Source organism: Eschrichtius robustus, chromosome 12 (assembly GCF_028021215.1).
Source record: "Eschrichtius robustus isolate mEscRob2 chromosome 12, mEscRob2.pri, whole genome shotgun sequence".
Lineage (NCBI taxonomy): Eukaryota > Metazoa > Chordata > Mammalia > Artiodactyla > Eschrichtiidae > Eschrichtius > Eschrichtius robustus.
In genome coordinates this window covers 46,656,246-46,728,334 of record NC_090835.1, presented here as the reverse complement: position 1 = coordinate 46,728,334, position 72,089 = coordinate 46,656,246, and the positions used below count along the sequence as shown (strand labels likewise).

The window sequence follows — 72,089 nt, the reverse complement described above, 5'->3', positions numbered from 1 at the left end:
GAAGCTCAAACGATTGCCTTTAATAAACTTTAAGTTTTGGAGGAAGATGTAAAATTTGCATAATTCAGAATCATCCCATTCTTTCACCTCCTCTCCCCCAACACTGTCTTTTTCCTTTTGCTCCTTTCAGTGACTGCTATTTTAATTGTCCTGCTCATGCAGTCTTCCAGAAAAAGATTTTACTCTGGAATGTGAGAGAGAGGACACATCCTTTAGTGGCAAATGCTCACAGTTACAAAGAAAAAACAGTGTCTTTGGTACACATACGTAGGGAATACCTAACTGAGAATCTGGCAAACTGGCCACCCCACCTGCTACAGGACGGTCCTGGGTCACTTGCTTGTCTTCCTCTGTTGGCTCATTTATGCAAATAGCTGCAGTTACCCCCTGAACATGGCTGCTTCTGAAATCTCCAGCTCAGTGGTTTACTTCACTTTCTCCCACCCGATGTCCTGAATTTCTTGGAGGATAATTTTGCTGGAAACTTAGAGGTTAAAAACGGGGAACATTGGCTAAGTGAAATAAGTGAGACAGAGAAAGACCAATACTGTATGACCTCACTTATATGTGGAATCTAGGTCACCCCCCCCCCAAAAAAAAAAAACAAGTTCATAGACACAGAGAACGGATTGGTGGTTGCCAGAGGCTAGGGCGTGGGAGGTGGGCGAAAGGGGTGTATAGAGTCAAAAGGTACAAACTTTCAGTTATAAAATAAATAAGTCATGAGGCTGTAATGTACAGCATGGTGATTAGTTAATAATACTGTATTGCATATTTGAAAGTTGCTAAGACAGATCTTAAAAGTTCTCATCATAAGAAAAAAAAAATCTGTAACTATGTATAGGCATATTAACTAGACTTACTGTGGCGGTCATTTCACAATGTATATAAATACTGAATCATTATGTTGTACACATGAAACTAATACAATGTCGTATGCCAGTTATACCTCAATAAAAAATTAATTAAATGCTAAAAAAATAGGGTATGTTGTAATAACTAGTAGATGGTGAGGGTATGAGGGAAAAGGTGCTGTCACACACTACAGATGAGAATATAAATCAGTGTGAATAAGTCAGGGACTGCTTTGGGCTGTTAGCAGCAGAGGGCTGCCTGCAGTAGCTTAGAACAATTAAGACTTTGTTTGCTCAGGTCTGAGAAAACAGCCCAGATCTGTTTGAAAGCTCTAACAGGGCTTTCAAGGACCCAGACTCATTTGGCCTCCCTGCTCCCCCCTCCTTAGTGCACGGTGTCCATCCTCAAGGTTACAAGAAGGCTGCTGCAGCTCCTGCCATCACAACAGAGACCATTTGGAAGAGGAAAAAGGACTGGAAGCAAAAAGGACTTTCCTGGAAGTCTCACTCAAAACTTCTGCTTCCATCTCACTGGCCACCCCATCTACAAGGGAGGCCCCAAAATGTAGCTTTTTGATTATTAAGGGACTAAGGGAGAATGGATATTGGGTAGGCTGCCATGAGGTGCAGACATTTTGGAGGACAACTCAGAAATAGCTATCAAAATTTAAAAATTTAAATACACTTACCTCTTGACTCAGAAATCCCCCTGCTAGGAATTTATACTGGAGATGTGTTCACATATAGGTGCATGTGCTTACACACCACAGCTGTTTCTTACAGCAGGAAAGGATTCATGGACATGCATTTTCACTAAGCGCAATGTCTCAGTGAATGTCAGGCTCTGACCATCCAATTAGCCAACTTCTCTTCCCGAGGAGGAGGTGGGTAGAGACAGGGAGCAGGAATGTGGCTGGGGGTTCCGTCTCAGCCAAAGTAGTAAAGTAGGGAGGGAAGCATAAATGTTTCTCTGCAGCCCTTAAGAGGACGCAGAATGGGATTTATTAAGGAATATTAGGTGACTCAGAGATTCACTGGGATGGATGAGGAGCAGACTTTAGACTGGTTTTCTAGGAACAATTCCCGCAATGTCTGAGAACCGAACTGCCGAGGGAGCAGCTGCCTCCCCACCTCTGGGATCATGCTGCTCTGCCATGGGATGGAAGCTACCACTGACTCTTCCAGCTATAGAGAAACCACAGTCCTCTGCTGCCATTTCCCCCGGCAGGGGTACCACCTCATGGCCTTCTCTTCCTTCTTCCACATTTTATAGGGTGCATCTGCTTGGTGGAGCCTTGGTCCCAGGGATCCCTTGTTGCAGAGTCTGGAAGATGGAGTTTGTATTTCTCCATCTCCAGTGTGGACAGCCTGGTGGAAGGGGGTTGGAGTGAGGGCAGAGTGAGATCCTGATGAGTGCAGACTTCTGTATCTGCTACCCTCACCAAGCACCTCATGTAGTTGCTTTTCAAAAGACAGTCCCTCTCATAAGAGGAATTCTCTTGCCAGATTTTAAGACATTTTTCTTTACCTTTTTACATGGCAGCATGAAAATCAGATAGAATAAGGCTGTGAAGCTATTGGCCAATGTCTGTCATATGGTAAGTGTTCAGTACATGTTAACTATTAACCAGTAAGGAGGTACCTTTCCAGCTGGCCCTTCAAGGTTGGGGGGTGGGAGTTCCAACCCAAGGTGCTTAAGGAGAACAGGCAAAGAGAGCGGGGGAGGACCCATTAATGAAAGTGTTCATCTTTAATTTTTTTCTTCCTGTGGTCCATCTCACTTCTCCCCGAGTGTCTTTTCATTCCGCAAGAATGACCAACTTCACTTACCATCGACTCTACCTATTGAAACCTCTGAATGAGCCAGCCCTTCACAAGACTCCGGAGTTGTCGGTAGTCCCTGACTTAGTTTCTGCTGTGTATGTCCATCAGCCTTCACCATTTTTTGGTTGATTGTCCAGAGGCAGCATGACTAGAGAATGCACTATATCCAGGTGAAACCTCAGAGAGACAGCAAGATGGATAACGTCTCTGCCTTGAACGAGGCCCCAGATGAGCTCAGTTGCTTAGTTGCCCAAGGAGACTCTATTTTTTTTTTTTTCAAACTACCTAAACAATCCACTGTGCACCACACACAAATCCTAGCAACAGAATGTCTGCTGATTAGGGCGGTAGTTGGTTTGTGGAGGCCCAGCTATAGGCAAGTTGACTTTCATGCAGACGCTATGTGGAACAGCACTGCTCACTGCTGGGGGTTTCCCACTGAAGTTAAGAGGAGCTCTGGGTCTCTAATTCTACATGGGGAACACCATCCTTCAACAATTTCCTTCATTCAGCAAACACTCTGTGCAATATATCATTTGGGGGTATTTCTCAGTGTTTGGGGGGGATCTTCAATGTGTATTTTCAGACTACATAACCTCAGAGAAGGCATTTGAAGACAAGGTTGAAGGCTTGCTGGCTTTGCTTCCTTTAATTTTGGAAAAACTCTTCTAGTCTGATTGAATCTACCTGATTCATAGCCAAGCTAGAAGGGGGCAATCATCTGAAAGACATTCTAAATCATTCTGGAGGAAAAAGAAACCCTCTGTTTGTCCTGCTCTCATTAGATTGCCGTCACAGGAGAAATCGCCAGCCTTTGACCTGAGTTTGGGGGGATGAAGACCAGGCTCTTGAACTTGCTCTGTCCCCTATTTTGTGCCTCTGTCAAGAACTTGGTCCTGGCTTGTGAAACAGACATTTTGTAAAAGCAGAAATAGTAATGAGGCTGACGTCAGCAGTGTGGCCTAAACAGCAAATGATCTCACTGGCATATGAAGATTCATCGGTTCAGAAGAGGAAGATTATTCCTGAAGATGAGAGAGGAGAATCCTTAAAACAAAACAAAGATAGCTTGTTGGAACAGAAAAGTCATTCCATCCCTGGGGCAGGGAAGGAAATCCAATACCGGCTGCTCATTTCCCACACCTGCCCTTGGGGTTTGCACATAGAGCTCGCTCCTTGTTCCTCCTCCAATGCCAGACTTCCAAAGCCCAGTGAACACACCAGATGCTGCCTATACCATCTGGATCATCCCCAGCTACAGGAATCTCTCACTCCTCTATGACTTTCATTTGTTGTATCATTCTCTTAAGTTGGGTTCCCCCAAAACAAGAATTTGAGAGAAAGTAGTTTATTTGAGAGGTGGTACCAGGAAGCTCCAGCCAAGGGTTGGAGAAGTGATACAGGAAGGGAAGGAAGCTAATATCGGGGGAATTAATACCACCACTGTGGGAATCAGTGTCTCAGTCCCACTGGGGAGCTCTGGAGACCGCACAGACCCCGCCTCATTGTCATCTTGCCTGAGTTGGGTAGGAATGGAGGCTTTTATCCTTCACCTCCTATCCATTTTGCAGGAGCTGTTTCTAGGAGTCTCAGAAACTCCTGCCCTGCACTCATGGAGAAAACCCTCAGATGGAGAATCCCAGGTGTGTTCCTTAAGAATCCATCATTATACAAGGGAGTGGGGAAGTTGAGGGGATGTGGGTAGGCAATGACAGCATCTGCTCTACTTTCCCTCCTTTATTCACTAACTCTTCACTCTGTGTGAAGCCCTGTGCCAGATCCTGTAGCTGCAATGAAGAACAACACGGACACTATCTGCAATCTCCTGGAGCTTAAAATCTAGCAGAGAAGTCCAATGTTGATTAAATAAGCATGCAAGTATATAACAAAACCAGTGAAAAAGTGAGGTAGAATAAAAGAACTGCGAGTTCAGGGAAAGGATGGCAGGAAAACATACTCTGGTTTGAGAAATCATGGAGGGCTTCTTTGAGGAGGATGTGAGAGTTATCTAACTAGAGGTGAGAGAGAGATGGGAAGAGCATTTCAGGCAGAAGAAATAGCATGTGCTTATTTGTATGGAAATATATTAATATAAATGTTTCAGACATTACATGAAATTTCTAAAAATCTTAAAAAAAAAGAAAGAAATAGCATGTGCAAAGACCCTGAGGCACCAGGGGCCACAGTAGTGAGGCCAGAGGTCAAAGAGCAAGAGGACGATTTGGGGCTCAATAAGGCTAAAAAGGTAAGTATGAAACGTACTGTGCAGTGCTGTGTGAGCTGTGCTCGAGGTTTTGGTCTCTGTTCTAGAGCAGTGGAAGCCATTGAAGATTGTTCAGCTAGGAAGTGATGTAATTAGATTTTTAAATTTAATAGATTTTTAAAAAAGAAAAGATAGTTGCTGGGCAGAGAATGGGTCAGAGTAGGAAAGAGTGGAAGAAGTCATGAAGTCAAGAGTTGATGGCAGGATTTCTGCTCTAGCCCAAATAGAGTAACAGGGACCGGATTTATCCTCTAGCCTGAAATAGTTATAAAATTGAACAAAGCATATGAAACCATGGTTTTTAAGACATCGAGCATGCTTAGTGATCCACAGTGATCCCTGAGAGAGAATAAACAAATGAGGTAGAGTTTATAATTTCCCCAGCTTACTTCATGGAGAGTCTCTAGGCCAAAAGAAAAGGAAACCAGGCAGAGTCTTGAGTTGAGAAAAAGAGCTGGAAGTCTTGGGGAGCCAGAGCAGCCAGAGTTCAAAGGGCAGAGTACTGGAAAGGAGAGAACTCAAACAGAAAGAGAGAGTTCTAGCCATAAAAAAGAATGAAATGATGCCATTTGCAATAACACAGATGGACCTAGAGATGATCATACTACGTGAAGTAAGTCAGACAGAGAAAGACAAATATTATATTATATGTTAATACTTACATGTGGAATCTTAAAAAAATGATACAAATGAACTTATTTATAAAATAGAAATAGACTCACAGACATACAAAACAAACTTATGGTTACCAAAGGGGAAGTGGGAGGAAGGGATAAATTGGGAATTTGGGATTAACAGATACACTCTACTATATATAAAATAGATAAACAACAAGGACCTACTGTATAGCACAGGGAACTATATTCAATATCTTGTAATAACCTATAATGGAAAAAATCTAAAAAAGAAAAAATATATATATATGTCACTATGCTGTATGCCTGAATCATTGTAAATCAACTATACTTCAATTTGAAAAATAATAAAATAAAATAAAAGAGAGCGTTCTAGAGCTCTGGATAGGGTCCCCCTCAAATTTTTGGTTGAATATCGATCAGTGTATGTGTATGAGGAAACTCCCAGAGACCAAAGAAGGAATCACCTAAAAGGATTAGAGGGAATAGTTCCCAGAGCTCACACGGGGCTGGGAGATTTCAAACCTCCCTCTGAATAATTAATAAGAGAAGCAGAGAGAAAATCACTGAAAATGTAGAAGACTTGAATATGTAAGGAAAAATATAGAAGACAACCAACTTGACCTAACTGATATTTAAAGAATACCCCAAATAGTAGAATATTCATTTTTTTCAAATGAACATGGACCATTTACCAAGACAGACAATATTTTGGTGCATAAAATAAGTCTTAATAAACTTAAAATGATTCAAGTTAAAAGTAGGTTCTCTCACCAAAGTGGAATTAAATCTGAAATCAATGATGGAAACATACCTGGAAAATCCCCCAATTTTTGAAAACTAAATAACACATTTATAAATAACTCATGGATCGAAAAGGAAATTAGAAAATATGAATGAATGAAAACAAACACCCAACATACTAAACTTGTGAGATGTCACTAACAGTACTTAAAAGGAAATTTATAGCACTAAAGGCCTAGGTTTTTTAAAAAAAAAGTTTTCAAACTGATGACTTCAGCTTCTACCTTGAGAAACTTAAAAAAAAAAATTAAACCACAAGTAAGCAGATGAAAAGGAAATGATAGATCAGAACAGCAGTAGAAATAGGAATACAAAACAGAAAAACAACAGAGAAAAATCAATGAAACCAAAAGCTGATTCTTTGAGAATATCAATAAAATTTGTAAGCCTTTAGCAAGACTGAGCAGAATAAAAAGAAAAATTAAAAGATTACCAATACTATGAATGAGAGAGGCGACATCATACAGATTTCACTGATATTAAAAGGTTGATAAGGAAAAGTTATGAACAATTTAATGACAATAAGTTAAAAATCATAGAAACTTGAAAGATACAAAGTATCAAAATTCTAGAAAAAATAGATAACTTGATAACCCTATAAAATATCCCTTAAAAGAAAAATATTAATAAATTGGACCTAATCAAAACAAAAAACTTTTGCTCTTCAAAAGATACTGGTAGGGGAACGGGATTAACCAAGATGGCAGAGTAGAAGGACATGCTCTCAATCCCTCTTGCGAGAGCACCAGAATCACAACTGGCTGCTGGACAATCATCGACAGGAAGACACTGGACTTCACCAAGGAGGATACCCCACGTCCAAGGACAGAGGAGAAGCCACAGTGAGACGGTAGGAGGGGCGCAATCAGAGTAAAATCAAATCCCATAACTGGTGGGTGGGTGACTCACAGACTGGCGAGCACTTACACCACAGAAGTCCACCCACTGGAGTGAACGTTCTGAGCCCCACGTCAGGCTTCCCAACCTGGGGGTCCGGCAACGGGAGGAGGAATTCATAGAGAATCAGACTTTGAAGCCTAGTGGGAATTGATTGCAGGACTTTGACAGGACTGGGGGAAAAAGAGACCCCATTCTTGGAGGGCGCACACAAAATAGTGTGTGCATCAGGACCCAGGGGAAGGAGCAGTGACCCTGGGGGAGACTGAACCAGACATACCTGCTGGTGTTGGGAGGTCTCCTGCAGAGGCGGGGGCTGGCTCTGTTTCACCGTGGGGACAAGGACACTGGCAGCGGAGGTTCTGGGAAGTACTCCTTGGCGTGAGCCCTCCCAGAGTCTGCCATTAGCCCCACCAAAGAGCCCGGGTAGGCTCCAGTGTTCGGTTGCCTCAGGCAAAACAACCAACAGGGAGGGAACCCAGCCCCACCCATCAACAGTCAAGTGGATTAAAGTTTTACGGAGCTCTGACTGCCACAGCAACAGTCAGCTCTACCCACCTCCAGAGCCTCCCATCAAGCCTCTTAGATAGCCTCAACCACCAGAGGGCAGACAGCAGAAGCAAGAAAAACTACAATCCTGTAGCCTGTGGAGCAAAAACCACATTCACAGAAAGATAGACAAGATGAAAAGGCATAGGGCTATATACCAGATGAAGGAACAAGAAAAAACCCCAGAAAAACAACTAAATGAAGTGGAGATAGGCAACCTTCCAGAAAAAGAATTCAGAATAATGATAGTGAAGATGATCCAGGACCTCGGAATAAAAATGGAGGCAAAGATTGAGAAGATGCAAGAAATGATTAACAAAGACCTAGAAGAATTAAAGAACAAACAAACAGAGATGACCAATACAATAACTGAAATGAAAACTACACTAGAAGGAATCAATAGTAGAATAACTGAGGCAGAAGAACGGATAAGTGACCTGGAAGACAGAATGGTGGAATTCACTGCTGCGGAACAGACTAAAGAAAAAAGAATGAAAAGAAATGAAGACAGCCTAAGAGACCGCTGGGACAACATTAAACGCAACAACATTCGCATTATAGGGGTCCCAGAAGGAGAAGAGAGAGAGAAAAGACCAGAGAAAATATTTGAAGAGATTATAGTCGAAAACTTCCCTAACATGGGAAAGAAAATAGCCACCCAAGTCCAGGAAGCGCAGAGAGTCCCATACAGGATAAACCCAAGGAGAAGCACGCCGAGACACATAGTAATCAAAGTGGCAAAAATTAAAGACAAAGAAAAATTATTGAAAGCAGCAAGGGAAAAACGACAAATAACATACAAGGGAACTCCCATAAGGTTAACAGCTGATTTCTCAGCAGAAACTCTGCAAGCCAGAAGGGAGTGGCATGATATACTTAAAGTGATGAAAGGGAAGAACCTACAACCAAGATTACTCTACCCGGTAAGGATCTCATTTACATTTGATGGAGAAATCAAAAGCTTTACAGACAAGCAAAAGCTAAGAGAATTTAGCACCACCAAACCAGCTCTACAACAAATGTTAAAGGAACTTCTCTAAGTGGGAAACACAAGAGAAGAAAAGGACCTACAAAAACAAACCCAAAACAATTAAGAAAATGGTCATAGGAACATACATATCGATAATTACCTTAATCGTGAATGGATTAAATGTTCCAGCCAAAAGACAGCAGGCTTGCTGAATGGATACAAAAACAAGACCCATATATAAGCTGTCTACAAGAGACCCACTTTAGACCTAGGGACACATACAGACTGAAAGTGAGGGGATGGAAAAAGATATTCCATGCAAATGGAAATCAAAAGAAAGCTGGAGTAGCTATACTCATATCAGATAAAATAGACTTTAAAATAAAGAATGTTATAAGAGACAAGGAAGGACACTACATAATGATCAAGGGATCAATCCAAGAATAAGATATAACAATTATAAATATACATGCACCCAACATAGGAGCACCTCAATACATAAGGCAACTGCTAACAGCCATAAAAGAGGAAATTGACAGTAACACAATCATAGTGGGGGACTTTAACACCTCACTTACACCAATGGACAGATCATCCATAATGAAAATAAATAAGGAAACAGAAGCTTTAAATGACACAATAGACCAGATAGATTTAATTGATATTTATAGGACATTCCATCCAAAAACAGCAGATTACACGTTCTTCTCAAGTGCGCACGGAACATTCTCCAGGATAGATCACATCTTGGGTCACAAATCAAGCCTCAGTAAATTTAAGAAAATTGAAATCATATCAAGCATCTTTTCTGACCACAACGCTATGAGATTAGAAATGAATTACAGGGAAAAAAATGTAAAAAACACAAAACACATGGAGGCTAAACAATACGTTACTAAATAACCAAGAGATCACTGAAGAAATCAAAGAAGAAATCAAAAAATACCTAGAGACAAATGACAATGAAAACACAACGACCCAAAACCTAGGGGATGCAGCAAAAGCAGTTCTAAGAGGGAAGTTTATAGCTATACAAGCCTACCTAAAGAAACAAGAAAAATCTCAAGTAAACAATCTAACCTTACACCTAAAGAAACTAGAGAAAGAAGAACAAACAAAACCCAAAGTTAGCAGGAGGAAAGAAATCATAAAGATCAGAGCGGAAATAAATGAAATAGAAACAAAGGAAACAATAGCAAAGATCAATAAAACTAAAAGCTGGTTCTTTGAGAAGATAAACAAAATTGATAAGCCATTTGCCAGACTCATCAAGAAAAAGAGGGAGAGGACTCAAATCAATAAAATCAGAAATGAAAAAGGAGAAGTTACAACAGACACCGCAGAAATACAAAGCATCCTAAGAGACTACTACAAGCAACTTTATGCCAATAAAATGGACAACCTGCAAGAAATGGACAAATTCTTAGAAAGGTATAACCTTCCAAGACTGAACCAGGAAGAAGCAGAAAATATGAACAGACCAATCACAAGTAATGAAATTGAAACTGTGATTAAAAATCTTCCAACAAACAACAGTCCAGGACCAGATGGCTTCACAAGTGAATTCTATCAAACATTTAGAGAAGAGCTAACACCTATCCTTCTCAAACTCTTCCAAAAAATTGCAGAGGAAGGAACACTCCCAAACTCATTCTATGAGGCCACCATCACCCTGATACCAAAACCAGACAAAGACACTACAAAAAAAGAAAATTACAGACCAATATCACTGATGAATATAGATGCAAAAATCCTCAACAAAATACTAGCAAACAGAATCCAACAACACATTAAAAGGATCATACACCACGATCAAGTGGGATATATCCCAGGGATGCAAGGATTCTTCAATATACGCAAATCAATCAATGTGATACACCATATTAACAAATTGAAGAATAAAAACCATATGATCATCTCAATAGATGCAGAAAAGGCTTTTGACAAAATTCAACACCCATTTATGATAAAAACTCTCCAGAAAGTGGGCATAGAGGGAACCTACCTCAACATAATAAAGGCCATATATGACAAACCCACAGCAAACATCATTCTCAATGGTGAAAAACTGAAAGCATTTCCTCGAAGATCAGGAACAAGACAAGAATGTCCACTCTCGCCACTATTATTCAACATAGTTCTGGAAGTCCTAGCCACGGCAATCAGAGAAGAAAAAGAAATAAAAGGAATACAAATTGGAAAAGAAGAAGTAAAACTGTCACCGTTTGCAGATGACATGATACTATACATAGAGAATCCTAAAACTGCCACCAGAAAACTGCTAGAGCTAATTAATGAATATGGTAAAGTTGCAGGATACAAAACTAATGCACAGAAATCTCTTGCATTCCTATACACTAATGATGAAAAATCTGAAAGAGAAATTATGGAAACACTCCCATTTACCATTGCAACAAAAAGAATAAAATACCTAGGAATAAACCTACCTAGGGAGACAAAAGACTTGTATGCAGAAAACTATAAGACACGGATGAAAGAAATTAAAGATGATACCAACAGATGGAGAGATATACCATGTTCTTGGATTGGAAGAATCAACATTGTGAAAATGACTATACTACCCAAAGCAATCTACAGATTCAATGCAAACCCTATCAAATTACCAATGGCATTTTTTACGGAGCTAGAACAAATCATCTTAAAATTTGTACAGAGACACAAAAGACCCCGAATAGCCAAAGCAGTCTTGAGGGAAAAAAACGGAGCTGGAGGAATCAGACTCCCTGACTTCAGACTATACTACAAAGCTACAGTAATCAAGACAATATGGTACTGGCACAAAAACAGAAACATAGATCAATGGAACAAGATAGAAAGCCCAGAGATAAACCCACGCACCTATGGTCAACTAATCTATGACAAAGGAGGCAAAGATATACAATGGAGAAAAGACAGTCTCTTCAATAAGTGGTGCTGGGAAAACTGGACAGCTACATGTAAAAGAATGAAATTAGAATACTCCCTAACACCATACACAAAAATAAACTCAAAATGGATTAGAGACCTAAATGTAAGACCGGACACTATAAAACTCTTAGAGGAAAACATAGGAAGAACACTCCTTGACATAAATCACAGCAAGATCTTTTTTGATCCACCTCCTAGAGTAATGGAAATAAAAACAAAAATAAACAAATGGGACCTAATGAAACTTCAAAGCTTTTGCACAGCAAAGGAAACCATAAACAAGACGAAAAGACAACCCTCAGAATGGGAGAAAATATTTGCAAACGAATCAACGGACAAAGGATTAATCTCCAAAATATATAAACAGCTCATTCAGCTCAATATTAAAGAAACAAACACCCCAATCCAAAAATGGGCAGAAGACCTAAATAGACATTTCTCCAAAGAAGACATACAGATGGCCACGAAGCACATGAAAAGATGCTCAACATCACTAATTATTAGAGAAATGCAAATCAAAACTACAATGAGGTATCACCTCACACCAGTTAGAATGGGCATCATCAGAAAATCTACAAACAACAAATGCTGGAGAGGGTGTGGAGAAAAGGGAAGCCTCTTGCACTGTTGGTGGGAATGTAAATTGATACAGCCACTATGGAGAACAGTATGGAGGTTCCTTAAAAAACTAAAAATAGAATTACCATATGATCCAGCAATCCCACTACTGGGCATATACCCAGAGAAAACCGTAATTCAAAAAGACACATGCACCCCAATGTTCATTGCAGCACTATTTACAATAGCCAGGTCATGGAAGCAACCTAAATGCCCATCAACAGACGAATGGATAAAGAAGTTGTGGTACATATATACAATGGAATATTACTCAGCCATAAAAAGGAACGAAATTGAGTCATTTGTTGAGACGTGGATGGATCTAGAGACTGTCATACAGAGTGAAGTAAGTCAGAAAGAGAAAAACAAACATCGTATATTAACGCATGTATGTGGAACCTAGAAAAATGGTACAGATGAGCCAGTTTGCAGGGCAGAAGTTGAGACACAGATGTAGAGAACAGACATAGGGACACCAAGGGGGGAAAACTGTGGTGGGGTGGGGATGGTGGTGTGCTGAATTGGGCGATTGGGATTAACATGTATACACTGATGTGTATAAAATTGATGACTAATAAGAACCTGCAGTATAAACAAACAAACAAACAAAAAAGATACTGGTAGGAAAATGAAAAAGCAAGTCACAGACTGGGAGAAAATATTTGTAAACGTATGTTTGACAGAGGACTTGTATTTAGAATATATAAAGAACTCTTAAAACTCAACAATAGAAAGACAAACTTTTTTAATGAATTTATTTATTTATTTTTGGCTGCGTGCGGGCTTTCTCTAGTTGCAGTGAGCAGGGGCTACTCTTCATTGTGGTGTGCGGGCTTCTCACTGCGGTGGCTTCTCTTGCTGCGGAGCACGGGCTCTAGGTGCGCGGGCTTCAGTAGTTGTGGCTCGCGGACTCTAGAGCACAGGCTCAGTAGTTGTGGCGCACGAGCTTAGTTGCTCCGCGGCATGTGGGATCGTCCTGGACCAGGGCTTGAACCTGTGTCCCCTGCACTGGCAGGCGGATTCTTAACCACTGCGCCACCAGGTAAGTCCCAAGACAAACATTTTTAAATGGGCAAAGATTTGAATGGACACTTAACCAAAAAAGCTATGTCACTGGCAAATAAGCACATGAAAAGATGCTTGGCATCATTAGTTATTAGGGAACTGCAAATTAAGAACATAATGAGGGCTTCCCTGGTGGCGCAGTGGTTGAGAATCTGCCTGCCAATGCAGGGGACACGGGTTCGAGCCCTGGTCTGGGATGATCCCACATGCCACGGAGCAACTAAGCCCGTGTGCCACAACTACTGAGCCTGCGCATCTGGAGCCTGTGCCCCGCAACAAGAGAGGGCCCCACAGTGAAAGGCCCGCGCACCGCGATGAAGAGTGGCCCCCGCTTGCCTCAACTAGAGAAAGCCCTTGCACAGAAACGAAGACCCAACACAGCCATAAGTAAATAAATTAATTTTAAAAAAAGAACATAATGAGATACTATTACTCACATATTAGAATGACTAAAATTAAAAATTAAATTATACTAAAAGCTGGTGAGTATGTGGAGCTATTGGAACTATCATACACTACTTAAAGGGAATAAAATGGTACAACCACTTTGGAAAACAGTTTGGTAAATGCTTAAAAAAGTTACACATACACCTACCACATAATGCAACCATTCCACTCCTAGGTATTTAATTAAGATAAAAGAAAGCAAACATCCATACAAAGACGTGTACACAAATGTTCACAGCAACTCTACTCATATTGCTAAAGTAGAACAACCCAAATATCTGTCAAGAAGTAAATAGATAACCTGTGGTCTATCTATGCAATGAAATACTACTCAACAGCAAAAAGGAATGGACTAGTGATATCAATAACAACATAAATATGCTGAGTGAAAGAAGTCAGACATACTGTATGATTCCACTTAGATAAAATTCTAGAAAATGCAAATCTATAGGGACAGAAAGCAGATCAGTGGTTCCCTAGGCAGGAAGGGCTGGAAGGGCAGGAAGAAATGATTACAAAGGGACACGAGGAAACTTTTGGGGGAGGGAATGTGTTGATTGTTTTGATTGTGGTGATAGTTTCATGAGTGGATACATATGCCGTAACTCATCGACTTGTATACTTTATATATGTGCCATTCATTCTACTTCAATTATACCTCAAAAAGCCTATTTAAAAAATAAGGGTCGATGTGGCTTAGACCAAGTTGATGGAGACGGTGGAGATGAAGAAAAGTAAACAGATTTAACGGATATTTAGCAGGTAACTGGCAATAGTGGTGATGGATTGCATACAGGGAGGAAAGGAGAGGGAGGTACCAAGGTTGTCATCTGTATTAATGGCTTGAGCAATTGCTTTGATGTGTGGACAATCATTGAGATGGGGAAGGCTGGCAGAGGACTATGTAGGGAAAGATGATGAGGTCAGTTCTGGGCATATTGAGTCTGAGGAACGATTGAGACATCTAAGAGATGTCAAGCAGGCAGTTGTAGATCACTATGTTGGAAGCTGAGAGGAAGCGGTCTTGAGACACGGCCTTGAAAGTCTTGGGCACTGATATAAAATTACCGTATACTTTAATTTAATGTTTTGTGTCTGTACACTTTGTCTTCTCGTTTGGGTTGTAAGCTCTGTGGGTGCAAGATTTTTAACTTATGCCTCTACCTATGTCACACCACCCTTTTATACCCACTTTAGTAGAAGCAGCACGATGAGGTGGATGATGCATGGAATTTAGAATGAGAGAGGCCTGGCTTCAACATCTGACTCACCACTTACTAACTGTGTGACCTTGGGCAAATTGCTTGCTCTCCATAAATGGTAATAATCTTAATAGGATGTATTTCATAGGTTACTGAGACATCTTAATATGATAATATAAGCTAGAAACCTGTTGAACCTATCTAAGCCCCAGTTTTTTCCTTCGTAAAATGCATGCAGTGATACCTTCTTATCAGTTGGCTATTGCTGCACCACAAGCCACTCCAAAATTCAGAGGCTTACAGTAACAGTCATTTTTTATTACAACTCCCATGTGTGTATGTCAGGCAGGGGACTGCCCTGGTTGATCTCCGTCGGTTTGCTTATGCGTCTGGGAGTTGACTGCCGCAGCTTAGCTGGGGCAGTTCTCTTCCATATGTCTCACCCTCCTCCTGGATCCAACGGACTTGGGCAGGCGTGTACCTTCTCAAGAATGTGGCAAAACAGCAAGAGCACAGGCCCAACTGTATATAAGTGCTTTTTCACACCTCTGCTTGTACCGTGTCTGCTAACAATTCTTTTGGCTGAAGAAAGTCACATTGCTGAACTCAGAATCAAGGGATAGAAATGTACACCACACTGCTTTGAAGTGAAAAGGCACATGGCAAAGAACATAGGTAGCGATAGGTCAAGAATTGGGGCAGCAATCCAACCTACTGCCGCTACAAAACAAAATATTTTCTTGTAACATATATAACATGCCTATCTCATTATATGTTTTCAATAACTACATCTGCTCCCATCTTCAACAAATGTTGGATTATCGACTCTGATTTTAAGGGTAAAAATAAATTGGTTCCAGGCATTTGAAGCTATCCTTGCTTATTATGAAGCTTGGCATATTATATAAGAGAGTAATAATTAACAGTTCGGGTTAGGCACCTTCACACACAGACAGTGGCAATGTAAATAGATACAATCATTTTGGAAAGCAACTTGACAATATGTATCAAAAGCCTTAAAAATGTGTACCCTTTGACTCAGAAATTTTCATTATGGCAAGTCTACCCTAAGAAAATAGGAGATATATAGGCAAATGTTTATGTGTAAGGATGTTCACTGAAGCAATATTTAGAGTAACAAAAAAAAGGAGGATAACGCCAGATTAATTTGTTGCAGGGGAAAAAAAAAACTCTCATTGAAAACAGCTAAAAAGGCTGGACTAAAACAAATCTGTTTGGGGACTGGAGAGTTACCAAGACAGTCACAGCTTGAGGAGCTGAGATTAGAGATATATGGAAAAGTAATTAAGGTGAGCCACAGTCTATGCTGTTTTCCCCTCAAAGCATATGTGGGTTCTTGGATGGTACAGCCAAAGAGACTAAGCAACAAAGAAACGCTTTTAAGTGACACAGAATCTGAGGAGGGTCTGAGGAGGCAAAAATTAGAGTTCCAAGCTATTAAGACAGCTACGGCTTGAGAGGCTAAGATCCTCTCAGTGGTACAGAAAAATGATGTGTTTATTATCTCAAGGCATTCACCAGTTCACAAACGGTGCAGGCTGAGAGAAACAAAGCAGAAAGTGGCAGCCAACAGATGTTTTGTGGCCTCAGAAGTATGGAAGATAAAAATCGGTTTTGAAGTCCTGACAAGAAAGACTCCTGGGACTTCCCTGGCGGTCCAGTAGTTAGAACTCCACGCTTCCACTGCAGGGGGCGCAGGTTCAATCCCTGGTTGGGGAACTAAGATCCCGCAAGCTGCGTGGCCAAAAAAAAAAAAAAAAGAGAGAGAGAGAGAGACTCTGGTAAGCACCTCACGCTTTCAAATGGAACTCCTAAAGGCCTGCACCCTTGGAATAAAAGTGAACTAAAAGTAAACCAGGGCTTCCCTGGTGGTGCAGTGGTTAAGAATCCGCCTGCCAATGCAGGGGACACGTGTTCGATCCCTGGTCTGGGAAGATCCCACATGCCGCGGAGCAGCTAAGCCTGTGCGCCACAACTACTGAGCCTGCGCTCTAGAGCTCATGAGCCACAGCTACTGAGCCCGCATGACACAACTACTGAAGTCCGCGTGCCTAGAGCCCGTGCTCCGCAACAAGAGAAGCCACCTCAATGAAGAGTAGCCCCTGCTCGCGACAACGAGAGAAAGCCCGCGTGCAGCAATGAAGACCCAACACAGACAAAAATAAATAAATTAATTAATTAATTATTTTAAAAGTTATTAAAAAAAAAAAGTAAACCAAATCTTATAAAGACTGATAGCCAATCCATGCTGTGATTGGATTAAAACAATCTATCCTAATTCTACCTGCCTGCCATAAGCTAAAGGCTCATTTAGAGCTTCTGCAATTTTATACACAGTGTCTGACACTCAACCAAAATTCCCAGGATATCAAGAGACGGTGGAAGGAAAAAAAATCAGACAATATAAATAGATCCAGAGGTAGGCAAGAATATACAATGGAAAAAAGAGAAAAAGAAAAAAACAGTCTCTTCAGCAAGTAGTGTTGGGAAAGTTGGACAGCTGCATGTAAATCAACGAAGTTAGAACACACCCTCACACCATACACAAAAATAAACTCAAAATGGCTTAAATATAAGACATGACACCATAAAACTCCTAGAAGAGAACATAGGCAAAATATTCTCTAACATAAATCGTACCAATATTTTCTTAGGTCAGTCTCCCAAGCCAATAGAAATAAAAGCAAAACTAAACAAATGGAAGCTAATCAAACTTACAAGCTTTTGTACAGCAAAGGAAATCATAAACAAAATGAAAAGACAACCTGTAGACTGGGAGAAAATATTTGCAAATGATGCGACCAACAAGGGCTTAATTTCCAAAATACACAAATAGCTCATACAACTCAACAACAACAACAACAAAAACAACCCAATCAAAAAACGGGCAGAAGACCTAAAAAGACACTTCTCCAAAGAAGACACACAGATGGCCAACAGGCACATGAAAAGATGCTCAACATCACTAATTATTAGAGAAATGCAAATAAAAACTACAATGAGATACCACCTCACACTGGTCAGAATGGTCAGCCTTAAAAAGTCTACAATAACAAATGCTGGAGAGGGTGTGGAGAAAAGGGAACCCTCCTACACTGTTGGTGGGAATGTAAATTGGTGCAGCCACTATGGAGAACGGTACGGAGGTTCCTCAAAAAACTAAAAATAGAGTTGCCATATGATCCAGCAATCCTACTCCTGGGCATATGTCCAGACAAAACTATACTTAAAAAAATACATGCACCCTTAGGTTCACAGCAGCATGATTTACAATAGCCAAGACATGGAAACAACCCAAGTGCCCATCAACAGGCAATTTGGTTTAAGAAGATGTGGTACACATGTTCAATGGAATATTACTCAGCCATAAAAAAAGAATGAACTATTGGGACTTCCCTGGTGGTCCAGTGGGTAAGACTCCATGCTCCCAATGCAGGGGTCCTGGGTTCAATCCCTGGTTGAGGAACTAGACACCACATTCATGCCACAACTAAGAGTTTGCATGCTGCAACTAAGAAGTCCACATGCCACAACTAAGACCTGGCGCAGCCTAAATAAATAAATAAATAAATAAATAAATAAATAAATAAATATTTTTTTAAAAAGAATGAAATACTGCCCTTTGCAGCAACATGGATGGACCTAGAGAATATTATACTTAGTGAAGTAAGCCAGAGAAAGAAAGACAAATATTATATATCACTTATATGTGGAATCTAAGAAATAATACAAATGAATCTATATACAAAACAGAAACAGACTTGCAGGCATAGTAAACAAACTTACGGTTACCAAAGGCGAACAGGGATGGGGAGGGATAAATTAGGAGTTTGGGATTAACAGATACAAACTATTATACATAAAACTCATAAGCAACAAGGATTTACTGTATAACACAGGGAACAATATTCAATATCTTGTATAACCTATAATGGAAAATAATCTGAAACTATAGATATATAACTGAATCACTTTGCTGTATACCTGAAATTAACACAATATTGTAAATCAACTATACTTCAATAAAAAATGAAAATTAAAAATAGGTTTCCCTATCAGATGAATTAAAAACAAAAAGTTTGAGAATAGCAAGTGTTGATGAGGTTTAGGGAAAACAATTAGTCCCCTACCCTCTGTGTAGGAGCGTCAATTGACACCACCATTTTGGAGGGAATTTGGCAGTTTCTCTGAAAATAAAGAATGCCCATATACTTTGATGCAGAAACCCACCCATAGAAACCTAGCTAGCAGAAATACTTGCACACCATGCAAAGATGTTCATGGCAGCATTGTCCAGAATTGGTGAAAAGTCTGAGCCATCTAAATGTTCATCATAATGAGAACAGCTAAATGAAATATGACACATCCCTGCCTGGGAGTTCCATGCAGTCATGAATAAGAATTGGGTCAACCCAGATGGCGGATACAGAACATAGTAAATATAGTAAAGTACAAATAGTGAGTTGACAAACAAAGATACCCTACTTTATTATATTTTCATTTGCATGCAGTGTGAGTGTGAATAAAATGCGTATCACATCTCTAGGGGGTTTCTGGAACTCTCACTTTTTATCTTATATGCTTCTATTATTTATGAATCTGTTTTTAGTGAGCATGTATTACTTTCATAATTCTTAAACCAAAAACATAAGTGAATAAGGATTGAACATCTAAAGCCTATAAAGACAAAATGCTTAGTGCTTCATTTCTTGGACCTGAGTTCACTTTCAGCCAGAGCAGTTCTGGGCCACAAGTACAACTCTGTGAAGATCCTTTATCAGGCTCATCTCATGTGTGCATGCGGGCATACACACATACCACACATGCACAACTACCTACACACCTCTACACATACACACACGCACACACACACAGAGTTGCCCAGCTCCGCATGTGCATGTGGAATGCATGACTTTACAGCACCTGGAGCAGTTCATAGAACATTCTTGTGTATTTATTGGTGCAAGGGAGTAAGCAGCCAGAGCTGAGCAGGCAGAAAAGAATGTGAAGAGACCGAAAACCCAACACCCACCACCTCCTCCACCATCCCAAGCAGATGACACGTCCTGTGGAATCCATGGTGCCCTCCTGATTTCTGGCTTTTCCCTTTTGTCTTCAAGACGGGTGAACCCAAGAAAATGTGGCCGTGAGGATGGGCACTTATCCACTCAGGTCATGTCGTGAGATGCCCCCCCCTTCTTCCCCCTGCAGTGAGGTGAGAGTCCCGCCCAGACCGTGGGGGGCTTACGGGCCCTCGTCCCTGAAGAGTGTCAGGTTGTGCGTCCGGATGTAGCTCAGCAGGACCTCTCCTCGCCGCTCCAGGGTCTGGAGGACCCGCTGTAGGCCTTGTTGCCCGCCTTGGCTTTCCCAGAACACCGGGTCTGTCTGCAGTGACTTGAGCAGCATATTCTGTAGACACCCTGATGCGAGAACCTTCACGACAGACTCAGGAAACCTGGAGGAAGGTCCCCCAGTCCCATAACAGAAAGGAAGAGCAAAAGCCATCTCAGAGAGTTTCCGTGAAAGGCCAGGCCAGTCGGCCAGAACTTGCACAGCTGGGGAACCCACAAAGCCAGCCCACAAAGTCTCCGGGGCCACCTGCTAACCAGTTATCCAGGAACCCTTTCACCCGCTCTGCTGTGACAGCAGGCAGGGGATAGAGCTTTCGATGGGTCCCACCCCCCTGAGTGGGTGAATCCACTCTGCTGGCCCGGGTGAAGTGAGGAGGAGCCCTAGGAAGGCCCAGCCGCTGCAGGTGTGAGCAGGGAAGGTGGCTCCCAGGCTAGCTCCCTGCCAGGGAAGGGCCAGCCTGCCCACTCCCCAGCAGGGCAGCCCATGTTGTGCAGGGCCAGGAGGCCCTCTGGATACTGGGGAGGGGGCAGCCCATCATGGACTTGAAGGGCCTGCTGGCTGTATCCCCTCAGCTTTCCCAGGACTCCTCACCCCCTTCTGACGCTCATCCAGCAGCTTTTGCCTGATGGACTGTGGACTTCTCTGGAGCCACAGTTCAAGGTCTACAGCAGGGCCATCAAGCCTCAGCCCCTGAACCTCCACCCAACCGCTCTGACCCTCACCCGTCGATGCCCTCCAGCAGCCGGAAATTCAGCTTGTGCTCCGGGTGCTGAAGGTTGCTGGCGTTATCGATGTAGACCAGATGAGAGAGATCACTGCTCCGGACCTCAGGCAAGAACACGGACAGAGACAGAGGAGAGTCAGGGAGCAGCCTAGCCGGTGCCCCTGGACTCTGTTGGGGCTCAGCAGCTTGGGGGGCCCTGAGCTGTCAGTCCCACCGCCCACCCTGCTACTCGCCCAGATGGTCCCCTCGCACTGAGCAGTGAGCTCACCCCACGCTGCTGCCGTGCTTAGGGAATCCAGGCACCCTCTCAGCGAACCCTCCCAGCAACCTTGGGAGGTGGCCACTGATATCAGCTTCATTTTACAGAAACAGAGGCACAAAGAAGTAATTTGCATAAGCTCACACAGCTAATAAGTAGCTGGCTGGTTCAAACCTGGACCCGTAGGCACAAGCCACAGCACCTTCTGCAAAATTGCAAGGCAGAGGGACTGATTCCTGTTCTGGTGGCCGAAGGGGTGAGGAGCACGGGTGGGAATGGGAAGGGGCAGAGGTAGCCCACCCAGGGGCTGAGGCTGCGGGATGTATCGCACACGTGCACCCTCACACACGCGTGCCCGCCCACGTGCCCCCTGTGCCCGTCCCGGGCGTTCCCCTGAGCATCAGCGAGGACACAAGACACCCTCCATCCTCAGGGAGCACTGCCCATCCTCTGTCCCCACAGCTTTAGGGCCTCCGAAAACTCTTCAAAACTAAAATCAGCAGCAGGGAATCCTTTAGCACCTTAAAGCTCTGGTATGGTGGGAACAGGAGGCCATCTCTTCCGGCCCGCTACTCCCACCCCCATGCACACACTCCACTCCTACACGTTCGCCAAGATTCCCTGGTAGTTTCCCATAATTCTCTTCAGCAACCTGGGCTTCAATTATGAGCTTTTGTCTTCAGGACCTCAGCTTCCCCTCTCTCTGCTTCTTCTACCTCTCACCCCCCTGCGCACACCAGGGATCATCTATTTCTCGAAACCCGATGACTCCTCCCTCCAAAAACTGCTATCGGGAAGGATCTGTGAGACAGCTGCCCACCAGGGGTAAAGGATGGATATAAAAGCCCTTCCTCTCCCAGGCATATTTGCCTTTTACTGGGGAAGGAGAGAGGTGGCTCTGGGGCAGGGGAGGGAGAGTTCCCAACGCCCAGCAGCACCACGAGGCAGCCCTGGCCTGCGGGCTGGTGGGGCTGCCTGACGCTCAGCCCAGGGCAGCATCTGACAGCTACCCTCCAAAGCAGCTGGCCAAGGTGAGGCGGTGAGGACACCAGCCTCACTGGGGGAAGACAGAGCAGCCCTTCCCCGGGGTGGCACTTTGCTCCTCGTGCAGGAGAAGCGGCTGTTCTGCCCCACCAGCCTCTCACCGATGGCCTCGGCACATGGCTGCCCACCCTGGGCTGTAGTTTCCACAGGAGGCAGCACAGTGTTCCTCCAACGGCCCCAGTCTGTGAGCCATCAGGGGCCAGGAGAGTGCCCTGTCACTGCCACCAACCAGACATGCAGCTTGGGAAGCCCCCTTCCCCGCTCCAGGCCCCAATTTCCATATTTACTGGCACATTGAGGACGTCCTACTACACACACAGTTATCACACTCTGCTTCCTGGAGCCTCAGGGCGTCCCCGGAGTCTTCAGGGCTCAGAGGAGTTAGTGACAACAGCTCCAGCCCACACCCCATACGTACCTAAACCACATCCCCAAAGCTCCACCTGTGTCAGTTCTATATATTAAGGCTTCCTGAAAACATTTAAAGGGTTCTGTTGCTGAAAAGAACAGGATTGGGACACCCCAAGGTCATGTGATCTCTGACACTTGCCAACAGCATCTGCTGATGGAGACAGGAAGACCTGAGTCTGGGGCGACCTGGGGACATACCAAGATGTGGACCAGCCGCAGCTCCCCCGGGTTCCGGCATTTCTCTCGGAGCCTCTCTTCCACACAGGGGTCCGAGGGCTCGGGCTCGAAGCCGCAGCAGTAGCGATCCAGGCGGTCGTGGACCTGTGGGGACACCGTCCTCTGAGGGCCCAGCACTTGGGCCACCGGAGCCCTGGGGCCACACGCTGGGGGCCGTCCTCAGGGATCTTGGCGCTGGTCAGCTCTCTGCTGCTGGCCTCCGGCTGTGATGGGGCTTCTGCTTGCTCCTCAGCCAGCCTGCCCTGCACCAGGATTGCCTGCTCACACTGCGTGGATTTCCACCCAACATTCACTGCTTAGTCTCTGCCACGGGCCCTGAGATCCAGCCTGGGGCTGACTGTCTGGTCTACCTGGGGAGACCCACACATGACCACTTTTTCTTTAATCAGCAAATGCTCCACCAGGGATTCCTCCCTTCACAGAGATAAAAATCTTTTAATGACCATCCAGGCAGCTCCTGCCTCTAGGACAGTGCTTTCGCCCTGCAGGAGGCCTGAATCAAAGTCAGGAAGGAGAGCATTCCTGTTCCTGGCTCCTCTTACACTGGATGCCTAAATTGGGAGCAATGACACTCCCTCAGAGATGATCATGACGTGATTTAATAAGAAATATGGTCTCCGTCCCTGGCTCCTGGCACAGAGCTCCTAAAACCCCTGCAATTTGCTCAGTGATATGAGTGTCTTTTGTTATCCATAATAAACCCTCTGACCATATCAGAGTTTAATAAGGTGACTCAGCGGGGCCCTTAGATAACTTCAGGCTGATTGCCAGATAGACATGTGGAGAGTAGAACTTTCAACCCTACCCTCCAACCTCTGGGAAGAGTAGGAGAGCTGGAAACTGGGTTATAAAAACTCTTGAACAGTGAGATTTGGGGAGCTTCCAGGTTGGAGAACACACCCACGTGCCAGGAAGGTGATGCAGCCCGACTCCATGTGGACATACAGGGGGTTGTATACTTGGGACCCTTCCAGACCTCACCCCATGTACCTCTTCAACTGACGGTTCACTTACATCCTTTGTAATAAACCAGTACACATAAGTAAAGTGTTTTCCTGAGTTCTATGAGCCATTCTAGCAAATTATTAAACATGAGGAGGGGGTCATGAGAACCCCCAATTTATAGCCAGTTGGTCAGAAGTCCGGGTGGCCCAGGATTTGTGACTGGCGTCTGAATCAGCAGTCTTGTGGGAATGAGCCCTTCACTTGTGGGATCTGACACTGAGTCCAGGTGGATAGTGTCAGAATCAAATTGTACACCCAGTTGGAGTTGGAGAATTGGTGGGGTCAGAAGACATCACTCAGATGACCAGCACCACTGCTGCATCTCTATCTCACCCACTCCTCACTGCAGCCTTGCAATAGAAACATTACTGTCCCCATTTACACAGGGGGACACTGACCCCAGACTTGCCCAAGGTCATACATGTGAAAGCAGTACAGCTGGGATTTGAACCGAGGTCCGCCTGGCTTGAGCCCAGTGCCCTCTGTTATCCTGCCCTGCTTCCCTGAAGGTCAGGAAGGGTGAGCCAGTTAGAGGTCAAGTGGGGTCCCCATCATTACACTAGTTAAGGCTGGAGAAGAGCTTTCAAAACTGTGAAGGAGGAAGAGGAGGAACCAGAAGTCTCAGAGCCCATCATCCTCCTCCACGACAACAACTGAGGCAGCAGCAGGCATAGGGGCTGTCTGGATGGTCCACACCCATCTTCCGTGGCTGCTGTTCTGCCAACCCAAGCCGCAGACCTGATCCAGCTTTAGCCAGCACCACCATCGTGCCTCCCTCTGCCACATGCAGCCAACCCCCTCCACAAATGGCAGAGGGGACGGGGGCAGGGTTGGGGGGACGACACAACCTATAACCCCCAGGATGCGGCACTCATCAAAGCCGGGCCAGCCACCTCGCAGCCCACTCAGCCCCAGCTCAGCGCTGGTTGTAAAAGGCCTCCCTCCACTTCCGTCTCCCTTTGTAGGAAACTCTCATATGTTCTGAAGAAATACAAAATTGATTTCCTTCTACACAAGCCAGAAAATAACTATAGTTCTATTCACCAATCAACCTCACAAAACCAGAGTCCAGAAATGAGACAGTGTTAAACAGTCCCAACTACTGTCCCAAAGCTGGAGGACAGACCGAGCTTGGCCGGGGGCAAACGGCCAGAGTCCTGTCCAGGCAGCGAGCCCATGAATGAGCCCCCGGCGCACACAGTCACTGCTTTGGTCTCCCAGACTTTGGATAACAACAATTACAAGTAACAGAAAAGCCTGGATCAAAAGGGCTTTAACCGTAGGGGAAATTAAGATCATCTACCGCAGGAAGTCTCGTGATAGGGCAGGCTGGGGGATTTAGCAGCTCCTACTGTCACGGTAAGGACTCGGGTTTCTTTCTGCTTCTCACTATACCCGCACAATGTTAAGGACATCCCTTTGTTGTCTCAGGAAGCCTGCAGGTGGCTGTTGTGGGTATGTTTTTCCTTGTTCATGTCTAGAGAGAAGGAGATAGAGACACAGGAAGGGAGGGAGGGAGGGGCGGGGAGGCGGGGAGAGAAAAGGAAGCTGTCCCCCAACAATCATGGAATAGAAGTCCTTCCTTTCAGCCTGACTGGACCATATTTGGACACAGGATCATCCCTGGTCCAGTGGCAGCCAGGGGTGCACAGACCTCTGAGCCCAGGCATGGGGGGAAGGTGAATCACGCCAGGGCTCTGTGCAGAAGGAACGGGAGCGATCAGCTGGGTCCACCGGAGCCCCAATATCCTCACTCAGGCTCGTAATAGAAGCGTTGACCGGGACAGGGCTGAGGACGGAGCCCTGCGGCATGGCCCAGAGACCTCCCAGCCCTCCAACTATTTTTAAATCCACCTGAAGCTAGTATCATGCCCCCATATTTCTCCATATGGTCCTAGAACTTAGCGGGTGAGGGTGGTCCTCCTCCGTGCATTCACACACACGCCTTCCTCAGCAGGAGCCTTCTGAGGCTGCCCACACAGAGGTTTAGAACAGAGGTCGGCAAGCTTTTTCTATAAAGGGCCAGACAGTAAATACTTTAGGCTTTGGAGGCCATACGGTCTCTGTCACGACTACCCACCTCTGCCTCTGTAGTGCATATTGTACGTATTCTAGATAATATGCAAACAAATGGTCATAGCTATGTTCCAAAAAACCTTTATTTACATACACTGACATTTTAATTTCATATAATTTTTATATGTCACAAAATATTCTTCTTTTGATCTTTTCAACCACTTAAAAATGCTAAAACCATTCTTAGCTCATGGGCCATACAGAAACGCAGAGAGGGGAATTTGACCTACAATCTGGGCCATGTCTGCCACCCTGGTTTGGAGCCCAGTAGATCTGGGGGTGAATCGTGGCTCCACTGTGTCCTAACTCCATGACCTAAGGAAGTTAGTTAACCCCGCTACGCCTCAGTTTTCTCATCCTCAAAGTGGGGCAGTGATACTCCCTCAGGACCTCACTGAGGACCACACAAGGTGATGATGTAAACAAAGCAAGGGTGGTTGTCCTGGAGAGCCCTGGAAGGGACAGGCCCAAAGGCCTGGAGGAATCTCAGGGGTTCCTCCCTCCAGAAGCCCCGGCCCCACCCCAGTTATAGGCCTGAGAACCAGAGTCTGAAATAAAGCAGCGTCATGACAACCTAGCCACTCTCTTCTACGTGCAGGCCTGGTTTCTGGAGTGCAGACAAATCTGTGAGATGGACACTACCTACCAAGTCCTCTTTGGCTGGGAGAATAAATGCCAGGACAGTTCTAGCAAGACTGAAATACAGTAACTGCTCTGGATTTCACGTGATGCCTGATGCACAGCCAGGCAAACCCCCTTCCTCCTGCCAAACGCTCCCTGACCCTGTGCAGATTTCAACTCGCTGCAGCATTGCAAGTTGAAATGCTGGAAGCTACAAGGAATAACAGCCCACACGATACAGGCGGCGCTGGCATCCCCAAATCTACACCCATTTGAATGCTGAACAGGAAGGGGCTGGCCAGGCGCAGTTGCCAGTGTGATTAATTTGCCACGCTGTCTGGGAACTTTTTTCCACTGAAGAGAAATTCAGTTTAAACTGCAGTAGTCAAGCAGGACCAAGCTTAAGCTTCATTCCCAAATCGCTTCAGGATTTGATTGTTTTTCCCCTTTTTGAAAAAATGAGGAGTTACCAAGAAAAAATGATAATCCTTTGCAGTTTTGGTTTTCTGATGAACCTAGCAGAGTTGGATGATCGTGAGGTTTTTGTTTAATTCTAGTTAAACAGTCGTGAAGCCCTTACTCTATGCTGGGTACCGCTCTGAGTGCTTTACCCATCACCACTCATTTAACCCCTCCCAGCAGCCAGGAGGCAGATACGGTTATTATCCCCATTTCAAAGATGAGGGAACTGAGTCACAGAGGCTAGTAACGTGCCTAGGGTCCCACAGAGTGAAAGTGGTGGCACCTAGGGCCTTCCCTGGCAATCCAGTGGTTAAGACTCCAAGCTTCCAACGCAGAGGGCGCGGGTTCGATCCCTGGTCAGGGAACTAAGATCCCACACGCCATGCTAAGACCCCCACATGCCCGCGTGGCCAAAAAAAAAGAAAGAAAGCGGTGGCGCCTAGACTCAGACCCAGGCAGTCTGGCTCTGACCACTGAGTCAGACTGGGTGGCGGGTACATGTTTTTTGGCACCAGAGAGTACAAGCTCCCCAATGCAAAGAAGAAGATGTGGTTCAACCTGATCCCCAGCACTTGTTTTGCACAACGAGACTCAGTTGAGGTTTTTTGAGTGAAAGGATGAATGAATGAAGCGCATGGCTGGCTGACAGCAGGAAGGATCTGGGGCCGGGGTCCGGTGGTGCTTCACATGAGGGCTGATCACTGAAAGCCTGCCCGTCAGGTGAGCCCTTCATCCCTGCCCAGGATACCAACACCAGAAGGCTTCAGGGGGAGGCCTGGCTCTGGGGCCCCCAAACAGGACATCTGGTGGGAAAAGACACTGCAGTCCGCCAAGAGGGACACCAGGCCCAGCTGTGGGGAGGTCAGGGGTGGGGGAGGAATGGGTTACTCGGCACTGACTCTTTCTCTCCTCTGATGACCCCCTCTGCAGTGCTCCCCTTGTGTCCTGACAGAGGGCAACCTTCCCGGAGGCCCTGGGGAGGAACATCTGGATGCCTCATCTGCCCCAAGCCTGAGGCCAGAGGTCTCAGCACCAGCTCTGGATGTGGGTGAATAGACTGCCTGGTGGGCTTTGAGGAGATGGTCTGAGAAGAGCTAGACCTTATCTAAAAAGACGTCTGTAGATCACCCTACATTTTAAACATCAACACCAAACCCAGCAGCCATGAGAAGATGAATCCGCCACAGCAAAATAGGTTCCAATCAAGAAAACTGGGATGAGTCACCATGGGAACACCTGTCACAAAAAGTCCCCATATCAATACACTAGAGGGGGGAGTATTGTGAGCTCCTCCATGGACACTCAAAGGGCATTGGATATAATTTTTACACCCACTCCTGACAAGAAAAACTCTTAATAAAGCAAGAATAGCAAATAGTTCTTCAGTCAAAAGCCAGAATGATGTTTAATGGCAAAACACTAGAAATTGTCCCAAATAGAAACAAGTCAAGTCCATCATCCCATTACTATTTACCATTAATCTAGAGGCACCACAATTGTAGTGAGGTAAGAAGAAAGAAAGAAGAGGCAATGAGAACACAAAGTGCATTCATTACAGAAGAAATGATCGTATACTTGGAAAACCCAGGGGATAAACCAAGCCACTGTTAGAAGCAGTACGAAGTGAGCTTGAGGCCAGTAACCAAACTACGACAGAAAAATAATATCCTTCACACAGGCCAAGAGCTACGGGCCAGAACATATTGAGATAGGCTGGGACCTGGGACCCTTTACCAGAGTGCTTGCAATACAAAGAAACTACAAGGGACTAAAAATAACTGCACACAGGCTCAGTGGGGCAAATTATGAACAATAAGATACAAAAAGGTCACAAACTAACTGCCACTTCTGAGGTGCCGGGAGCAAAAGCAGGGCGCTGCGCATGATCCCTGCACACAGCACCACCAAGGGGGTGTGCAGACCACCTAAGCTACGCCTCCTGTCCAACCCACCCATCCGCCCCCAGCCTCACCCCATTTAAGGGACCAGCTCGCCCTCGCCTTGGGAAGTGAGCAAGGGCACCTGTTTCTTGTTTTCGCTCCCGTGTGCTGCTGCAGCACGAGCTCCAATAAAGCCTTGCCTGAATTTCTCATCTGACTTCTTATCAATTTCTATTAATTTAGGTCTTCTGTCCATTTTTGGATTGGATTGTTTGTTTTTTTGATATTGAGCTGCACGAGCTGCTTGTATATTTTGGAGATTAATCCTTTGTCGGTTGCTTCGTTTGCAAATATTTTCTCCCATTCTGAAGGTTGTCTTTTCGTTGTATATGTATAGCTGATTCACTTTATTATAAAGCAGAAACTAACACACCATTGTAAAGCAATTATACTCCAATAAAGATGTTAAAAAAAAAATTTCTATTGATTAAAGAGTCCAAGAACCCAGGTCAGTAACAATATAATGGAAGGAAAGAGGCCATTTTCAGCGGTCACAAGAAGATGAAATAACAGTACCACCCCAACATGGAAGTGAAGATCTAGCTCAAGAAAACGTCAAGATGCTTCTGCAGAACAGGAATAAATGGAAAGACATAGCCTGTTCTTGGCTAGAATGACCCTGTATTTTAGGATGTAAATTCTCTCTACATTAGTCCATGCAAATTTAATTTGATTCCAGTAAAGTCCCAAAAGGACTTGGGAAGGCAAAGGAAGTAACAAGCTGGCTCTTAATTTCACAGAAGAATAGTATGCAAGAATATCAGAAAAATCTTAAAAAAGAGCAATGAGAAAGACCGAGCACTCCCAGTTATTAACTTAAAATATAAAGCATGATCATTAAAACAGTGTGATTCTGACACATAAATAGACAGACCCTTTACTGGAACAGAAGAGTCCAGAAATAGACTTGAGTACATATGGAAATTGGCTATATGATAAAGACAGCATTTCAAATTGGGGGAAAGAATGATTTTTCAACAAATGGTGCTGGGACATTTGGGTTGCCATCTGAAAAAAAAAAGTCATTGTTTTGCACCTGATCTCTTATTCCAAAATAACTTCCAGATGGATCAAAAATATGTGTAAACACATGGGAGAATTTTTTAAATAACCCTGAAATGAGGATGGCCCTTTAAAACATAATACACTAACCTAGAAATCATAAAAGAAAAACCTGATAATGTAAACAACATTAAAAAATTTTTTAAATTTCTGCACAGCAGAAAAGACTAGAAACAAAGTTTAATTGACAATGGAACCTGAGAGAAATATTACAATGCAATGAAAACAAAAGACTAATTTCCTTAATCTATATAAAGCCCTTAAAGTCATTAAGAAAGAGACCAACAATCCAACAGAAAATGGGGCAAAGGATATGAACGATTAAAAACAAAAATCTAAAAAGAGGCAGGACGAGGGTGAGGCAGAAGAAAGTGCTTCTCAATGTCAGGGACATGCACAGCAGGCTCGGCACCTGAGACGGGCACTCCTAAAATGTTTGCACCTGGGCCCCTCCCTTGCCTCATGAACTCACTTTCTATTGCTGCATAACAAATGACCACGAGCTTAGTCACTTAAAAATGACTCATTGGGCTTCCCTGGTGGCGCAGTGGTTGAGAATCTGCCTGCCAATGCAGGGTACACGGGTTCGAGCCCTGGTCTGGGAAGATCCCACATGCCACGGAGCAACTAGGCCCGTGAGCCACAATTACTGAGCCTGCGCGTCTGGAGCCTGTGCTCCGCAACAGGAGAGGCCGCGATGATGAGAGGCCCGCGCACCGCGATGAAGAGTGGCCCCCGCTTGCCACAACTAGAGAAAGCCCTCGCACAGAAATGAAGACCCAACACAGCCATAAATAAATAAATAAATGAATGAATGAATGAATGAATGAATGAATAAATAAATAAATAAATTTTAAAAATGACTCATTAACTCAGTTTCTGTGGGTCGGAAGTCCCTCCCGTTTCTCTGCCCAGGGTCTCAGCCTGAACTCAAGGCGGGGCTACATCTCTTTTGTAACTCAGGCTCCTCTCCTGGGCTCAGTCTGGTTGTTGGCAGAAACCATTCCTCGTGGTTGTAAGACTATGTTCCCCGAGATCTCAGGGTCCTTCCAGAGGCCGCCCCTCCCCATAGGCAGTTCATAGCGAGGCTGTTTACTTTCTTCCTCGAGGCCCTCAGGAAAATCTCTCTGATGCTTCGTCTTTGAAAGACTCTCCTGATTGGCTCAGGCCCACCCAGGAGAATCTCCCTTTTGATTAACTCAAAGTTAACTGATTAGTAACCTCAACAATATTGTAATAACTTTGTATGGTGACAGATGGAAACTAGACTTATCTTGGTGATCATTTTGTAATGTACAGAAATATCAAATCACTATGCTGTGCACCTGGAACTAACATAGTGTTGTAGGTCAATTATACTTCAATTTTAAAAAAACACCCAAAGTTAACTGACTGATAGCCTGATCACTGAAATGACATTCCATCTATTCACAGGTCTCGTTCCTACTCAAGGACAGGAGTTAACACTAAGGGGGGTGGTTATCTTGGAGACCATCTTAGAATTCTGCCCATCACACCTCACCCTAGTCGAGGTCCTGCTTTTAGACATATGTAAAGATGCTTGATGTTGCCCTTTAAACACCCTTGTCCGGGCGGGCTGTTTCACCCCTCCATCGTTGGCTGCACCATCTGTGCAGGAGGGAGGAGTACAGCACCCATCTCTTGGGTCTGTTGTAGGACTTGAAGGAGCTCATATGTGGGCACTCCATAAACGGTAGCTACTATTATATTTCATGTCACCGGCTGGAAGCCTGAGAGGTCGGCAGTGGTCACGGATCTGGGCTCCTCTCTAATTGCCACAACACCTGATGTTCCAGGGAGCCCAAGCCAGAGGAGATGCCATGAACCATAGACTTGAACTCAAAATAAGGAACACACACAGGATCACAAATGACTGAACCCGGCTCCCCGGGAAGGAAATGGGCCAGCCTTACCCAGAAGAGACCTAGAAGAAATGACTTTTCCAGAGTCAGTTAAGTCAGCAAAGAGGGCAAGGGTATGCCCTCTATGGCCAAACCGCACTAGATTCGATCCCAGCTCCAACACTTAAGGCCTCGTGACTGTGGGCAAGTTCCTTAGCCCTTCTAAACCTGCTTCCTCACCTGTGGAAAGGAGCTAAAAATACTGTGCCCCCCCCCCAGGGCTGTTATGCATCAACACATGCTAAGTGCTGGCACAGGACCTGATGTGGAGGACGTCAGGCAGCATTTTATGCTGTCATCTGTTCTGGATGCATAAGTTAATTATGTGCCAGAGGCAAGGGCTGGACAAATGACTCTCACATTGTTTTCTGTCTCTAAGATTCTCTACCAGACCCGAAAAGAAATGGAGAAGCCCTTGGGATTCTTTTCAGTCTAGAGGAAGGAGTGGTATTTGAGGAAGCAGAACACAGCAGCACCTAGATAGGAAGTCATACAGAGACCCTGGATTCATTCATTGATTTGTTCATCCATTCATCCACTCATTCACTCATTCAACAAGTGCTTATCTAGGACCAAACCAAGAGCTTGGCCCTGTGCTAGGTGCTGGGGATGTGGTAGTGAACAAAACACAGAGACAGAAATGAACAAATAAATAAAATAAAACTTATATACTGTGCTGGGAGTCAGAAAGGAAATAGATACGATAGCACGAAGGAGAAAGAGGATAGCAACGGGGAAGTAGAGTCAGGAGAGCTGAGGCCCGGGGAGGAGGAGTCAGAGGTACATCGGAGCTAGAGGCCCTTGCACCTGAAGAAACTGATCGAGGCCATGTGCCAAGAGGCCGGGCTAGAGACAGCAGACAGGGATGGATCACGTGGGTCCTTGCAGAACCTGATACCGAGGGCGTTGAGATGCTTTGCCTTATCTAACGAGGAAGTAACACAATCTGATTTACAATCGTAAAAGAGGTATGTTCTCTACCTGACCAGTTGTCTGTGAACTTCAGAGGTCTCCCTCCAACTTCCAGCTGCTGTAAGCTTTGCCCAGGGGCTTTCTCCAAATGCCAGGGAATTAACACCTCTAGGAACAGCCCTCAGCCAAAGACCAAGGGGAGATTTGGCTATAAATACCTCGCATCCCTCACCTATTTGTGGGCTAACTCTGAATGTGTATTTTATACCATTTCTCAGACTTTTACTGTGGAACTAAGCCCCAGTCACCCACAGTGGTGACCTGCTTGTTGACATGCCCTTTGTTGGCTGCCTTCCCTCCATCTCACTTTCCTCTTCCCTACAGGTGTTTCCTGGGGTCCCCTTGCAGATGAACCACCACAGTGGAATCCTGGTCTCAGGGTCTGCCTGGGGGAAATGAAATCAAGACATCACTCCGGCTTCTGTAAGGAGACTGGATTGGAGGGGGACATAAGCGGAGGCAGGGAGACAAGTCCAGGTAAGAAAAGATGGCGGCCTGGACCAGGTTGGTGGGAGCCGAGGCTTTCTGGGGTCTGGACTTTCCAGAACATGAAGGCCCTTCATAAGCAGAAGCTGCAGAATGACTTCCGTGAGCGAACATTACTCTCTCACAGGCTGTCCGAGTTCTCCACAGCTTCTCACCCAGTCGAGCCAAGCATGTGCCCTCTAAGAGGAAGCAGGGCGTGAGAAAAGAAGCCTGTCTAAAAGGGAAAAATGCAAATGTGCCCAACTCCCCAGCACTTTCTTCTCTCCCTCTGGCCTCTGGGTAGAAGGCCCTCTTGGGTCCAGGCACGACAGCCCTTGGGTTGGATTTGGCTTACGGTGGATGTGACGGTCATAGCTCCTCCCAAACGCGGTTGGCTGTGCCACCTTCACCGTCCCAAGAGGAGGAGGACTTTGTGTCTCTCACCAGAGTGAATGCAACTCTGGCAGCAAGTAGCCCTGGCAGGAAGGCGAGTAGAGCTCTTTGAGCCCCTTCCCCCCAGCAACACACATACACACTCTCCCACCCATCGTGTCCAGCGAGTACAACCAGTTTCTCACTGACCCTCTCTCTTGGTCTTACTTCTCCTGATGACACAGCCCAGGGTGGGGTGGGAGGGCACCCACTCACTACCAGTCCTTTATCTTTCTTAGAGAAACCAGTTTATTAATCAAGAACACCATCCTGGTCACGCCAGCCTGCTGAAACTTGGTTTTGACTTATCATTCACTGGGAGCAGCAGATGCTATCGGTACCCACCCCCGCTCCTTGGCACTCACCACTCCTGTGCATACTGATGGCTTTCTACCGCGAGTGCCTGCAGCTCTCTGCCTTTGCCCCTTTCTGGCTGCAGGAGCATGGACCAGTCCAGAGGTTCCAGGAAGTCAATGCCCTCAGGAGCAGTCTCAACCAGTGATGGCTGGCAGTTAGTGGGTGAACAGCCCAGCTTCTTTGGCCCTTGGGTGGGACGACTTGAGGCGTTTTCTATGTACTCCCCCAAAGGTCTCAGTGGGATGGAGCCCCAGTTGCCCACAGCAGTGTCTGGGCACCATATGGAGAGTATGTGGGTTGATGTGAATGGTGTGCACATATGTGGCTATAGCATGTATGTGGCTATGTTCATGTGTAAGTTCATGTACAGTGTGTGTTTTGGGGGTGTGTGTGACTGATTTGACTATTGTCTAACAAGTATTTGCTCCTGTCCCTCTTCTACTCTGAACAGAGTGTACTTCCCTTCCCTGACATTGGGCTTGGCCATTGACTTAACTTTAGCCAAGGGAATATTAGCAGAAGTGACATCAGCAGAGGCCTTAAATGTGCTTCTGCAGTTTGGTTGAGCCCTTGGGCTTCTTCCACTCCCCATGAGAAGGATTGCCCCAGGTGCTGCTGCCTCTTCAGCCTGGGCTCCAGAATGAGAAACAACGAGCAGACCTGAACCCACAGCTTGGGGCCAAGCTCAGCTGAGCCCAGCTGACCCACAGACCCTGGAGCAAGAAATCGAGAGCTGGTGTCTCAAGCCATTGAGTTTTGGAGAGGTTTGTTACATGGCATTATTTCAGCAATCACTAATGCACAGTGTTATGGGGGATTTGCAAAGTACAGGGTATGGTTTGTGGGGTACAAGGAATGTGTCTGAGTACAGTGTTTGTGTATTTTGTGTCTGGGCAAATGTTATGTTGTGATACATAAACACAGAATAACAAGGGTTTAGATTGGATGAGACAAAACAGACGAGCAAGCAAACTGCAGAGTGGGCTGCGTGTGGTGTTTGTACCTGGCTTCTGGTCAGAAGGGACCTCAGGTTCCTGGGCTGGGAAACCCACAGCCCCACCTCTCTCCAACTTGCCCGTGGTTTCTAGGAAGGTGGCATCCTCCAGACAGGGGTGTTTGACTTGCCTGGTGTTCAGCAAACCCAGGAAGAGGTGGCACGAGGCCAGCCAAGTTGCGTCTGACCACACACCCAACCTGCGTGTGCTTTGGCTGTTGAAACTTCCACCCCCATGGCAGGGCTTGGCAGCTGGGGAAAGGCTCCACACCACAGCCTCCAAAGACGGACAGAGGGGCTCTGTGTGGGCAGAAAGCTGCTGCGTGCACATCAGCTGGACTGGGGCTTTGCAAGGAGGGGCCTCCGAGCTCAAAGCCCCAGAGCATCCCTGCAAGCACCCCCTTTTCCTGCCCTCATTCACGGTTAGATGAAGAGGACTCTGTGAGTAAGTGGGTAAGCTCTGGAGTCAGACCGTCCAGGCTGTGTGTCAGCTCCACTAGCCATGGCCTTGGGCAAGTAACTTAACCTCTCTAGGCCTCAACTGTTCAACTTTAAAATAGGGAGAAATGTAGTATCTCTCTAGTAAGGTTACCATGAGGATTGGATGAGTTAATTCCTGTAACGTGTTGGAGACAGTGCCTGTTTATTACTGAGCTTGGGCCACCCGCCAGGCGCTGTATGAAGTACATTACGTGAATGATCTTGCATGCAGAAACCACACAAGGTCAGTGTTATCATCTGATGGAAGCCGGGCTCCCCCAGAGACAGACCCTGAGACAAGAATTCAAAGCAAAACCAGTTTATCTGTGAGCTAATTCAAAAACACAAGCAAGGAGTAGGGAAGGGAGACAGGGAGGGCCAGCAATGACCATTGTGGGTTAACTAGGGCTCGGTCCTGGTAGGGGACTGAGAGACATATGGAATACGCACCACAGAGCTATGCCAGTCCGGGAGCCGGGGCTTTTACACACCAGCTCCCATCAGTCACAGAAGGGCAGCTCCTGGAGGGAGCATGACCAGCTCTCCCAGTTTGCCCAGGACTGTAAGTCTGTGGTCTGGGAAACCCCTCCATCCCAGGCTAGATGGCAGGTCACACTGTCTGGAGGGCATTAATTCCCAGCCCTCAGCCTGTCACACCCTGGGCAAAGCAGGCTCAGGGCCCAGAGCAAGCCCGAAGATGCAGGTGCTGGCAATTCAGGGCTACCAGGTGCCCAAGGGCATAAGGTTGGGACACCCAGTCCCATTTAGAGGTGAGAGAAGTGAAGCTCAGAGAGGCAAACTAATCTTCTCAGTATCACACAGTGGCAAGTGGCCTGTGTGCAGGGGGTTCAAACCCAGGTCTGCCTGATGCCAAAGCCCATGCCAAGCACCAGGGCCCACACTCCTCCCTCCACAAGGGCAGCCACGAGACAAGGACTAGAGCAGCTGCGAGTATCGTGGGAGCCCAGCTAGTCCGGTGACTGGAGACCAACATCCACAGGCAGACAGGTAACATCCAAGCGTTTGGGGGTGGGTGTTAGACAGTTAAGAGGTGTGGTCTTCGGCCAAAAGGAGAGTCTGGCAGCCTTTAAAGGGGGCAGCAGCTACTCAGCTCAGGAGGATTCCTGCCACATGGCAATGAAGGCCCCATGTTACTAAACCATCCAGTGTTTCAAAGGAAGTGGGATTTTCATGAGAAATCTCCAAAGTATCAAATGTGGTCTGAGAATTTTCTAAAACACATTTCGAACCAACCTTATATGGACCAAAGAGGGCGCATCAGTCCCTGGCTACCTGGTTGTGGCACTGAACTTGTTCGGTGGTGCGTCCACTCACCCCAGTAGGTAAATTTAGGGCTAGTGTTGATCTCTTTCCTCAACAGGGGTCCCTACAGAAATGGGGGCTGGCTTGGTGTGCATTTAGCACACATATCCACCTGCTTTGCACTCTAATCGTTTTTTGTCTTTCTTTCTGGCCACATTTCCCCACTCGTGTCTCCACGGCTGACATCCAGCTCACAGGTCCCGGAACAGCCACACTGGCTGTTCACAGGTCACTTAGTAAATAGCTAATGCCTGCAGTCCCCCTGTTAACCGCTGGGCCCTGACCGCCAACCCCTTCTCCAGGACCCCCGAAAACTCCAGGGTTAACTCCTGGCCCAGCAGGCACCTCAGCTGGCCCTGTGGCTTCCTTCTCATTCTTCAGGGCCCAAGCTGGACCAGTATCATCCCTTTATCTCTGCCCTCTCCCATTCTGTCTCTCCTCCACCTCGACTTTCTTTTTCGAATTATGCAACCATCTTGAATCCTTCTTAATTCAAGGATAAAACATTACAAACAGTAGCGTGCTGATAAATGTTTAACAACCAGCTCTCAGGGAATAGGGAGGAGTCCTGATTTGTAGCATTTGCCGATTCCCTTGGTGTAAATACTCCTACGCTGGCCAATTTCAAGCTACCAACATGGATGAATGTGGAGCTAGCAAGAGATATGCAGTAACTCAGCATGATGTAGTATTTACTAGGTAGATGCAAAAAACCTCAAGAGCTCAGATAATAGTACAATGTAAAATAATTATGAAGTAATGAGTTCGGAGTATTTATTACCTTTGTTTCTAATATAACTTATTATATTGTGAGCTTATATAATGTAAATTTTAACAACGCCTGTGTTTCACAGCCAGGTCATAAAATTCCTGAAATTCTTGTGAGCCGACATGAGCTCGTTCCAGCACACCACTGGATGAATGAACTCAGAGGCAGAAAAACAACAAAAACGGGTGCTTGGTGATCAAAAGGCAAGGACTAGGGGGAAAGTCACCGTCCATCCTCAGGTGGACAATTCCGGCATCTCAATTCACCTCAAATCCCCTACCTCCACTGCTCCCCACCCCCGCCCCACCTGGACCCACTTACCTGCAGCAGGAAGTCGAAGAGTGCCAGGCGTGCCCACTCGGCGTGGTGGATGCCCAGGCATGGGGCCTGGTCCGGCTGGCTGCAGTCACGTGCCAGCAGGGCCTGGTACTGCAGCCAGCCCAAGGCCAGCGAATTCTGGTCATCATCTGGATCACCCAGGTGCTGCACGTCGGGTGCCCACTAGATGACGGGCCTTGCGCCACCGTCCGTGTAGCGGTAGGGCAGCAGGGGGCTGTGGAAGCGCCTGGCCACGGCAGGTAGGCTCCGGCGCAGCCCCAGCACACGGTCCACGTGGAAGGCCAGGACCTCAGACAGGTCCCCAGGCCTCTTGATCAGGCCACAGAGCCCCTGGGAGCAGAGGCGGCTGAGCCCCGGAGACAGGTCCTGAAGGGCACCCTTGGCGGAGAAGCCAACCTGCAGCACCTGCCCGTGGCCAGGGACCCTGGCTTTGCCCACCACCTGCCCCTGCGCCAGCAGCTGGAGGGTCTGCACATCCTGCTCTGTGAGCCATGGGGGCACCTGCTCGCTGGTCCTCAAGCCACTCGACAGCCTGGGGGTCTCAGCGTCACACCACACAGATCCGTGCAGCTCCCCAACAGAGCCAGGCCACTGATGAGCCCCCGTGGCCGGGGCGGGACCCCCTGCTTGTCGTCCACCAGTCAAGGCTCTGTTCCTCACTCCCGGCAGATCCCCGCCTTCTGCTGGATGAGGCTGGAGGGTCGGTCCAGCAGTAGCTCTCCAAGTCTGTAATGCTGCCATGTTGTGTCCTGCGAGGGGGCCATATGGGGTGCCCGTCTCACTCTGTGCCTCCCAGAGGGGACCACTGTGCCAGGGGAGGTCCAGGTCTTTGGCTCCTGGACCCCTGACCTCATCTTCCCTCAGGAGCACCAGATGCTGGGTACTGAGTCTCAAATCTCCTGGAGGTGCCAAAGTAATGCCCCTCTTGACCCTCCCTGGACGCCTGCTGTCCACGCTCCCTTCGTGGCCTTGCTCCTCAGCACACACCAGGATGGAGCTCCCAGGCAAGGCCCAGCCTCTCCGGAACCTCGGGTTTCTTGACCGCTGCCTCCAGCCGGAGCTCAGAGCCTGCCTGCTCTGGGGGGCAGGGGCACCAGTTACCCGCTGGGGCTCCATGGGACCAGGGTCTGGGCTGGCGGCTGGGTGCTGCGGAGGGAAGCGGGTGACAGCCACCACAGACAGAGCCATTAAGAGGCAGAATGCCATCACCAGCCGCCTCTTGCCACGCAGTTTTCTCCAGAGCCAAGATGCCTGGGGGACGGGGTAGAAAAAGACAGCTTAAGACCTGCGAAAACATCAGCCCTAACCCACAAAACAACAGGACGGTGGATGAAGGAACATCTTGGGTGAACGAAGCGGGAAAAGAGCAGAGCCAGGTGGAGTAGCACCTAGCTGTCCTCAAGAGAGGCATGGGAGCCGCCAACTGCGCTCCTGCTTCAAAGCTCAGCCTGCTTTGTCTCCGGGACAGCCCTGGCCAATGCCTGCAGGCAGATTAGGCTTCTCCTCTCTGCATAAACTGCCTTTTATGACTCTAGTCACCAAGCACACTAAGAGCCTTTCCCCATCTTCCCCCACCACTAAGCGCGGCCCCTGTCGTTTCACCTCCACGTGATCCCACTCTGTGGACCTGCAGTCGTCTCCCACAAGCACGCTCTTCCCTTTTCCGGGGCACACGGCCGCCCAGCTACAGATGACCTTGCCCGGCCTCCCTAGCAGCCAAGTGTGACCCTGGGACTAAGTCCTTGCCTATGGCCCAAAGCAGCCAAAAGGCGGTTGGCTGCCCTGGCTTTCCCCTCTCTGGGCACACAGGTGTGGCAGTGCCAGCTCCACACATCTTGGCAAGGACACACCCTGGGGCAGTGAGTTTTCAGCATGCGATCTCTGCACCAGCAGCATAAGCATCACCCGGAAACTTGTCGGAAATGCAAATTCGCAGGTCCTACCCCGGAACCACTAGATCAGAAACGGGAGCAGCAACCTGTGTTTTAACAAGTTCTCCGGGTGATTCTGATGCTTGGGCACCGTGGAGCCACCAGAAGGAAGGAGCTTGCATGACCCCATGGGAGCAGAACTGGCAAAAGCTGTTTAAGCCACTGTATTTTGGAGCCCCCCTAACTGTGAGCCTGAGGCACCATCTCCATCCCCTACAACACCCCAGCAGCTACATCAGTCCAGGCACCCTGACCCCTGACCAAAGCTGATGGGGCCATCCTGGACCCTGATCTACACTGGGCCAAATAGCTCCTCAGCCCCAACCTTGCCCCGGGAACAAAGGCTTGTGACAAGTCAGCAAGGTTGGCTTGCTCTGCTCGTGAGCTTGAGATCAGGGGCACACGGCTGCCCAGCTAACAATAACAGCAGCGGCCGTATGCTATTGAGAGCCAGTCTGCAGGGAGAGAGAAGAAACAGCTGCAAACCAGAAACCCAAACAGGAGCGAGCACCTGCCCAGCTTCCTGAAGCTTCTGGTTCCAGACCTGACCTGGCCCAGCTCTCTGTTCTTCTTTCACTGGGTGGATTTAGCCCATTTCCATTACTTGAGATTCCATACACGTTTAGTCTTTGTTCTGTCATAATATTTTATGGTATATTTTTTGTATTTATAATTTTTGAAGTCTTTCACTATGTTTTCAGTTATGTTTACTTTGTTTTGTGGTGTATATTTCTTATAACATTTAGGAAATTTTGATTTGGATCCTAATGATTACCTTTATGATTATATGCCCTTAAATGTCTAGTTCTTTAAACAGCAGCTCTTAAACCCTAGTAAGAATAATCATAAAATTATTTCCTTTTCCCCCATTCCCTACCATTCTTTTGCTATTCCATTTTAATCACTAGTATTATCTTTTTTAATGTTTGCCTTTGTACAATTAAAAATGCTTACATTTCTACTATATTTTGTCAGCTTTAAATGATATTCTTTGGTCCCCAGCTATTATTCACAAACAGCATGTTTATTCTTTCTCCCACTTTTCCCTCATTCACCTTCCAAAGTTTTCTATTTGTGTCATTTCTATATTGTTAGGATATAAAACATGTCCCTTCTACTCTATTACTCCAATACTCACATTTGTTCGGTCTTAGTTCTTCAGTTAAATATATCTTTGCATACGCCTGTCCCCTTTTGCCCTAGTTTTCCATTATTTCTTGGTTGACTGAAGTTAAAACTCCATAATTTTCTCAAGAAGTACTCATGGGTGTAATAGTCTCTGGGTTCTTGCATGTTCAAAACTATTTTTCTATAGCATTCATACCTGAAAGAAAGTTTGGCGAGATATACAATACTGCTCACAGTTTCTTTCTTGGAATAGCTTGTAGGTTCTGCTCCACAGTTTTCTAACATCAAATGGTGCTGTGGAGAAATCTAAGATGAGACTGGCTTTTTACCCTGCCTCGGAGCCCTAAGAATCCTTTCTTTTTCTTCCCTTTTTTTTTTTCATTTTTTCCCCAGCTTTACTGAGGTATAATTGACAAATAAAATTGTGTATATTTAAATTATTAAACATGATGATTTATGTATAGATTGTGAAATGACTACCACAATCAAGTTAGTTAACTCATCCATCACCTCACACAGAACTTTTTTTGTGTGTAGTGAGAATGTTTAAGATATACTCTCTTTGCAAATTTCAAGTATACAATACTAGCTAGTCACCATGCTGTACATTAGATCCTCAGATCTTATTCATTTTATAGCTGAAAGTCTTTTTTTTTTTTAGATTCTACATACAAGTGATACTATACAGTATTTGTCTTTCTCTGTCTGGATTATTTCAGTTAGCATAGTGTCCTCCAGGTTTATCCATGTTGTTGCAAATGGCAGGATTTCCTTCTTTTTTATGGCTGAATAATATTGCATTGTATACATGTATGCATTTTCTGTATCCATTCATCCATCGAAGGACATGTAGGTTATTTCCATGTCTGGGCTATTGTGCATAATGCTGCAATGAACATGGGAGTGCAGATATCTCTTCAAGATTTCTTTTCCTTCAGATAAATCCTCAGAAGGGCTCCTCCAATTTCTGTTTGGGGTTCCAGGGGCCCCCTCTCTATAGAGTATGCTTTTTGTGCCCTGTGTTATGTTCCCCTGGGCCCCCGACTGATTCCAGCTGCCCTCACAGTGGACAATCCCCCACCTCAAGCCCCAGAACCATTCCCTGCTTTCTTGCCCACTCTCAGGGAGGCACAGAGGAAATTAACACCTTTGGGGACAACCTTCAACACATAGGCGACAAAAGTCAGTGGGTAAATAAATGCCCAGCCTCCATCCTTCAAAGGGACAATTCTGAGAGGCATTCTATATAATGCCACAGGATATGCCCAGTGGGACTGAGCCTCTTTTCTATAAAACAGATGATCTTTGTCTCCCCCTAAGATGCCTTTAGCTGATGACCCTTTTGAAGTGAGAGTCTAACTTTTTGTCTTTATTAGATATATTTTAATATGATCTTTATTACTATTTAACACACACACATATGTGTAACACATGCATAGATAAGCACTGTGAAAAACCCAGATAACACAGTTGGTCCTCCATAATCATGGGTTCCACATCCCCAGATTCAACCAACTGCAGATCCCATTATTGATGTTAACTTTTCAATTGAATATGAGTTATTATCTCCTTTAATCCTCACAACAATGTAGGGAAATGGGAATTATTCCATTTCCTATTTTACAGATGAGAAAACTGAAATGTCCAGAGTGCTAATTTGCCCAGGGTCAAACAGCTGGCAAGAATACCAGTATTTTTAATTAAAACTAAAAGCAGAAAAGGCCATGGACAAAGAAGTCTGTTTGGTTTTGTTTTTTCCTTCTACAATAAAAAGAAAACTATGTTTTCAAGTTGGATTCATAATCTGGATTCTCAAAGTTCCGGATACCACTAGGGAAAAATAAATCATCTTTTAAAAACGTTTCAAGAAGACAGACTGTTTTGATCCTTCTCTAGGCCTCACTTGGCTTCAGACAACCTGGGGAAAGTTGGCAATTGTGCAGTTGTGCAGAGAGAAAGGTTCAAAACGGCCATGAGCAGATGTCCCTGTAGGGCCACACAAGCAAAGCTTTTGGGAAAAGAAAAGCTGCTTTGATTGAACTGTAAAAACATTCTCTGGAGAGAAATATTCAGCTGAATAATACAGAGCACTTTAGAGAAAGTAGTAAAGAATGATGCACAATGTACTAGAAAGTTTGCTGGTGGAACCCAACTGACCCCACTGCTACGCACTGGCCAGTGGAACCCGCCCCCAGTTCTCCCATCCAAAACACACGCACTGTCTCTTGCGACGCTGGTGGCAGTAGGGAAAGGAGAATGGTGTCTGGTTCTACAGTTGCTCTGTTTCTCCTCCCTCCTCAAATCTCACCTCCCACCCTTTCACCAAGACTCCCCGCCTTAACTTCTCAGAGAAGATGCCCACTGGACCAGCAGGCACATCCGCTCACAGCTGCAGAGGAATCGGGGTGAAAAAAGAGAGTAGCCAGAAAAACTTTGGCAAAGACACATTTGAGTTCTAGATTAGCTTGTGCCCTTCTGGGTTGAGTTACAATGGGTGAGATACACAACCACTCTGCCCCATTTCCTCAGTTATAAAAGGGGGGAGAATGAGGTAAGTCCTCCCTCCAAAGACTGGCGTGAGAAAAAAGTGAGTCAAAATATAGAAAGGACCCACTACATAGTTTGGTACATTTACATGGTGGGATCAGGGTTTCTGTCCCCACTTTCCGAACTCCCTCTATTTTTCTGGGATCAGAAAAATTTCCACCACCACCCCTTCCTGGGTTTTGGCATATTGCAATGGGGACATGTGGGAGTACAGCTCAAGGCAGAGACAGAAAGAGAAACTGTTTCATCATAAAACCACAAGCATAAATTAGGAGGAGGCCACCTGGGCAGTGAGAAGGGTCTTGCCCTGCAGAGGCTCCATCCAAAGATAATCCAGGATGGAACAGGGAGGAATCACTTGGCTTAAAAGTATATGGGAGGGCTTCCCTGGTGGCACAGTGGTTAAGAATCTGCCTGCCAATGCAGGGGACACAGGTTCGAGCCCTGGTCCGGGAAGATCCCACATGCTGCGGAGCAATTAAGCCCATGTGCCACAACTACTGAGCTTGTGCTCTAGAGCCCTCGAGCCACAACTGCTGAGCCTGCGTGCCACAACTACTGAAGCCTGCGCACTTAGAGCCCACGCTCCGCAACAAGAGAAGCCACCGCAATGAGAAGCCCGTGCACTGCAACGAAGAGTAGCCCCCGTTCGCTGCAACTAGAGAAAGCCCGCGCGCAGCAACGAAGACCCAATGCAGCCAAAACTAAATAAATTAAAATTAAAAAAAAAAAGTATATGGGAAGTTGAGGAGAGAAAGGGTGGGAACCAAGAAGGATGTACGCACAAGGCCTAAAAGGAAAAGACTGAGATTTTGGCTTCCCTAACAACTGTAGGAAGGGGACCCAGGAGAGTAGTAAAGAGCCCGGTCCACTGAGAAGCTGCGGGCTGTGCTGGGCTGGACACAGGAGCCGCCACCAAACTCCCCATCATTGCCTCCCTCCATACAGGGTGCAGGCAGCTCTTAAACATGAAGTGAAAGACAGTGTCACTTTTGGAATCATGTGGACCATTTCTTTAAAGTCTCTATTGAATTTGTTACAATACTGCTTCTGGTTTTTGTTTTGGTGTTTTGGTCACGAGGCATGTGGGATCCTAGCTCCCTGACCAGGGTTCGAACCCGCACCCCTTGCATTGGAAGGAGAAGTCTTAACCACTGGACCGCCAGGGAAGTGCCCACTGATGGAATCATTTGTTCACTATTCTTTCCTCCTCACCCTGCCATGGCTTGACTGAAGATGGAATACACTTCCTCACCCACTGTCTTTGACCTCGGTCGTGTGACTTGCTTTTGCCAATGGAATGTAAGTGGACAAAACATAGGCCACGTCCTACTGGAGGCTTTAAGTGTGCTTGTGTGGTGTTTGCCACCTTGCAAACTTGTCCTCCACCATGACAGGAGCACGTCCCAGGCAAGGCACGTGGAGCAGACCTGAACTCAGTCCCCAGCCTGGACCTAACCCAGCCACCCCCTACTGGGCCCAGCATACCCACAGCCCTGGAACCAAGATCAGGGTGTGTGCTGTTGTAAACCATTGTGATTGTGGGGCTGTTTGCTATGCAGCATGATCACAGCAAACCCTAACTAATACAGATCCTTTGGTGATTTCTTTTGGGCTCAATGTGTGCCCTTTGTCAGAAAACAGTAAGGCAGTTTAGCAATGTAGTGCCCTTCCCTTGACTAATAAGGGCATGGTGGTGTCACTACAGATGCACGACAGGCTCTGACGACGATGATGGTGCAACCTGGTCACGGACACATCCTGTGAACCAGTTTCCCCCGTGAGATGGGCAGATGGCATGGAGGACGCCTTCTGTCAAATGAAAACCAGAGCGGTCTTCTGAGAAGAACTTTTTGGAAAAATTCCAACATACACTGGTGGCCTCTGCACAGACACAGTTTGAGAAACTAGAACATTTAGAGAAAAGGACTCGATTACAGTTAGTACTGTAATCACCAGCAGGAGACTTTTTCTCATTTCTAAAGGGCCACAGGAAAAGGAATGCTCTTCTTCTTTGGGAGAATTAGTCAGGACTTGGCCTCACTTTGGGGCACCAGCTCTCCCTTCCCCAGACCACCTCCCAGAACGCCCTGCTGTAAACCCTGACATCCCAGGCTCATCAGATATGACTTTCACCGGCTGCTGCACAGGAACGAGCTGGCAGGGACAGAGGCAAAGCCATGTTTTCTCAACTCCCGGATGTCAAAAAAAGACAGCGAAAACCTGGTCCTCCACTGAACTGCCTTGGCAGGTGGGACAACATGCAGGGCAGGGAAGGTGGGGAGAATACAGAGATCGCATGTTCCTCTCCCCATCACAACAGACAGAATCACAAAGCACTTGTACAGTGTTTCTTGGTGGGAGTTTCCTGGGTGGGAGAAGGGGCAGAGGGAAGTCACATGGGGTGTGTGTGTGTGTGTGTGCGCGTGTGTGTGTGTAATAAAAATCAAGTTTGGCTCTAGTTCTGGAGTCATCACTAAGGTGTGACAGCCCCTTCTGTTCCATCCCCCGACCTCTGCCCTCTACTTAGCAGCCCCCACTGGCTGATCACTGATTCATCACTACTCAGACTCTGGGTGAGACTGGCAGAGATTTTGCAATTTGGAATTTCTGTTCCATTTTTTAAAGACCAGTTAAATAATTTTCATAACAAAACCATGGCTCGGGTGAGAGGGAGTACATAAGCATATTTTCAGAGGGCTGGATTAAAACCACATGTTGGTCCTGTGAGTAACACTGCAGGCTGGACCTGCTCAAAGTCTGCTTCCCTTGGCTGAACCCAGAATCAGGCCCTAGGCAGGGGGAGCTGGGCTGGCGCAAGACTCTGGGGGCAAGGGCAACAGGCACAGCCAGTTGGACCCTCCAGGCACAAGGCGCCCCTCTCCCAGTCAGATCTCTGGGTCCTGGGAGGCCGGAATTGTTCGTGCTACTGTGGACAGAACCCCAGGCTGCCTGTCTCCTAAGCCACCACCCAGCCAGGCCCCTTGCTCAGCTCCATTGGAGAGCTGCGATTTTCCTTCCACATCAGCAACTTCAGGACAAGAAAGGAACTTTTGCCCCTGTAATTTCTGGTCCGGCCAATCTCTAGGCAGGGGAAACCCAAAGGAATGATAATTAACATTTATTCAGTGTTCACTATGAGCCCGAGACTATTGGAAGAACTTTACTTCTATTAATTCATTTAATCTGTATGCCAGTCTTGCGAGGTAGATATGAGGATTACTAACCCATTTTACAGGTAAGGAAAACAAGGCATAGAGAAATGAGGTGACCCCAACTTCACAGAGGACAGTGTCATGACATGAACCCAGGCCATCTGGTTCCAGAGCCAGTGACCTAATAGCTGGGTCACTCTGGAAAGGGGCTGCTACCCACAGCCCCTGCTCCAGCCCTGATTCCAGAGGACTGCACTGGGTCTCAGGGGTGGGCCCTGCTCTCAAAGGTTTAGCTCTTTGGGATTGGGCAGTTCATCTGTAAAGTGAAGCTTGAGTGAGATCAACGGTAGGTGACAGCCTTTTTGCACTGGGACAAGTTGAGGGAAAATAAAATGTTTTCAGGCTACATTTATTCTTCTTTCAAAATGAAAATAACTTATTGTGTTTCATGCTGTACTTTATTAAATAGAAGAATATCAGTGAGAAAATGCCACCATTTGACCCACTCAACTCTGGGCGTACTTGAGAGGTAACATCAGAAGCGGGTTTCTAATAATCTGTTATCCTCAAATTAAATCTAGGGCTTGACTCAAAACCACGCAGGTTCTATGTCTCCTGCTCCGTCCAAAAGAAGATGGTGCCCAAGTTCCTTTCAGCTCAAGCACTCTCAAGACTGTAGCCAGGAAATTGAACATATCTGACTTGAGAAGTGACTATAGCAGATCTTATTATCAACAGCCACTTACCAAGCATATACCATGCCCCAAGCACACTCAAAACCCCACAAAGTATGTACTGTAAATATGATAAATTTACAACTATAGAAATTAAGATTTGCAGGCTTCCTGACTTCAGGCTATACTACAAAGCTACAGTAATCAAAACAGTATGGTACTGGCACCAAAACAGAAATATAGATCAATGGAACAGGATAGAAAGCCTAGAGATAAACCCACGCACCTATGGTCAATTAGTCTATGACAAAGGAGGCAAGAATATACAATGGAGAAAAGACAGTCTCTTCAATAAGTGGTGCTGGGAAAACTGGACAGTTACATGTAAAACAATGAAATTAGAACATTCTCTAACACCACACACAAACATAAACTCAAAATGGATTAAAGACCTAAACGTAAGACTGGATACTATAAAACTCCTAGAGGAAAACATAGCCAGGACACTCTTTGGCACAAATTATAGCAATATCTTTTTGGCTCCATCTCCTGGAGTAATGGAAATAAAAACAAAAATAAACAAATGGGACGTAATTAAACTTAAAAGCTTTTGCACAGCAAAGGAAACCATAAATAAAATGAAAAGACACCTACAGAATGGGAGAAAATATTCACATATGATGCAGCTGACAAGGGATTAATCTCCAAAATACACAAACATCTCTTACAGCTCAATATCAAACAAACAAACAAACAATCCAATCAAAAAATGGGCAGAAGATCTAAACAGACATTTCTCCAAAGAAGACATACAGATGGCTAAAAAGCACATGAAAAGATGCTCAACATCACTAATTAGTATCAGAGAAATGCAGATCAAAACTCACACCTATCAGAATGGCCATCATCAAAAAGTCTGCAAACAAATGATGCTAGAGAGGGTGTGGTGAAAAGGGAACCCTCTTACACTGTTGGTGGGAATGTAAATTGGCACAGCCACTATGTAGAATCATATGGAGGTTCCTTAAAAGACTAAAAGCAAAGCTACCATATGATCCTGCAATCCCACTCCTGGGCATATATCCAGAGAAAACTGTAACTCGGAAAGATACATGCACTCCCAATGTTCATTGCAGCACTATTTACAATAGCCAAGACATGGAAGCAACCTAAATGTCCATTGACAGAGGAATGGATAAAGAAGATGTGGTACTTGTATACAGTGGAATATTACTCAGCCATAGAAAAGAATGAAATAGTGCCATTCGCAGCAACACGGATGGACCTAAAGATGATCATACTAAGTGAAGTAAGTCAGACAGAGAAAGACAAATATCGTATGATATCACTTATACGTGGAATCTAAAAAAAATGAGGCAAATGAACTTATTTACAAAACAGAAATAGACTCATAGACATAGAAAACAAACTTACAGTTACCAAAGGGGGAAGGGGTGGGAGGAGGAATAAATTAGGAGTTTGGGATTAACAGATAACACTACTACATTTAAAATAGATAAACAATGAGAAACTATATTCAATATCTTGTAATAACCTATAACAGAAAAGAATCTGAAAAAGAATATATATATAGATACATATATATACATATATATATAACTGAATCACTTTGCCGTACACCTGAAACTAACACAACAGTGTAAACCACTATACCTCAATTTTTTAAAAAAAATGAAAATCTCTTTTCATTACCTCTTCACCTTTCCTTAATCTGCCCAAGTAAATGCTCTCCTTGGCACATCTGAAGTAAAGCATCTTGAACACATGAAGGCACTACAGGTATTCAGCCTTGGGGGATTTATGGCAGAGATGGGGGCTAAAGGTTCATGATGGGGGATAAATTGAAGCTCTCCTAAGGCTCAGATCTGAATCTCATTCGCCCCAAGCAAACGAGTCCATGGCTCTCTGCCCAGGTTCTGCCGCTTAGCTTCCACAGCATAACTTCAGGCACATAGTAACCTTGTGATGTGATGGAAACTTCCTGGTTGAACAATGGCAATAGCTAGTGCTGGAGATAGAAATGAAGACCAAATGAAATCTCAGAAAGTGATGGTTCTCATTCCGGGGGAAGAAAAGAAACAGGGGGGAGAGCCCCAGAAAATACAAGCTCTAAAAAAAATAAAGAGAAGAATGTTACATTTCGAGATAGCAGACATCTACTGTCCAAATGAATTCGCCACACCCTCATGAAAATACGAAAAGCAATTCAAGAATTTGTTTCAGCAAAGGCTTCAGCCAAAATAAAAATTATTTTTCAAGAACTTTAATAGAAATTGAAATTTCAACTCTTTCCACACACTTGGCTGCATTTTATTTAGGACATAAAGGGCTGTAAGGTGTTTTCAGATTTGGGGATTCAAGAAAGCCTAGGGGACTTCCCTGGTGGCGCAGTGGTTAAGAATCCGCCTGCCAATGCAGGGGACACGGGTTCGAGCCCTGGTCCGGGAAGATCCCACATGCCGCGGAGCAGCTAAGCCCATGTGCCACAACTACTGAGCCTGTGCTCTAGAGCCCACAAGCCACAACTATTGAGCCCACGTGCCACAACTACTGAAGCCCATGCACCTAGAGCCCGTGCTCTGCACGAGAAGCCACCGCAATGAGAAGCTCCTGCACTGCAACGAAGAGTAGCCCCCACTTGCTGCAACTAGAGAAAGCCTGCGCGCAGCAATGAAGACCCAACGCAGCCAAAAATAAATAAATAAATAAATAAATTTATAGAAAAGAAAAAGAAGAAAGCCAAGGAAGTGGCCCTTGCAAGCATTAGAGCTCTACTGGAGGACACCGCCTGTCAGGAGGGAGGCTCTGGCTGGGTAACACCTGAGCATGGGTTTGCCTTTTCAGTCTCCATCATTCACTGTAGTGATTTCTGTCAGTGGCAACTGAGCTGTTATCTACAACTGCCTGGAAACCAACACGTGACTAGAGCACCATGAAGTGGAGGACACTGGGAGAGCCATGTGATGTCAGGCACTTCTGAGACCCTCAGGGCACAAGTGTGGGGATTCAAGGTACCTAGGGCAGGAGGCAGGCAACTTCCTCCAAAGGGACAGTGTAGGGCTGAGGCATGGAAAAGTGTTGCTCCCCAAATTCTGCTACATCACAATCTTACCCTTTTATTCTGCGTACCCCAACAGGGCAGGCACTGGGTCAGGAAACAGGGACACGAGCATGAGGAAGGCTTGGCTCTGCCCTTAAGCAACTCACTGTCTCACTGTAAAAATGTGAATGATACAATCATTTGCCCCAAACCAGTTTTGGCCACCCCAAAGCCCCCCACAAAACTGGCCTTGCCTACATCCAGGGCATCTATCTTCCTAAGGTTGAAGGGGTGCAGATGGCAGAGTATGGAAAGCCAGGGAGCAGAGCTGGGTGCCAATCCCCAAGGACTCCACCACAGTCAGATAACATCTCACATTTGTTTAGTGTTTTTCACTATATGGCTAGAAGGATGTTGTTTCCAGACATTCTCACAACAACCCTGGAAGGGAAGAAGGAATTCTCACTATGCCCATTTTACAGATGAAGAAGTTCAGGCTCAGAGAGACCTAGCCATTTGCACAAGGTGGCACACCAACTAAATAGAAGAGCTGGGATTCCAACTCAGGTCTTCAGCCTCCAGAGACCAAGTGCTTTCCTGCACACAGGAGCCAGGCCTGGGGATTTGGGAACTCACGAGGGAAGGATTAGCTAAGGCCCTTGGGTGCTCATCCAGAAGCATTTTCTTTTCTTTTTTTTAACATCTTTATTGGAGTATAATTGCTTTACAATGTTGTGTTAGTTGCTACTGTATAACAAAGTGAATCAGCTATACATATACATATATCTCCATATCCCCTCCCTCTTGTGTCTCCCTCCCACCCTCCCTATCCCACCCCTCTAGGTGGTCACAAAGCACCAAGCTGATCTCCCTGTGCTGTGCAGCTGCTTCCCACTAGCTATTTTACATTTGGTAGTGTATATATGTCCATGCCACTCTCTCACTTCGTCTCAGCTTACCCTTCCCCCTCCCCATGTCCTCAAGTCCATTCTCTACGTCTGCATCTTTATTCCTGTCCTGTCCCTAGGTTCATCAGAATGATGTTTGTTTTTAGATTCCATATATATGTGTTAGCATACAGTATTTGTTTTTCTCTCAGAAGCATTTCTGATGCTCCCAGCTGACATGGGGGAGCCAGTGCCAGCAAAAGGCTTTAGAAGACCTGAGAAATTCCTACGTCTGTCTCTTCATTACACGAGCTGGGAACCTGATACCAGCCGAGACACGGGAGATGATGGGCTTCATTATCCTTCAATAAATACTTTCCAAACATCCACTTCAGAAAGGCAGAATCCTAAAGGACACCCTGGAGGACACACAGGAGCTAGACTCTCTAGGTCCAAACCCCAGCTCCACCACTACTGAGCATGTCATATAACATCAGTTTCCTCACCTGAAAAATGGGTATGATAATGGTACCGACCTCAAAGAATTGTGGGGAGGATTCAATGACTTTTAATAAACTGTTAAGAACAAGGCACTGCATGTATTTTTATCGTGCTTACTCAGCACTATTATTTAATCCCAGGATTATTAAATCCCTGCAGAACTTTGCGACTCCAGTACCTTCTTTAGGTTACTATCCTGTGCCTCACTCTCTCCAACTGTGAACAGCTGGTAACGGTTAAGTCACAGCACTCTGAGGACGGGTAAGTCATGGTTGAGAGGAAGGCGCATTGGGAAGTCTCAGGAACTGATGCTAAGATACATCCTCAGAGCCACCATTTGCTCAAGTGACCAAAAGAGCAGCCTCTGACTCCAGCTTGGCAAGCCCAGTGCCCCAAACTTCTGGACATTGGCTGTGGAGCCCCAGAGAGGGTTAAATACTCTTGGAGAGAAGCTTGCCAGCAGGAGAGCAGGGCTCAGCCATGAAATGCCTTGAAGATTAGCCCTTGGGAGGGTTAAAACAAAGCTACCCTTGGAATCTGAGCAAGTTTATCAGATGGGCAGTCTGTGGGCTGAAGGGGAAATAAAAGGACCCTTCTGTGGGAAGGCTCACGGGGCATTTCCCGACAACCATGGGGCATAGAGCTCCTTCCAGCAGGAGGCCTGGGGCTCAAGAGGACTAGGGAGGAACTGGGCAGCCATGAACCGTCTTGGAGGCACGGAGGTCCTCCCTCCAGGAAACTCCATGACGTCGGCTGTAGCCAGCATTGTGGAGCACCTCCTGTGCCAGGCTCCATGCCAGGTACTTGGCTCGCAACAGCTCATTTACTGTCTGCAACCTCCCTCTAGGGAAGGCATCACTGTTCACATCAGGCATTGAGGAAACTGAGGCACAGGGAGCTCGCATCTCGTCCTCACAGCCTCATAGCTAAGTGGCAGAGGTGGGATTCAAACCTGGGTCTGGCTGACTCCATCAGTGTATTAACTAGAATTCTGTCCGTGCTATTACAGAAGCCTCAAAGAACAAGAGTGGTTTCCCTCCCTGCCACCCTTCTGCAAGCAAGCAAGCAAACCTGGAAAGCTGGCCTCATCCTGCCCCAAGAGAGAATAAAAAGCCTTTGCTTTCAAAAGCCAAGGCTTCTAGAGGTGAATTAAGCTAGGCTTTCTGTCTGATATTAGGTTACCTAGGTGAGGGCTCCATTGGAGCCAAACAATTCAATTTAGAAAAAGCAATGCTGTTGTTCTTCTAAAGATGGTGGATGAAATACATGCCATTCCTCTCTGCCCTCCTGAAACCTCATAAAAATGACAGTAAAGGGGTCTTATTTTTAAGGGACAAACCCACAAGGATAAAGAGAACTGGGCAGGAGGCAATGGAAGCTAAATTCAGTACGCTAGAAAATAGGTGAGTGAATGGCAATGGACTTAGCAGACCACGAAGGCTGAATTCTAAACAGGAAGGCGGAAGGGTAAGACTCACCATGATCTATCCTGCAGAAGCCACCCCAACATGTCCAGAACTGGTGCCACCAAGTACCTCCAGAGGTGGGGGTGAAGGTGAGTCAAAAACAAGAGGGTTGCTTGAAAGTCTACTTAAGAAGAAGCTAGCCCCCCAGATCCCTTGTTCCATGCTGCTTGGCCAGATAATGCAGCCCTGCACCTGGCTAAGGACTTGGAGAGAGAAAGCCAGGGAATCTGTATACTGGGGAGCATCTGGCACAACTGAGGGCAGGGAACTATACTGAAAAGAGAAGTTTTAAGAAAGCATTTACACACTGAACATTGAAATATTGCAGGGGCCCCGCCAAGTAGCCAAGAAAATGGCTGAAAAGAAGACTCAAGTTGTAGTGAACACAATTATTTGCATCCCGCCACCATACACACACATTCACACATTTGCATTTTGATGGATCAGCCCTAGCGATGGCCTGGCTTGTCCCCATAGTCATGGAGTCAGTTTGTTGCTGCAGCCATTAAAAGCCAAAGCTTCCACAGCAGTGGCTGCTTGAGGCTCTTTAAGCCACAAATAGGCACATCCTGAAAGCCTAACCACAGTTGCTATGCCTCTCACCTGCCCTTCCCCTGGCCCCCATGACTAGCAGGTGGGTGGTACCCACGAGTACACAACCTGGAAGCACAGCGAAATTCAGGTCGAGTGGAGCAAACATTTGATCACTGGGAGAATGAACCCAGCGGATAAATTCAAGTGGTCCTGAATTCAATTTGTGCAGCGTCTTGGTAGGGCTGTAAGATCCTGCAGTCAATTACACTTAGCAGCAGCCAGCTTAAAAATGGATCCTCTTAACATCTCTCCCTGCGTCTCTGTGTGTTCCTTGAGCTTGCACTCACTCTCCAACAAAACAATAGCACAGGGCTTCCCTGGTGGTGCAGTGGTTGAGAATCTGCCTGCCAATGCAGGGGACACGGGTTTGAGCCCTGGTCTGGGAAGATCCCACATGCCGCGGAGCAACTGGGCCCGTGAGCCACAACTACTGAGCCTGCGCGTCTGGAGCCTGTGCTCCGCAACGGGAGAGGGCACGACAGTGAGAGGCCCGTGCACTGCGATGAAGAGTGGCCCTGCTCGCCGCAACTAGAGAAAGCCCTCGCACAGAAACGAAGACCCAACACAGCCAAAAATAAATAAATAAATAAATAAATTTTTAAAAAACAACAACAAAAACACAATAGCACACAAACCTTCTGCCTCAGGCTCAGCTACTGGGAACCCAGGTGAAGACAAACCAAGACACCATCATTGTGAAATTTCAGAACACTGGGGGAAATACCCTACAAGTTTCCAGAGAGAAAGAAAAAAACTGAAACAGGTTTTATACAAAGTAATCAAGAATAAGAAAGGCTTTGGCCTCATTACTGCGACATGGAAGGCTACAGCACAATTGAGCAAGTCCTTCAAAATCTGACAGAAAATAATTTCTGGCTTAGAATTTTATATTCTGCCTTGGAATTTTATACTCAGCCAAACTATCAATCCCACTGTGAGGGTAAAATAAGAGCAGTTTCAGACATACAGTGTTTCCAAATGGTTTACTCCTCAGCACCAGATCACTTGGACCAATGCAGCTGTCAACACAAACACAAAAGCAAGCATAAAAATTGCAGTGCGATGGGGTTCCAACTGACGGGAGAGTTAGATTCTAATAGAGCAAATTAGGCAAAAATGAAGTCTAGATCAAAACTACCCTTGAAAATCCCTTAAGAAAGAAAGAAATGTATACACATCTATTTTTCCTCCAACCTTAGAAAAGAGGCTGAGTCTTTTGTCTCAAACAAATAAAACCACAGAGTTGGGAAGTTCCAGTAGCACACTCAGCCTCTGAGACCATGTGTCTTGAGAAACACTTGGACCGTCTACCAAGAGATTCTGGGGGAGGAATGTCTGAATGCAGACCCACTTAGCTCCATTCACATTTGGAAGAAGACTAGCAATCATTAACACCAGATTTCTAATCAGCAGGGTTTCCGTGTTGTGCAGTTTCTGGTAATAAGAAGAATCCAAAAAGGAGAGGGGTGTGTGTGCGACCTTGAAAAAGGTCAGGGAGCTGCCTCAAGGGCAGCTGGGGGCCTTGAGGAAACACATCCTCAGGTGGGAAAAAGGGTGCCTGAGGAGAGGGGCAGCAGCCTGCAGGATAAGAGGAAGAAGTGAGCCTAGGATCCAGTTGGCAGGAAGCCTCTCTAGCCCACAGAAATTCTTTCTCCAAAGCAAGCTTGACTGCCTTCTCACTGGTCATGTAAATTTTTTAAAGTAATGTTGCCCCAGACACCCCCCCAATGCCAGCCCTCTGATGACAACCCGAGGGCCCCACCTTCACCTTTACCTACGTTGTTTCCCTAATCTCTCACTGAAGCTCCTGGCAAAATCAGGTGTTCCTGGAAGTCAGGGGCTGTCGCCCCCGCCCCACCTTGAATCCCAGCTCTCCTCTTTGAAAGGGATAAAGTCAATCGATGTTTCCCCCATCTGCAGCTCTGTATTCATGAATAAATAAGCAAACGTGCCAGAGTCCTGGTTAGACAGAGTTCTGCCAAGGAGAAGATCTGGTGCTGGGTGTTCCCAACACTGGAACATCTGGGATGTGTGTCCAGTGGACACACCGGGGGAGGGGCAGAGGTGGAAACAGGGAAGAGGAACCAAGGAGAGAGCTCTCCTAGGCAGGAAAATGTGGCTGAACTCCATCTCCCTCCTGGGACAGGCATCCGCTGGGTACCTCACCAGTGCATGACAAAAGAATGAGAGTGGCATGGACATATATACACTACCAAAGGTAAAATAGATAGCTAGTGGGAAGCAACCGCATAGCACAGGGAGATCAGCTCTGTGCTTTGTGACCACCTAGAGGGGTGGGATAGGGAGGGTGGGAGGGAGGGAGATGCAAGAGGGAGGGGATACGGGGATATATGTACATGTATAACTGATTCACTTTGTTACAAAGCAGAAACTAACACACCATTGTAAAGCAATTATACTCCAATAAAGATGTTAAAAAGAAAGAAAGAAAGAAAGAAAGAATGAGATTTTTCCCCGTCTGCAAGAAAATGTAAAATTTGGTCAGGGAGATGTGTCCAGGGCAAGACTTTAAAAGGCAAAACTAGCAAGGAGGAGAAATTAGTCTTCAGTGTCCTCTATGCCCCCATTCTATCCCCAAATACATCTAAAATGAAATTGTCCATAACCTCAGCCACTTGTTAGATGATTATACAGTTCATCTCTTGGGAGCAGCACTCTGAAACCAGTGTAAGAAGGACAGTGTTTACAAAGTATTCATTCCTGCTTGCATTCCTGAGACCCTGAGCTGCATCTTATCCATCTCTCTGGGCATGATATAGAAGAATGTTACAGAACGGTACAAGGATTTAGACCTTCTAACTTCTGACATGCAAAATAGAATTATGTGGAAATACACAGACTTGTAGATGAGGCTGTTGTCTTGAAAGACAATTTCCCAGATTCCTTCATCTCTCCTTAGCAACAAGGACCAAGCCTGGAGAATCTGGTTAATTTGGCCCAGGGGCCACCAGTTTGAGACCCCTGGTTTATACGCTCTCTAAGTTCCTTCTGCTTCTGAGATTCTGCAGCTCCCTGTGTTTCCGCAGCCTCAAAAAAGAACTCGATTGAAGAGCTGTCAACCTAACTCTGGAAGTTATTTGTTAAATACCTAATTACTACTGATTTGGGAATTTGAAGTCACATTGGTCCCACAGGACGCCTAGGAGAGCACAGCCCGAGCCTGACCTCACAGGGCCAGCTGATGAGGGGGAAGTAACTCATGATCCTCAAAGCAAAAGCTGGATGACTTCTATGGTAATCTGCATAAGGGCTCCCAAAGACATCCAGGACCTAATGCCTGGGACCTGTGAAAGTTACTTTATGTGCAAAGAGGGACTTTGCCGATGTGATTAAATTAAGCATCTTGAGACGGGGAAATTATCCTAGATCACTTGGGTGAGCCCTAAATGTAATGACAAGTGTCTTTATAAGAGGGAGGCGAAAGAAGACTTGACTACAGGAGAGGAAAAGGCAGTATGATGATGGAAGCAGAGACTGGAGTGGTGCCATTTGAAGACAGAAGATGGGGCCACAAGCCAAGGAATACAGGTGGCTACTAGAAGCTGGAAAAGACAAGGGAAAGGATTCTACCCTAGAGCCTCTAGAAGGAAGCAGCCCTGCTAACACCTTAACCTCAGCCCAATGAAACTGATTTCGGACTTCTGGCCAGAACTGTAAGAGAACAAATTTGTGTTGTTTTAGCCCACGAAGTCTATGGTAATTTATGACAGCAGCGAGGGGAAACTAATACAGTCCCTACCCTGGCTGCTGCAGGGATGGGCCATACAGTCTTTAAGATGTCTTCCCACCGCAGGGGCACAGCTGCCAGGTCTCCGCTCCAGGACAGAGTGACCTACTTGTCATCAGAAAGACAAACCGCCTCTTGGGGTTTGTGCACACGCTCCAGGGAGCCCCCTGCCCTCAGGCTTAGTGAGGACGGCCCACAGCCCACGGGTATAGGCTGAGCAAGGGACTGAACACCCACATCCAAATGTCCCTGGGGGCCCCACTCAGTCCCTGACCTCAGGACCAACCCCCAGGGCAAATCTGCTCACCATGACCTTTCCCCCAGTCCCCAAGCTGTTTGGCAAGCTTCATCTCTGGGCCCAGAGGGATGCAGCAGCTCCCCACGCTCACCTACCACCACCAGCCCCTTAATGACACATAGGTTCAGAGCCAGGCTGCCTGGATGTTGATTCCAGCTCCACTGCCTCCTGGCTGTGTGAACTTGGGCCTCCATTTCCTCACCTGTACCGTGGCGATAAGAATGGCACCCCCCTCATAGGGTGGACCATTCACTAGCTCAATGAGCAGATATTCTTGAGCCAAGCACTGCTCCAGGCAGAAGTGAAACATCATGAACAAAACAGACAGAAGTCACTCCCCTTATGATGGTGACGTTCTGGTGGGGGAAAAAAATGTGACTTGTCACTCATAAAAATAAGATCACTCCACCAAGTACTGTGAAAGTTATATGAGCTGTTGTAGGTAAAACATTCAAAACAGAACCTGAAATATAGTTATGTTTACTCATAACTGATCATAATTTTCTAGCAGGACCCATGGGGTTACCTCCATGGCAGGGTTCCTGGAACCTGCGCTCAGAACACATGCCCATCAGGTGGGCGTGCGAACCCCCGACTCCCGAGATGGGAGGGGGCTCAACGACGTGTCTTTTCTCTCCCCCTCCCTGCCGACCGGTTGCTCTGCTCCAATCTCTACGCTGATTATATGTTGGGGTTTTTCCAGCCCCACTGGCTGCCCCAAGGGCCCTCTCCATACCCATAACTGAATTACCATTTTGTTCCAGCTCACAAGAGCACTAGTGTGGGAACACCGCAGGCCTGATGGAATATTCGAGACCCTGCCATTTGTTGGAAACTTTCTCTGGCTGCCTTGGTATTAACAGCCATACATTTTGCTCTCAGGCCTGGGAGTGGGGATCGAGGCTGAAAAACTAAAGTTTCTCTCTGGGCCATTCTGTTCCAGCCTTCCAGAGATTTCTACTCTCTGGCTGCTCAGAGGCAAGGACACGGCCCCAGAGAAGAGTTGGTGGGGGGCGGGGGGGGAGCAGGTCTGTGTCCTACATACACACTTCCCCCCAATTCCAACCAAACCCGTGACAACACGGGGCTGAGCCAATTAGGGACACTAAGGGGAAAATCCACCTCACTCTTTGCCTTAAATCCATCCCAGTCATAGCAGGTCATATGGACTTCTCCAGAATAAGGCCTAGAGGAGAGTTTGTAAACTGGGATCCTTGGGCCAAATCTGGCCTGAAGATGTGTTTTGTTTGGCTTGAAATGTTTTGAATAAACTCTAGCCAATGTTTAAAAACCAGGATATTTACCACAAAAATCCAGATTTCCGGCTTCCTCTGAAAAGGGGGAAGTTCTAGCCACAACTTGGGCCCACATTCTCATATGGCCGGAGTCGAGTATGGCTCCCTCTCTCAATGATATGCTCTCTGCCATTCACCACAGGCTCCACCACTCCCTGTTGTCTGTCTCCCAAGAGAAGGAAGGACAGTTGCCTTTGGAATCTCACTTGCTTTATTGCTTTTCATAGGAGATAAACACTTCTCTGACCACAGCTCAAGACAACTTGAGAAAACAAAACATAGATTGGTTTTTTCTTCATTATACCCAGCCCACTTCTTTCACTTATGCCAGCAGCCTAGGCTCCAAAAGCACTTCAGTTTATACTTCTTGGTCCAGAGCTGTACTGTCCAATATGAGAGCCATGAGCCACGTGTGACTATTTACATTAAATTAATTAAAGTTAAAAATTTCCATTCCTGGTTGTTCTAACCACATTTCAAGTACTCAACAGTCACCTGGGAGTAGTGGCCACCGTGGTGGACAGCGCAGAGGAGAACGTTTCCATCATCTCAGAAAGTCGTACAGGGCTGGACTCTGGAGAGACTTAAATATAAGATGTGGAGGCTACCATCCAGTGAAGATACCTGTTGAGTTCTACGTCTGTGCCACATTGGGAGCCCTGGGGAGAGCTGCTGCCTTCCAGCGGTTCGCTATCTAACCAGGGAGAAAGCCATAGCCAGCGACAAGAGATGACAGGGAGTACCCCTTGGTGTCACAGGGACCCTCTCAGAGCCAGAGAAGGGGAGCAGGTCTCTGTTTTCACGATACAAAGAAAATGCTCTGCTTACCCATTGCATGCCCTCTCGGCCCAGTCCAGGCAGTCTCCTCAGAGGCTTGCAGAGATCGGGACTCTCTCAGCCCCGTCATGGCAATGCTGCTTTGATGTCTGGCATAAGTGTAAGAGGCTCCCCAAGCAAAACACACAAGGAGAGTCAAACTCCAACACACCCCACTGCCTGCGTCTCCTGCCCTCACGCCCCTCAAGGCTGTCCTCTGTCCTCTCCACGAATCCAGATCTCGCCCACTCCCAGGGCTCCTACTCCAGCCCCTGCCCTTCCCTCCCCTACGTCTAAACAAGACACTCCCGGGACCCAGACCCTCAGGGCAACGCTCTACACAAGAAACTAATTTCCAAGAATATTTACTTTCAACAGAAAATTTCCATAGATGCCACCAAAAGAAAACAGCTGCATCTAAGTGGGAGAATTTTCAGGTTGATCAAGTGGAAAGAGACTCAGATTTCTGGTTGTAGGGCCCACCTTAAAGTCCTTCATACGCACGCACTGCATGCCTCAGCAATTACAGCATCTCTGATCTCTAAGTTACTTTACTTATTGCTCTCTAAAATGGATCTAATGATACCTGCCTTCACACTTGGAGGATTAAAGATTCAATGAGATAATGGATAAGAAAGCTACAAAGCCCAACACAGATATTTGTTGTTATTAGTTCTAAGGGGGAATGATCTTCCCTCAGCCAGCACAGAGGCCATCACTCACTAGAAGTTTGTTGAAGATTATTTTTTAATGATCCCGGAGTAGAAGGTAAGGAAAGACATTTTTAGACGAAGGGGACTCTTGGCATATTGCAAGATCAGATCACACGGAAAAACATCTACACAGAAGCAGGGCTTCTGAATCTTTTTAGTACCAAAGACTACTTCAGCCACCTGGTAAAGACATGGCTCTTTCTCAGGATGCTTTTTTTTTTAATGTATAAATAAATGGCATAGGGTTACAAAGGCAATCAATTATACTGAAACACAGTCATCAAAATATTCCAAAAAACAAATTTGTGATATAATAATACATGTGCTTCTTTATTAACACAGTTAATAATGAGATCTGTCAGCACATCTAATAACCAATGCACTTTCAAAGCAGTGAGGAGTAAAGACTATATTTCAAAGGATCTGCTTCTACTCTCATGTTGTAAAATCTCTGTGATTCCTCTTGGTGACAAAGTCACAGGTCTTGCTAACACTACTGGGTCAGTGCCTACATTCATTATTGAAGAGATGCTGAATTTCCGTTAAAGATTAGAGAAAATAAAGATGGAACTTTTCTTCATCCAAGTTTAGGGCTCCTCTGAATTCTAGGCATGGATCCCGGTCAAGAATCCTTGAACTGGTACCCTTGACCCGGTACCATTTGATTCTGCCTCTCTCTCGTTCACCGTTATAGGGATAGATCCATATGGCTTATATAAAGGCAGGCCCTTTATAGCACATATTCCCCCAATTCCCCCACTCCAGAACCCCTTCTGCATGGGAGCTAGGGTCCAAGGATACCCCCCCAACTCCTGCTCCCCTGATGCACTGAAGGATCCTACTAACAGTCCTGGTGGCCCAGGCCTTGCTGCATCTCCTTGCTGCACCTTCTATCTGTTGTCTAGGGACAAGGTAACCGCAGCTCCCATTAACTGAGCACTTACTATGTGCTGATGACTATTGTATGAGGTGCTTTATGCTCATTACGGGTCGAACACACAACCCCACAAGGAGGCAGTGTTATCTTAGGGGAAACAGAGGCCGAGAGGTTAAAGGTTCACTGACTTGCCCCAGGTGATAAGCAGGGTTGGAATTCAGTTCTGATTACAACTCACCTCTGAATCCTTCATGCTTTAAAACCATACCAAGTAAGGTATTGTGACAATTAGAGTTTAAGCCCAGTCACCCTGGGCCGCTGCCCAGGAGATGGGTGAATGTGAACAAGGACCAGGAGCCTTTCCTGACACCCAGAGAAGCGGCTGAACAGGGTGGCATTGCCCAGCCCTCCCTACGCCCTTCCCAAAGGGAAATGAGGGGATTTTAACCAGAGTTTCAAGAGAGAATGTTCTGAAAGGAAGGAATACAATAGCATCTTTGTAGTTGCAACAGGATCTCTAGGGCATCAGGAGAAGTGGGGAGAGCAGGGGGGAGGAGGGTGAGACAGAACTGTAGGAGCTGACTCGGACTGGGGCCTGCAGACAGGGGCTGGGTGTGAAGGGAGGCCGGGAGGGAGTACTGTCCAGGAGGCCACCGCTGCCGGTGGCCAGTTCCCCAGCCGGGAACCAGGTCCCCCAACAGGTACACACTGAGCTTCTGTGTGAACAGACAACAGAGCCACTTTGTCCTGGAGAAAGAGGCCTGTGTGCCCTGCCCCCACTCTCCTCCCAGCACAGGGATGGGCATCCAAATGGCCCTTTCACTGGCCATCCCAGCCTCCAGCCCTCAAACTGGCTGCAGCCTCCACCTCCACTGGGCCCAGGCATCCCAGGCAGCACGACCCAAAGCCCTCATCCCAGCCTGGGCACAGCGTGAGTCCGTTACTCCCCCCGCCTCTTCCATCCACCTGGCTGGAAACCAGTTATCACATTATCCTTGGGGCTGGAGTTCCTTCATTTCCTTTGGCGAAAAGGATGAAGGGGGTTACGGATCCTGTACTTTTTGAAATTATGACCTTCTAAGGTTAGAGGTTTAACTGTATGTGGGTCTTCCCTTCCCACCTCAAATAAGACCCCAAGCATTTAAAAGTACTAAAGCAAAGTTTTAAATCGCGGCCAGAATGAAGAAGAAAGGCATGGCCTCTGCCTTTAGTTTACAGTCCAGATGAGAACATGACCATACGCAACACTGCTGCACTATGTACTTAGGTTGTAGAAATTACTGAGGGAGGTGTAAGTTGCCTGTGTGTGTATATGAAGGAAACTTGGAATGGAGGATTGGACTTTCATGGATAAACTCCTTTCAGGAAACGTGGAGACTGAGATATAAGAGACAGAATGTCTTGAGAATTCTCCAGTGCCTAGTGCGCTGGAAGGCAACTCACAGCATTGGTGCGAAACCAGTCTGGACAGAGGCAAGGCCAGCTGCCGGACAACCAAGTCTGTTCTGCTGATAAAGCTTCCTGGCAGGAGCACAGGGCAGACACGGGGACACAGGAAGTGCACAGAGGCAGTGGCAGTCGGCCCTCGGCAGCCAGGCCAGCGGAAGGCATCACTGCTCTGCCAGAGGGCAGCACGCTGCTGAAACCCAGCCCAGAGCACTGTGCCCAGCGCAGCCCCGACCCCGTGTCCCCCGCCTGGCATGCTCAGACTTCGAGGGGCACCTATGGGCTCCACATGCGTGCCGACGGGGGAAAGGGCCTCCCCGGGGCCGTCCTTTTTGTCTCTGAGCCTCAGCCTACCCGTCTCACATCCATACACCTCCAGCTGTTACTCTTCTCTTTTTTTCTCTCCCTTTCTCTCTTCTAGCCCTAACCCCTCTGCTGTCTTTGACCAGTTCTTTGGCTGAGGGCACTTCTGTAAAAACCCCTGCCCGACTTGGCTTCTAAACGTGGAACCATGACCATGCTGCCCAAGCCAAGATGGAAGGATGTGAATTCTCCAGATGGTTCTGGAAGAAGCTGTTTGCTCACTGCAAGCAAATACCCTTGAAAGCCAAACAAACGCTGGCCGCAAGTAAACAGCACGTGACACAGCCCCTTCCCGCGGCCACTTAGCAGAAACCCAAGGCCAAGCCCATGGCAGGCAGGGAAGCTGGGCCAGGAGAGATGGAGCAGCCACAGCCCTGCCCACCCTCCAGCAGGGCCTGGGGGCCAGGAGGAAGGGGGCCTCTGTGGCTGCGCCGGCTGGCAGAGGGCCTCAGGGGCTGCAGGCAAGGCGGCTGGAGGGGCATAAATAACACCGTACTCACTTATTATTGCAACTATCTCTAGCCTATTTTTATGATTATAGTGGCAAAACCAATCCAGAGGATGAAGGGAGAAATGTCAAACACACTTCACCGTGGCTCTTAAGAATATACCATAGTGATCCATTTTATACAGCTGAAATGGTTAGTATCATTTCTAAATAAGTACCTTCTATATCATGGTTACTTCTAAATGTGACTAGTTAAAGGACCCCACAAGAGAAATGAAATAAACATGAGGAGAGAGGAGAAAGGCACAGAAACCTCTGTACCCAGATGCCTGAGCAAGAAACAGAAGTTGCTCTTGACTTGCCCTCAGGTTGCCAAGGGTCGGAGGTTCTCCTGCCCAAATATCTCCCGCCCCTGCTCCCTCTGGCCAGCCACAGGGCCATTCCACCCTCTGGTCCACCGGGATCGTAATCGTCCCCCAGACGCTCCCCCTCCACCCCACAGCCCGGAGTCTCCCCTCCCTTGGAAACTGCTCTCTAACATGCAAACACAGTCCCACCTCTCCAAGCTCCAAAGTCCTTCCATTGCCCGCTCTGTCCTCAGGATAATAACACAAATCCCCTGCTGGCTACACCACTCGTGCCCCATTTCCAGGCTCTGCCTCCCCCATTTCCAGAAGGTTTCCCCCAACTCCCTCCCAGGCAACTTTGATAGCTCACCTTTGCCTTTAGGGCTTTGCTCACGTCGTTCCTTCTGCTAGACTGCTTTTCCCTCTTCTTCTTCTTATTTTTTAACTATTTCTTCTATTATTTTTTCAGTAAAACTAAAATTTTTGTATACAGTTCTATGAGTCTGAACATGTGCATAGAACCACCACCACAATCAGGACACAACATTTCCATCACTCCAAAAACCTCCCTCAAGAATTCCAAAGCCGGGCTTCCCTGGTGGCGCAGTGGTTAAGAATCCATCTGCCAATTCAGGGGACACAGGTTCGAGCCCTGGTCCGGGAAGATCCCACATGCCGCGGAGCAACTAAGCCCGTGCGCCACAACTACTGAGCCTATGTGCCACAACTACTGAAGCCCGTGTGCCTAGAGCCCGTGCTCCGCAACAAGAGAAGCCACCGCAATGAGAAGCCTGTGCACCGCAACGAAGAGTAGCCCCCGCTCGCCGCAACTAGAGAAAGTCCGTGTGCAGCAACGAAGACCCAATGCAGCCAAAAATAAATAAATTAAATAAATTAATTAAAAAAAAAAAAAGAATTCCAAAGCCCCAGGGAATAAGACTCAGGCCCTAGCCAGAGGAGACCCATGTTCGTTCGTTCAGAACTAGTCAAGGCCTGGAGACCAGCGGAGGCCCTCTCCCCACCTTTCACTCTTAGCCCCCTTCAGCCCTGAGTTCACCGGCTGCTACCTTAAAGCACCTTCTGGCTCCCTCTCAGTAAGCAGTTCTGGAGCCCCAAGGCCACTTCCAAGAATATGTGCACATGGTGCGGGGGGGACACACAGAGAAGGGCAGCCTGGGGGTCACCCACAAACGCTTGCTCCATCCTCACTCCCAGGCCAGGTGGCCCATCAGACGCAGGCCTATGTAGACACATTCAGACAATACAGGGATTGCACCCCGAACGCCCCAGATGGAAACACTTCAGCAGTCACATCAAAAAAACAATCCAAGCAAAGAAAGCCCAGGTGGCTCAGGCACCCAGGCCTCGAGGAAAACGGAAGCACCCTGCTTCTACGTCAGCACCCTGGCAGGGAGGGAGGGCTAGCCTCCCGGACCTCTTCTGAGGGGACTGTCAGCATCTCTGAGGCCCATCTGAAGCACATTTCTCTCCCTGGCCCCTGAAACTGCTAAGGCCTTTGCTCACTTCTTTGTGAGGCCTATCAGCTCCCCCACCCCCGTCCTACCCCTTCCAACCCCCTGTTTTTGGACCACCTCCTGCTTGGTCTGGTTGGGACCAGCGGATTATTTAAACCCCTCTGCCCCCCACCCGCCAGCCAGCCCTACAGAGCCTGGCTCGTGTATGTAGCAGGAGCTGCTCCCTGAGGGAGGTGCCCACAAGAGAGGGTATCAAATTCCCTGCAGGCTCCAAGGGCTGGAAGTCCTGATTCCCAGTTCTGATTCCAAAACTGGGTTAACCTCTTCTCTTCTCCGGCTGAGCCCGAGAACCTGAGGGCTTCACCCAGACCTTCGGCAGGGTGATTTCCCAGGGCACCCCATCATTAGACCTCAGGAGCTGCGGCTGAGTGGGGCTGCCTTCTCACCCAGCCAGCATTCAGCAAGGAGGCCCAGGGCACACAGACGGCAAACATCTCCTACGGGCTGGGTATTTCCTGCCTGGTGAGAAGAGAGATCTAAAGGAGCAAGAAAACTACTTTAGGTTAGAATCTGTCTACACTTGGTCCACACTTAGAGTCCCAGAAGCACCCCCTAGTCAGGTACTGAATGAAATACATCGATGACTTCCTCACTGTTTGTTTTAGGTCCTGACAAAAAGAAAACTTATTTTTGTGGGTTCTCTGTCAAACCCCCATTCTTATACCACCTTTGGTGTACCAAGTGGTTTCACCTCCAACATTCCTTTTGCTCCTCATAGCAACCCCTTAGTATAAGCCCATTTTACAGATGAGGGGCCTGGGCTTCAGAGCACTAGAGTGCTTACTCAGAGCTGCACGGTAGCTAGTCTGGCACAAACCTCGTTCTGATTTCAAACCCTGTGCCTTTTCTCCACCGCTCCAAGCTACACCAAAGGCCTCAAGTATATGAAGAAGCCACAGTGTCTGATGGGACCTGCAGGGTTGGGGTGGGGGAGTGAAGAACTAGGAGACCTGGGCTCTAGCCCGGCTCTGAGTGACCTTGAGAAGGTCAATCCGCTTCTCTGGCCTTAGCCCCTTCACCTAGAGATTCCCCTCTGAGTCTTAACCTCCAGGGACTTGAGGTCTTGGTTCTTCCGAGGAGAACTGACCCATGTGTGGGCTCTCCTGGAACCCCCTTCTCTCCACGGCCTGCCTGTTGACATGCTCATAGTAGAGTGAAGACAGACAAGAGGAAACTCCTCCTACACCCACACTCTGGGCCCTCAAGCATGGCTGCAGTTAAATTTTTGATGAAGAGGCTGAAGGAATTTGTGCTTGTGAGCTTGCCTGATTCCCACTTCACCAGGCACTCTGATCTCCATTTCCATGGATGATCAGAAGCTGGCCCCATGCCACTGAAAACAGCCCCAAAGTGGAAATGACCTGAAGTCCACAAGCAGGGAGATGATTATCAAAATCATGGTATTGAGCATTGAAAGTACAGCGATGAAGATCTTTTTAGAGATGTACACATGGAAACTTGCTTTGACAAAAAGTGAAGTAAAACAAATCAGACTGCAAAACTGCATGTTCGGTATACAACTATTTAAAATAATACTCAAAGAAGGGGGGAAAACTGTGGTGGGGTGGGGATGGTGGTGTGCTGAATTGGGCGATTGGGATTGACGTGTATACACTGATGTGTATAAAACTGATGACTAATAAGAACCTGCAGTATGAAAAAGAAACAAACAAAACAACTAATACTAAACTTTCATTGGGTTATTTGTATTGACATATGTTAATATAAATGTTTCAGACATTATATGAAATTTCTAAAAATCTTATATGTTCTGGTATAATGTTATAAGTCATAATCCTAGTTACTTTAAATCCTATTTAAATCCTATTACTTTAAATCCAATTACTTTAAAATGTATATCTCAGAAATAACTAATTTTCTTGTCAACTGCATTATTATGAACTTTCATCAAACCTTTAACCGTGGTCATTTTTAAGTCTTTTGTCATTTACAGTCAGTTCTGGGTGTGCTCTGATGCTTTTGCAAATATGTTCCTATAAAAGGGTTTCATCTTCAAGGAATTCATGGAAAAGACTCTGACAAGTACAGGTTTCTGGTAACTGACTGTACTGCTGAACTGAATGAATAAGCATTTTCAGAACTCTAATGAAAAACTGATGAATTCATAAAAGTGCTAACAAAAGATCAAGATGAAAAATAATACTCAAAGAGAGTAGAAGATACACCAAAATGATAACCATGGTTACCTGTAGAAGTTGGCAGTATGGCTGTTATATAAAATATATTATATTTCATATATTTTTTATCATATATATTTTTTATCCCCCAAGGACCAGAAAGAAAACTTTTTTTTAAGTTGGCAGTAATAGTCTTAACTTCTTCTATCAATATTTTTCATCCAAGTTCAAAGTCTTCAGCATACATCAAGTCTCCCACCATTACTGTAAGGAAAGGGACAAGTGTCCCACTCTTAGCTTTAGAAATACACACACCAAGCCCTGGCAGAGACTCACAGCCCCTTCATGATGATCAAAAATGCCCTCACAGGTCCCGCAGCTCAATGTTCACTTTTGCAAAAAAGACATTTAAGGATTCCAGACTTTTTATATTTCTAACTCAGGCTTTCCCATTTTATGTACCTTGGATCAGTAATATGATGGTGTTAAGGAATTACCGAATGTTCAAACAAGCTGGGGAAGTTCACATCTCAGTTTTAATGAATTAAAAGAAGCTTCTCTGTGGAAAGATCCTCCAAGAGGGGCATATAACATATATCATTTCCCAGCTGAAGTTCACCAAAGCCTTCTATTTTAGGACTATCTCAAAGAGTAGCAGTTCCACAGATGCAGGGATATCTGGGTAAGCGCAGGTCCTGTTCCCTCAGCCCTCTAGCCCTGTGGTTCTCAGTCCTGGCTACACACTGCGATCATCTAGAGAGACTTCGTTTTTAAAAACTTCTTGGGCTGGGTCCCACCTTGGATTTGGTCTAGGGAGTAGTGAGAGTCAGTGCTGAGAACCACTTCGCCCTCACACCCTCTTAGCTACCCATGAGAAGAAGAGGTCAACACCAGGGCTGGGGTCCAACCGCAGAATTATTCAGGCATCATCCATTTTTGGAGCTAAATGGCACCTCGAAGGACATCTAGTTTAATCTTTCATTTTACAGAGGAAGAAACTGAGGCCCCCAAAGGGCTCCTGGTCCCCTGTCTCCTCCTATACTGGTCCCTGCCAATGCCGGGCCCCCAGGCCTCTGGACCACAACACCCTTCATTCAGAGGGAGAAGCAAAGGAAACCTTCAGATGTCCAAGGCCATTTTGCTGCCAGAGGTTGCCCATCAGGCCCCTCTCTCTGGCAAGTGGACCCAGACACAGTGAAATCCTGACTCAAGTCCTGTTCCTAACACACCCCAGAACTGAGGATGAGAAGCCAGGAGGCTGCTGGCTCAGGGAAACAGGAAGCCCACCCCGGAAGTGGAGCAATCACAGCATCGTGGCGCCCAGAGGCTGCCCGAGCCGAAGGCAGGTATCTTCTCCCTCCTGCACCGGCCTCCACCGCAGGAGGCCTGAGAGGCTCTGCCATGGACAGAATACTCCTGTAGTCAGCAGTAACGGCCCTGAGTGGGTGGCCTTAGCCCGTACTCTCTTCTGGAAACACTCTGGCCACCGAACAGGGAATTTTGTGGTAAAAAACCTCCACACTTTTCACATCCTGTACCTCTGATCACTCCCCTTTTCCAACCTTAAGATTCCATTATTAATTCCTCTTTAGCAGCCTTGAGGGGAAAAAACAAAACAAAACAAAACTCTGAGGATTGGGGAGAAGGTGTTATGCAGGGGTAAAGTGAAATAAACACACACACCCAGCCTCATAGGCCCCCGCTCCTGGTGACCAGGCTTCTGCCTTTGGTTCTGACACTGCCAGGACACCCTGGCACACAGGGAACTATTCTCCCAGAGACTGTCCATCCTACAGGGAATCTCTGGGCACCTTCTCAACTCCAGGCCCACAGCTAAGCTCCTTGAGGAGAATCTCCCCTGAGCTCCAATCTGCCCTCTATGAGCTTGCGGTGGGGAGGGGGAGGGCTGTCCATAGAAGCAGACAGGAGAGCCCCTCTGGGTTCCTTCAGAGTCAAACTCATCCTAGTAGCTGACACCAGCCCCTGCCCCCGGGGAAGGACGGTGAACTGCAGGAGCGGTGGGGGGCTGGCAGCTCCATGTAGCTAATACCTGGAAGCAGAGCTGATCAGCATCCAGTGCTGAGGGAAGCCCCTTTCCTGAGGCTGCACCTGTGCTTTAAGCTGCCCGGACCACATTCTCAAAGGGTCTGTTTTTCCTGCTTGTTGGTGTTTGTGAGTTTTATCGATGGAAGGGCCACTGTTCACAAGGTCCCTGGCTTCATGAATGATGCCCCAGGCCGTCCAGTGCTCCCACACCTGCCCTGTGGTCCCAGGAGGTGGTGGGAAATGGGGCACTGGGGGACAGGCATTTAAACATTACCAGGGCCAAATTAATTCTATGGTAATACGTGTAAGGCATTACTTCTTTTTTTTTTTTGTATGTGTTGGGTCTTTGTTGCTGCGCACGGGCTTTTCTCTAGTTGCGGCGAGCAGGGGCTACTCTTGGTTGCGGTGTGCGGGCTTCTCATTGTGGTGGCTTTTCTTGTTGGCAGACCACAGGCTCTAGGCGTGCTGGCTTCAGTAGTTGTGGCTCGCGGGCTCTAGAGCACAGGCTCAGTAGTTATGGCACAGGGGCTTAGTCGCTCTGCGGCATGTGGATCTTCCCGGACCAGGGATCGAACCCCCATCCCCTGCACTGGCAGGCAGATTCCTAACCACTGTGCCACCAGGGAAGTCCCAAGGCATTACTTCTTAATATTAAAACGTGGCTAAGATATAAGCTAATACAGAATTCGCATGCATTTTTCTGAGGAATAAAGTGACTCCAAAGGCGTCTCACCCATCAGAGGTTGCCTTGGGTGTCCCATGGAATCCTCTCCTCTCCCTGCGCTGTGGATTGGATGGAGTTTGTGCAGCGCTGCCATAGGGTTACAGCGCAGCCAGGGTGTGCAGGTCCACAAGGAAAGCCGCCTTATTACGGTCCTCCCCCCAAGAGGCAAGCAGAAAAGCCGATTGCTGCGTCCTAAGTCCCCGCCCTCCTGCAACTTTCGGGGAACAATTCTGGCCCCAGGAGGCTGTGCAGGCTCCGCGCGCCCGGAGCGGGTGCGCTGCCCACGGTCACCTGTCTGGGTGCCCACCCCACACGCGCGTCCCCTCCCGTGATTCCTACCATGTCCCCCTCGGTGGCTGGACCGGCTCCTCGGCGCACTCAGCCTGCTCGCCAGCTCATCCAGCCGCCCGGCCCGCCCCCGGCACCGTGGCTCTCCCGGTTTCTCGGGACGCGGGATCCGGACCGAGGGGCCACAGCTTTCTAGCGGCCAACTCCGGGGCGGGCGATGCGCGGCGGGATGCTCTGAGGTTACGCTTCGTAGAGGAGGTCTAGGAGAATGCACACGCGGGATCTGTCGTTCTGCGGTAGCCTTCCCGCAGCCTCGAGCCTCCTTGATCGGCTAGGGACGCTTGCAAAGTCCTGGTCTCGCGTCCCGGCCCAGCCTCCCCACTTCCCCGAAAGCGCGGGAGGGGGGAGCTCCTTTCACAATAAAAGCCCTGCCCCGGGCTCGAGCAGCCGCAGCCGCCTGAAGCAGGGGCCCAGGTGCCAGGAAGGAATGGGCCCCGCCCGCCGGTCCGCTGGGTGATGAGCCGAGGCTGGGGGGCGAGGGGCGCTGCGCAAGGCCTAGGGACATCGCCTCGATCTCGCCTCCAAGGGGTGCGGTGCACTGTGAGCCCGTGGCAACCCGGGGGTTCCTGCGGAGGGTCTCCCAAACTATCGCTTTCCCCTGCAAAGCCTCAGAAAGACACCTTTACTGGCACCTCATAGCCTTGCTTGGGCCCAGTCCCCAAGGGCGATTTGGAAGGAAA

General features: G+C 46.8%; 1 protein-coding gene across 1 annotated transcript; it reads right to left on the bottom strand.

Moving 5' to 3' along the window:
- Positions 1 to 20,028: 20,028 nt before the first annotated feature.
- On the bottom strand, positions 20,029 to 71,695 carry GASK1A (golgi associated kinase 1A). The gene is given in 5 exon segments (XM_068557722.1): positions 20,029 to 20,510; positions 21,152 to 21,255; positions 23,066 to 23,188; positions 38,306 to 39,574; positions 71,401 to 71,695. Coding segments are annotated over 5 exon segments (1,638 nt in total). The 5' UTR covers positions 71,404 to 71,695; the 3' UTR covers positions 20,029 to 20,371.
- Positions 71,696 to 72,089: the final 394 nt, after the last annotated feature.